Genomic DNA, 67,500 nt, shown 5'->3' with positions numbered 1-67,500 from the left:
ATATGAGGGTGAGCTACCAACTGATAAAACCATAAAATCTGAATTGATAGAGAGATATGGACATGATATTATTGTTTCTGTGAACAAAAATAGAAAACCAGTGATCTGTTTCCGTGACACAGGAAACAAAATTTTGACTGACGCTTGGTACGAAAATCATAGAAGTCATGACGAGAAGGAAGAACGGCTTCGGATTGTAAAGACTGCCGCCAGAATAATTGCTGAAGATATAAGATCGCAGATGTACGAAGCAGATCAGTATCCACCACCAGAAAATTTCCTAGAAGAATTGGATTCACTTATTCCAGAAACTCTCCGGTGCCTTGTTAAGATAATAGTCTTAAAAAACAAGAAAGGGAATCAAAGAAAATGGAATAGGAAATGTACAGCAATTTCACATGCTATCCTTACAGCAGCTAGACCAAATTCTTTCATATCTCCTCTACAAATAGGACTTGCTGTTCGCTTAAGTCAGAAGTATGGCTCTAAGCATCTACTGAACGTGCTCTCTGCGTTGGGATTATGTGCGTCCTATGCTGAGGCAGCACTCTTTCAAGTATCTGCTTTGCAACATCCAGCCAAGGAACCTCCGAATGATTCATTTGCACAGTTTGTATTCGACAATGCAGATGTGAACATCTCTACTATTGATGGATTTAACACATTCCACAGTATGGGAGGAATTCAGTGTGTTACTCCTCAGAATAATATTACTTCAGATCAGCCAATCACTAGATTAACGAAGATCCCTAGTGCATCGTTTGTTGGGCAGTTTGGTCATAATCCTATTAAAACCTTTGAAAGTAAAAGTGTAAAAGGACTCTTGAATATAAAAGTCAGGGATTTGGCAAGTATCAATCCAGTGTCCACTACTGTATCAATAACAACAACAGAGCTTTTATGGCTACTTGGAAAATGGCAAAAAAATGCAGTGGTTGGAATGGTTACATGGAGAAATGTACAGCACACTTCCCATATGATGTGTCCCAGATCTCATATCTTCCCTTTACAAATGCTCCACCTACCAATTATGACACCATATACACAGTACTTAACCAAGCTGTAGAGAAATGCAACGAACTGAAGCAACAAAGTTGCTTTGTTACCTTTGATCAACCTTTGTACATCAAGGCCCGAGACATTGTGGAAATATGTGGTCAAGACTCACACCTAAATAATGTTATTGTACGTCTTGGTGGTTTCCACTTATTGATGTCTTTTATGGGTGCAATTGGTTTCATCATGAATGGTAGTGGAATAAAAGAACTTTTTAGTACTGTTTATGCAAGTACATCTGTTGAAAAAATGTTAACTGGGCATGCTTATGCAAGAGCACTTAGGGCCCATACACTAGTACATGCTGCACTGTCTATGTTAATTTTTAATGAAATCGATCTTTCCCCTGAAGAACAGTCAACAACAGAAGCAGTTTTACGAGAGACTGATTATTCAGACATTGACAGTGAGGTTATACAAAATGTACTGATTAAGTTCAATGATACCTTGGGTACGATGAAGAGTAAAGGTGCCACTGCAAAACTCTGGGTACAGTACTTTGAAATGGTAACATCGGTGAAACAATTCATTGAAGGAGAACGCAAGTGTATCTTGCAAGTGCCACAAAGGTTGTGGGACCACCTCCTGCAGCTGTAGAAAGGCAGGCTTAAAATGTTCCATGATATGTGCTTCTTGCAAGGGCCTGTCATGTTCAAATGTTGACATCATCGTTCATGAAGATGACTGTGATGATCCTCTTGATGCCATATTAGAATACTTCCTAATGCCAGAAAGTGAAACAGCTCATTGAATCAGAAAAAATATATTGTAAGACAACAGTCAATTTCCTTGTTGTTGTAATTCTACAAAATAACAAGCAAAAAATTACTAGCAAACAAGACAATTGCTATAAAATTGATAACTGATATAGGCTAGCAATAACTATAATTGATAACTTCACATTTTGGGTGGATGGTTGGGTGTAAGGGTGGTAACTCCGCCAGTGAGCAATCACTGTCTGTCCTAAGCCAGAATCAAGGAGGAAGGACACCCTTGGGAGAAGATATTCGAGACTAAACTCGGAAATGGAAAGTATAAAATATTATATGTGAATCTTTCCACAGCTCTAGCGCAAAAACGGTGCAACCTATGGAAAACATGACAGGGACAAATATTATAGGAAATTTTATGTAGATTATTTTTTGTTTCGACTACTTTCTCTGTAAAATGCATTTCAAGCGAGATATTTGGAAAAAAACGTTTTTTCCCGCCATTTTTTCAAAATGGCGGCTAAATCCGGGAAGGTAGAGGGGTGCAAAATTAATACATTATTAAGAACCACATTAGGACGAAAATAAAGCATATTGCAGCTTTCCTTAATTTTTTTCCTTATTCAACCCCCTATTGACTGGCCTATATGTATTTTGTCTGTTAGTTCATTCCTGCATTCCCTCAAAATTCAGTTTGCCATGATGCAAATTCCTGGACAGTGGAAGAAGGTGGTAGATGAGGTGGTGTGGGTAACACGTACCTTAAGTGATTGATGAAGGGAGGGGGAAGATAGCTGCAGTTGGGGAACCGAAGTCCAGGCGATTTTTATCACATCTCGGGACCACTCGCCTTCCCTCCAAGGCAAGCGTGAGTAAATCAAAGAGGGGGGAGGGGTATGATGGGACAACTCATTAAGTGAACCGTCCTAGGCTAATGAAACCCAGAACTCCTATTGTGAGTTTTAATGAATTTAAATAATTAAACACTAGAAATATATCTTGATTAAATAAGGGTTTTAACAGTTGGATTTCATACATACATCCTATCTATTCTATCTCCCTGCGCGCCTATCTAGGGGTCCTATCTATTAAATACTCTTTGTTACTTGCTATTATCCTTAGAGGGTCTCTGCTGGGTGAGGGGATGACTTCCATGGGGTACTGTTCCTCGTTCTGGCAGGATGCTTTTGCTATTGAAGTATATCGTTGTTGTCGATCACGGCGGGAACCCAGGTCATCCTTTGTGATTAGCCTCGTGGAGGGGGAGCAGGATTGAACACGTAGGGGGCTTCTCGTGTACGCTATCCAGTTCCTTTCAGGTCAGTGTCCCGAGGAAAGGGGGTACAGATACGTACGTGACCCCTTGATACACAAATGTTTGGTTCACTGGAGGCTGGATGCCTCTAGTCACTATGATAGTCGGGATGATACACACAGCACTCCACCTGATAAGTTCGGAGGGGGATTTGACCCGCTAATACTCCTTTAAAGTCCACAGTGCGTAAGCGCTCACTTAAGGATGTAAATCCTTAATAACCACATGAGGGAGGATAGGGCGCGATTGGGCTCTCCAGGACGTGAGCGGCCCGAACCTCCCTGATTGACTTTAATGGGTAGACTGACCTCTGTCTCACGGCATGTCAGGTCGTGATGCTCGCTAGCCGGCTTCCGACGTTGCCAATAGTTCTATGTCTCCGTCCCTAGTTGTGAAGGGTACTACGAATAATGTTCATGTGGGAGGTGACACAGTTGCAATTGTTCCTTGAGGTAGACACTGTTCACGAGCGGGTTAGACACAATCCTAATTATTCTAATTGCCTAGCTTAAACAAATATGTGGCAGCACGCAGGGGGTGTGTTTGAGCGCTTTGTGTGGGCGCGAAAACCGTTGAGCATGGCTCTGAGAACACAAATAAAAAAAAAGGGGGGGGGGTGTTTCTAGATAATTAGAAGTCTCTCCCTTCGTTAAGGCACTGAAATTGATTGTCAAAAATGACATGACAGATAAAGAGGATAACGAGGAGGAGAAAGGACAGGATGTAGCTACTAGAAGTCTTAAGGACTCTGGAAATTCGCCCGAGTATAGGGAATGAAGGCTGAAACGGTGAGGGATCAGACGAGAAAATGGGAAGGAAGGACAGCGAGCCGGGTGTCACAATTTCAAAAATTGTGACATGCCATTTCATCTGGTCCATACGATTTTCTGACACCGAGATTGCTCAAGTGATTTATTATTTCTTTCCTGTTTACTTCTATCTATTTCATAGGGGCGACTTTCTCCTCCCACTCGATATCTCTAGGTTGTACGTTCTCCCTCGTAAACACAGATTTAAAATGCTTGTTCATAATTTCTGCCATTTCTATTTCCTCTGTGTATTCTATTCCTCCTTGTCGTAGTTTCACTAATTCTTGTTTGTTTTTCAGTTTGTTGTATACAAATCTGTAAAAGAGTTTTGGTTGATCTTTACATTTTTCTATGACATCGTTTTCGTATTTTCTCTTTTCTTTTCTACACACTTGTACATATTCATTTCTATAACTATATATTTTCCATTTTCAGGTCTTTTGTATTTTTTTTCATTCTATCCAAGCTTTATACCTTTTGTCTTTTAACTCCCTAAATATTTTGTTATACCAACACTTTACATATCCTTTTTCTTGTTTTTGTCTTGGAACATACTTTTCCACTCCTTTATAATTTTTTGTCAAAATATTCTATTTCTCTTCTACTGTTGTTTTCTTCTTGTGTATTCTTTCCCAGTCTGATTTTTGAAAGAATTGTCTTATGTTATGAAAATTTGTTTTTTCTTACCTCATTCTTCCCTTTCTATATTGTTCGTTTTTTTCATGTATTTTTCCTCATTTAGTTCCAGTTCAACGAATATGTGATCACTTTTACTTATTGGTGTCTTATATTCAATCTTGTCCACTATTTCGCGTTCTGATGTGATTATTAGGTCTAGTCTCGATGGTTCTTCCTCATTTCTATACCTAGTATTCTCTTGTATCCACTGCGTCATTGCATGTTCTATAATCATATCAAATAGTACATTTCCCCATAGGTCGTCTTCACCCTTCACTGTCATCTCTTCCCAGCAGATTTCTTTATAATTAAAGTCACCCATTGTAACTATTCTTCCTCCATCATCCATTATCTTACTTAGTGTTATCCTTGTGTCTTCTAACATATTTTTGTGTTCTCTCTCTTCCCATGAAGACGTTTAAGGAGGCACATAATTTACTACAAACTTCCTGCTCTTCCCATTCATGTCCTCCACTTCCATCATGATAATCTCTACTCTATTCTTCCCATATGTGACATTCCTCACATTTATATCCTTCTTAGTCAGGAACATAACCCCACCCCCTTGTTACCTCTCTGTTTCTAATCCAGTAATTATATGCACCATGTCCTTCACTGTTGGGTGGTAGTGGACCTTTCAATTTAGTCTCTACAATTCCCATTATATCCGGTTCTATTTCCTCCAGGTAATCATTCAGTTCGTTCAAGCCTGTTATTAAGCCATCTATATTAATATTTGTGTAAGACACTATTAATTTTCTGCTACTCCCATCGTGTTTTCTGTTTCCCTTCCGTTTTTCTCTGCTATGGACCATTTCCTCACTTTCATATCCACTACTCTCCAAAAGAATTTTTCTTTTTCTGACTGTTCTTTTCTCGTTTTTCCCTAGCTTCTAGTCTTTTTGTTTTCTCATCCACTCTGTCCTCTCTATTAATTTCTTTTTTTATCCACACCTGTTTATACTAATAACTTTGTGCTAGTTTCCCTGTTTTTTGCTAAGATATTCTCTGCTGTCGTTTGTGACCTGAGTTCAACCTTAATTGGTCTGGTCTTATCTGTTTTGTATTTCCCTAGTCTATATATTTCTTCAATTTCTTTCCCTGTTTCTTGTTCATCCTCTTGAACTACTTCTAATATCTCGTTTACCCTTTCCTTCTCCTTTACTCTAGTAGTCCTATTTGGATTATGCTTCTCTTCCATCCCTAGTATAATTATACATTTCTTTTTGTCCCCTAAGTCTCTTACTATATTCTTCTTCTCTCTCATCCCTTTAATAACTGTGTCCTTAGTTTCTTTCATCTGTTGTGTCACTATATCTCTAAATACAGCTTTGTTGTTCTCTTGGACTTTTTTCTAACCCTGTACTTCTTTTGCCATGGACTCTTTATTCACTCTATTATTCCTCATTCTCATCTACTTCTTTGAACTCTTTTTAATTCTTCTATTTCTTTATTTAGGTTTTGGTTCTCCTTTAGTTCTTCCAATTTATCAACTCTCTGCTTAATCCGAGTAAGTTGGCTAAACCTAATCTCCCAGTGTTCTATCATTTTCTCTATTTTTTTTCTCTAGACTTACTAATCGGAGGAGGTTGGCATTGTAGTGACGCAGCCACAGGCGGTCACACACTTCCCATAGTTGGCAAGAGGTGAATATGAGCTAGCCAATCAGGAGCCAGCAAATGGTTCTCGAGCGGCTAGCGACCTCTCTTGCCAACTACGCTGAGCCGCGAGCAACCCTTAAATAGGGCAGCGGCGGCCAGTCAGGGCAGAATAGTAGCAGCCACGGCAGCAGCAACAACATCTCGTCCAGTCTTGTAGCAGTCCCATCGAGCCTCGCCGTCATCAGCCGCCACCGCCTCTGACGTTAGGCTCACCGTCCAGCTACGACTGATCAGATCCACTAAGCAGTGGCTATTACTTGTGGTTGTTTTACCAAAGAGATTAGAATAAGAGACCAAAGTGAATTTCATTTTCCCTGGCTTGTTCGAACCAAACCACTACAGCATCCCATCCCTCATTAAATCCATGGAAATTATCATCTCTACTTTCTATTGTGTTGTTCTTATCTATATTTCTAATTTTAGTGCCTTTACTGATATTTTCGACTTTACCTGCGTCGTCTGCAGCCCTTTTGTTGACATTTCTTCTGACGTCGGGGGGGGGGGGGAAGCCCGTTCGTCTCCTTCCTAATTTCCTTTCATTTCCTTCAGTAATCCCTCCCTTTCTCCTTTTTCTTCACCTTCCCACTACACCACGAGCTTTCCCCTTCCCTACTAATACAACAAAGGTACTCCCTTTGCCAAAATTTGAAGTTTTCCTGGAGTTCCAAACTTCACTGTCACTTCGACCGGTGTGTGTGTGTATTTATCTAGTTGTATTTTATGGGAAGGGGAGCTGTACTTGTAGTGTCCCGTCTTCATATCTCATTTTATCTAGACAGTTTTTAAATTCATGTATTGTTTTTGCACACACCACTTTCTCATCTAACTTGTTCCAAACATCTATTACTCTGTGGGGAAAGCTGTTCTTTTTCAGGTCTCTTCTATAACTTTCTTGATTTTCTTTCCGTGTCCTCTTGTATCTCTACTATCCCATTTTATTAGATCCTATCAATAGTTTCTATGCCTTTTATGATTCTATAGTTATCAAGTCTCCTCTCTCTCTTCTTTGTTCTAATGTCTGTAGCTCAAGTTTTGCTAGTCTCTCTTCATATGATAGTTCTGAGTGTTGATGCCAATTTCGTAATTGCTCTTTGTATTCTTTCAAGTTTTGTTATATACATTTTTTGTACTTGGTGACCATGTCGTCGCTGCATACTCCAATCTTGGTCTTATCAAAGTGACTAGTATTTTCTCCACCTACATGTGTATCTATCTCTTCACTTACAAGTATAGCCACTCCTCTACCTCGTCCTCTCTTCACTCCCGAGAACCTCCCTACTACACTCCCAAACTCACACTCAACTCTCCCTTTCAACTTAGTTTGACTCAAAGCCAACGCATCCATCATTCTTCTCACAAACATATTGCCTATCTCCTTTTTTACTCTCATCTGTACTACATCCACACATATTAAAAGAGCCAAACCTTAGGGTACTGGTAGGAAAACTCCTAGGCCCTCTTATGCCTTTACTTTTTTTTAGGAATGTCCCCTGTGGGGCTACAGGGAGGATGCCTAGTTCTCATCCCTGTCCCGTTTTTCTCGCCTCTTACAATTCAAGTGGGAAAAAAACAAAACAAAAAAAAAAACATTCAGAGAAGTGGTACAAGGGGTTGGGGGACAGCATAACGGAGGGACAGTCGCAGTATTATATAAGTGTCATTTCTTTGTGAACAGAGTCCTCTATCACAGACAAAATGATGTGTAGGTCTGATCTGTAGGGGCACCCTATATAGACCCTAAGTATCAACTGCGTGTTACATACATATACTGTACCAAGGTATTTTCCCCATTACAAGGGAGGTAGCAAAAAAGGAAAAGGCATAAAACCATTCCTGCCCATTCAATCCCTGAATACACTCCACACCCTTCCACCCTCCCTCTCATCTTTGCACCTCCCGGATGACGGGTCATCCCTGCACCTTGTCCACACTGCCCTGGGTTAGAAGCAGTGTTGCAAGGCACAGCAAGGCCGCTTTATTAAATCGGCGACCCCCACTCTCTGTCCCCCCATGCATAAAGGAGAAGACAGGGAGAAATCACTTCATGCTGCATCAAAATTTGCTCACACATACTACCTCATCCCCCCTCATGCATCACATCATCCATATACCACCATTCTCCATTCACCCGTCTTCTGTCCTTCCTAAACAGATGTTCCCCTCTTCTCCAAAGCCCCCTTCACCCTATCCTAGGACGTCCCTTCATGTTTACTCCCTCCACACCTCTTTTACTATTCTTCACTCATTCTTTCCATGTGTCCAAACCATCCTAATACTCTTTCATCAACCATATCTCCCAACTCCCTTTCCACCCCTGTTCTCCTCCTTATTTCTCACTCTATCTAGCCTAGTAACCCCCATCATACTTCTCAGACACCTCATCTCAAACGCCTTCTCTTATGTTCTATGTTTCTGCCCCATACAGATGCTGTTGTTACAATCACTCCTTCATATAGTCTCCTCTTAGCATCCATTCCCAAATGTCTATTCCTCATTACACTTTTCAATCCACCAAGGCATTTACTCGCTTCTCTCAATCTACATTCTACCTCCACCTTTGCACCCAAGTATCTAAAACTATCCACTTCCTCCAGTTGCTCTCCCTTAACCCTTTAGCGGGCACACCTAGAAATACTTGAGGTATCAAAAATTACTCTTAGGGTCATAAACTAGATGCATTTCTAAGACACTTTTACTCATGAACATTTTTTGATTTGAGGCATTGATTGCATGCAATGTTCTGTCAATGAAGTATCCCGTGCGGGCTAACCGCCCGGCTCACGGGAAACCATGTTAGTCCCGTCCGGGATATTGTGCCCGGTCTACGGGGAACCATATATATCCCGTCCGGGCTACTTCGCCCGGTATGGGGTATAAATAATTTACCATATAATTCTGTTTAAATTTTGTTAATATATATTATTTACAATCAATAAATTTTTCTATATTTCTTAAAAAATAATGCTTGTTTGAAATAAAACACAAGGAGAAATTCAATGTTTTTTCTTATAAAAAGTGCAAAAATATATGATTTTACATTCCAACACATGGAAAATCAAACAGAGGACATCAGTGGATGGGAGACGGGCTCAGGGAGAGGCGGCAGAAGTTGAGGGCTGCTGCTCACCTCTGGCGGGAGGGTTGTGGAACAAGATGAAGCAGTTGCGGTCTTCCGAGAGGCAGAGCGCGATCTGGCAGACATTGCACATCCACCTGGAGCGGTGGATTGTGACCTTGGTGGAGCAGTGCTTGCAAGTCTGCCGGTTACTGACGAAGATGGGCATGTGTTGCTTTGTGTTGTCATAGCGCTGCTGGTCACTGGGGAGTTGGGCCCTTTGCCCCCGACGTGGAATGGACATTGGCTGGTCAGGTGATGCCCTCGTAATCCTGGACACCGTGGTCTTCTGGCAGCGGGCAATGCGGCTGATATCAAGCCTGAACTGCTTTAGGGTCATTGGATCCTCTCCGATGGCCTGACAGTCCCGCTTGTAGAAGATCCAGGCATTGCAGACACAGAGGTCTAGGGCATACCTGAAGAGCCTCATGTACCACCTCCTGGCTCGCATGGGGGTCTTGAAGAGGTGGGTGAGCATGTCGGACTTGTCAATGCTTCCCATCTTCCCGTTGTACTGCTTGATGACGTTGGGGCAGGGCACCTCCACCTTCTTCTTGGTGTTACGGTCGTACCTCCTCACTTTGCCAACGGGCTTGACACCGACGTCAGACGACAGGACCGTGACGTTCTTGTTGTCCTTCCATCGCAGGGCAAGGATCCCGTTGGTGGAGCAATAGTCATATTGGCCTCGAGGAGTCGTCTTCTTGTCCAGCTCCTTGGTAGACATCAGAGGAGCACGCCCAACACGGTTGACCCTCGCCGTCCCCACGAATTGGCAGCCCACCTTGTCCTTCAGATACTCCACGAGAACGGTCTTGGTGGAAACAAGCAGTTGTGACTCCTCCTGGGAGAGCTGAGTGTGGTGGCTGCTGAAGGTAGTCTCTCCCTGGTACATGAGGATATCATGGATGAAGCCATCATTGCTTGCCCGGCAGAACAGCTTAAATCCCCACTTGTCCGGCTTTGTCTGGATATACTGTCTCAGGGTCCCAGCTCTGGTGCCCTTGTAGGACACCATGACTTCATCGATGGACAGTGTTGGGGTTGCTTTCACCTGCAGGAACTGCCTGTTCAGGAAAGCAAAGAGGGGACGAACTTTGAAGAAGCGGTCAGTGGTGCCAGGAAGGTTCTCATTGTTGTTGAAGTGTAGAAGGGATCTGATCAGCCGGAATCGTTTAGAGGACATTCCGTCAGCCACCTGCACCACCCTTGTGTATGTTCCCCAGTAGTCCTCAATTGAAGGCAAGATGCAGACCCCCATGTACAGCAAGATGCCGATGAACACCATGAGTTCATGCATGTCTGTCTGGAAGGTGGTGTTGACGTTCTTCTGCCGGGCATAGAGGTTTGTTTGGTATACAATATCCTCCAGGAGGGCTGTGGGGAACATGTCCTGGAAATACTCAAAGGGCGACCTAAGAGCATCAGGGGCAGGGTGGGTAAAGTCAGGCAGTGGAGGGTAGCTGATGTCCTCTTTCTTCCATGTCCTTTGTGGCACATCTTTCTTGCCTCTCCTAGCCTTCTTGGGAGCCGGTCCAGTTGCTTCCTCTTCATCCTCACTGTCAGTGGTGTCCTCCTCTGGCATTGGCTGTGGCCTGACCCTGGTGACAGCGCCTGTGGACAACAAAGATGCTAAGTATCGACAATTAAGGTAGTACAAAGTTAATTAAATAGTCTGAGTGAATGCGGAGCCTTGAGGAGACAAGTATGGACAACTAAGGTAAGTACAATGGTAAGTAAATAGTCTGAGTGAATGTGCAGCCTTGAGAAGATAAATATGAACAACTAAGGTAGGTACAATGGTACGTAAATAGTCTGAGTGAATGTGCAGCCTTGAGGAGGTAAGTATAAACAAAAAAGGTAATTACAATGTGGTAAGTAAATAACCATAGATAAGTTATGTAAGCAGAATAAACATAGTAATAATGGAAAGAGAAAATACATGCCTATCACATTACAACACTTGTCCCTTTAAAAATGACGCAAAAAAAACAAAAAACAAAACAAAAACACTGGGGCCTTTTAAATCACATGGCTTGTCCCTTTAAAAATGACACCAAAATAAACACTGGGGCCCCTTAAATCACATGACTTGTCCCTTTAAAGCTTACACCAAAACAAACACTGAGGCCCTTTAAATCACATGACTTGACCCTTTAAAAATAAGACCAAAACAAACACTGAGGCCCTATAAATCAAATGACTAGACTTGTACCTTTGAAAATGGCAGCAAAACGGTCACTGCAGCCATTTAAAGGCCACCCATATAAATGACTCACAGCAAAACATGAGTCTGTTTCGTCTTTCTCTTCAAGTCTGTGGCTCACAAATTAAATGCCAATGACATCACAACACTTGGCCCTTTAAACATGGCACCAAAACAAACACTCCTGCTCTTTAAAACATTAGCTTCGTTGCTTACCTGAGGTTGAGGGAGTTAGATCATCAGGGAGGTTGAGGAGGAAGTCAGGGTCAGGGTTGCAGTCAAAGACATCATCCAGGGCATCATCCTCCACCTCCATGTCGCTGTCGGAACAGTTGGGGGGAATCAGGTATTTGGAGAGGGTCTCCTCTTCCCTCTGAGCCTGCAGCCTACAAGTAAACCTCCTAGCATCAGAGTAGAATGTCGAAGGCTGAAATGAAGAAGCATGTTAGGGCCATATTTAACTAAAAACACAAAATAATGCACCATAACCTTCACTATAAGTAAATATATTGCAGGTAATCACAGAAAACATCCGTATTTTCAGGCAATATGCCACATGGGTCTCACACACAAACCAGATAAATGTTCCACATCACCATAAGTTTGTTTCATCATGAATAAATCACCAAACATTTAGTTAAATAAGATACCTATAGTGGGCCGAAAGTCCCGCATGGGACTAATATGGTTCCCCGTAGACCGGGCACAGTATCCCATACAGGACTAACATGGTTTCCCGTGAACCGGTCATAAGTCCTGCGTGGGACACCCTCTTATTTCACCATCATTTTTCACAAATTTCTTTTCACATTTTACACTTGACACCCATATCACATTGGAACATATTTATCTGGCTATGTGCTATTAGATTTCTATACACCTACCTTCATTATTGCGGGCGTGGGAGGCGTGTGTGTCGAAGTAACTCGGAGTAGATTTGCCTGGTACAGCGTCTGGACAGAGACTGCATGCTTCTGTCCACGCAGCTCAAGCTCCCGCATGGGCTAGCGAGATCTGATTGGTGCAGAACAATAGCCAAGGAGTTCCCTCATTAGCTGAAACCAACCCAAGCCGTCTACGTTATCAACGTATTGCACTACGTTTCGTAAAAAAACGTAGTATTAAGTATCCCGGAATGGCTACTTGCCCGCTAAAGGGTTAATGCTCACTTCCAGACTACTGCCACTTTCATCCCTTGTACATCTCATCACCTTACTTTTACCCACATTTATCTTCAGCTTTCTTCTATCACACACTCTCCCAAACTCTGTCACTAACTTCCTCAGTCCCTCCTCCGATCCTGCCACAAGCGCAGTGTCGTCCGCAAACAACAACTGGCTCACCTCCCACTTTTCTTCATTTTCTTTAACCATCTCCAATCCGACCCACTACCCTTGCATTTACTGCATGCTACTTTACCAAAATAACATGCAGCCAATACCCCAGATGAAGTAAACCCTCTATGCACTCATTTAAATCTAAAAACCCTCTATGCATTCATTTAAATCCATCTAAAAAGCCTTCTTTTCCTCTATGCTTCTCACTACCAGGCCCATGTGCACTTACAAAAACCCACATCACCCCAGTTTCACCTTTATCCACAGTAGCCCTGAAGAAACCTTGCACTCCGCATGTTTACCTATCTCCTCACTTACTAGTATAGCCACCTCTTCTCTTGTCACTCCTGAGACCCTCCCAGACTCAAACTTGCCCCTCCCTTTCAACTTAGTTTCACTCAATGCCAACACATCCATCTTTCTTCTGACAAACATACCTCTATCTTCCCTTTCACTCTCATCTGTAGTACATCTACACACATTAAAAGACTCAAACCTTAGGGTTCTGGCTGGAAAACTCCTTCCAGACCCTCTTATGCCTTTTTTTTTTTTTTTAATATCACCTTTGGGGTTACAGGGAGAAGGATGACTAATCCTATCCCCATCCTGTTTTTGTCGCCTTTTATGACTCAATTGGGAACACTTGGTGGCAGTATTCTCTTCCCCTACCACAGGGTTCATTGAAATAAGAAAATTAATATTCATAGAAGTGGTACAGGACAGAGATTTCCTCTACCAGACAAAATGATGTGCGACTCTGGTCTGAAGGGGTGCCCCATATAGATCCTAAAGTATTAGCTCCATGATACTGATCAGCTTTAACTCCACAGTAACATGCAGCCAATACCCCAGACAGGGTAAGCAATATTTCTAAATTCTTTAATATGAATTCTTGTCCCTTCAACCTCACTTCACTCCTCCAATATGGTATTTTTATTATGTCTTTTCAACCAGGCTTGAAATAATTTTGGTTGCAGCTTTTTGTATCTAATTTTTCTTGTATATTTCTTTTCAAGTGGTGACCACTCCACTGTTGCACATGACTACGTCAAATCAGGCTTTTATCTTATTTTTTGGTGTGTGTGTATGTACAAATACATACACACACATGCTAGTTAGTAAAATGTATGCAACTTATGGGAACAGAAATAAAGTAATCTAATTACATCAAGATAATCATACTACCCTTTATTTGTATAATGTATTGCACTAACAGATGTCCTAAATTGCACATTATATGGGACCAATGACAGGTGCCTGCAAGTAGTGGTCATTCAAGATAGACATGGGAAAGAACAATTTCCCTGCAATCCACCTTCAAAAATTGTCAACACCTGCACTTCCTCCTCAATATGCAGCTCCAAGGGAGTGTCACTTGGTCCCCAGACCAAGATATTTTTTCAAATTCAACAGTATCTTCTCCATCTTTCATAGGAAAGATGACAACTGGTGAGTGCTCCTCTCTTCCTACTACAAACCAGCGACAGAAACTGCCACATTAATATAACACAGACTAGTTTCTTCCCAGAGATCTATGGTATGGTCCAAGAACCATTGTCAGCTACTGTGGGGCTGTGGGTTTTTTGTCAGTGAAATTCAAAGCTATCTATCTATATACCAAGGGCTTTTTCCCCCTTACAAGGAAGGTAGCCAAGTCAATAGGCAACACACTCACATTCACCACCCATTCCTCCCGCTCATTTTTAGCTCCCCATGGATGACAGGTCATCCTTGTATCCTGCCCACTGCCCTGGGTCAAAAACAATGCAAGATACAGCACATCCACAGCAAGGCCACTTCACTTATCAGTGAAAAAAAAAAAAAAAAAAAAAAAAAAAAAAAAACTCCACATTATGCAGAGGGAAAAAAAAAAAAAAAAAAAAAAAAAAAAAAAAAAAAAAAAAAAAAAAAAAAAAAAAAAAAAAAAAAATTGCAATGTTGAGTACCAATAAATGTGAATACAAAATATATGACATGACTAAATATTTTTGGTAGTGCTAGTACTACATGTCACAAAGGTAACATGGCATCATTGTTTTGAGAAATACAATTGTAGATCTATGTCACAGTCCTTCTCATAGGTTATGGTCACATCTTCAACTGTAATGTCAAATACAGTCTCTTCTTCTGAATTACTTGATAACACAGTTTTGCTTTTAAAAGCAAACTTTATGTCATATGGCATACCCCTCTTGAGTGCTACAGGCTGTCGGAAAGTGAAAACATTATTCTGAGAAGTTGCAGACCCTAGCACATCGCCGGCACAATTCACAATGTTTATAGTTCCTTCTCTATTTGCTTCCATATGATAAATGTAAATATTCTTATCACTTTCAACAGTTCCAACAAAAACAAAATTATCAGAGGCCCTATATATTTTCTTTCTAAGGTACACACTGTCAGTTTGTAAACTTGCTTTAGGAAGATCTTCCAATCTTGGTCCTCTCCTTACTTTTGACGTGTTGAAGGAATCAGGGCAGTTAGCCCCTCGAATAGCCTTCAAGATGTTAATACACTCTGTGTGGCTTAGTACTTCTGTGTCAATGACTTTATCTATGAATTCTTCACAAGATATGGTAAGAAATCGCACTTCCTTCAGCAGGTCTTCAATCTCCTCTCGTAATGCACTTCCAGAGTACTCTTCCCCTCGTCGTTGCAGTTGAGCTTTTCCCCTAAAATTTGTAGAAACAATTATAAAGGTACAAGAATGAAAACATGAGTATTTGTATGAAGTATACATCCTTTAAAACAATCTCACCATAACACTACTTAATACACTTGTTTACAACCCACCAGTCAATAACTGCATTCAACAAAACCACTTCAGAGGTTACAGTCAGATTCTGCTCCTGCAACAGATTCTTCAATGTTTCCTTCTTCAGAAAATTTACACATTTAGCAGACATAACATCATCAGGACTGTCATGTAGCATCTGAGTAAAGGGGTTGGCTATTAGAATCAAAATCCTCATGAGATGCATATAAATGCTGGGATATCTATCCATGATGTAATTTATTTTGAATCATCCAAATGTAAACTGTCACATGTATACATGTTATATACATACATACATATACCAAGGCTTTTTCCCCCTTACAAGGGAGGTAGCCAAAAAGGGAAAGGCATAAAAACACTCCCACCCATTTCATCCCCACATACACTCCACACCCCTCCCACCCTCCCTCTCATCTGAGCACCTCCTGGATGACGGGTCATCCCTGCACCCTGCCCACCGCCCTGGGTCAGAAGCAGTGTCGCAAGACACAGCACATCCTAAGCAAGGCCGCTTCATTTAATCGGTGACCCCCCCTCTCCGTCCCCCCTTGCATATAAGGAGAGGACGGGGAGAAATCCCTTCGGGCTGCGTCAAAATTTACTCACACATACTACCCCACCCCCCTGCCCATTCCTCCTCCTGCACTCACAACATCATCCATATACAACCATTCTCCACTCACCTCTGTCTTCCGTCCTCTCCCTTCCTTCCTCAACAGACATTCCCCTCTTCCCCAAAGCCCCCCTTCACCCCATCCATCCACCTCATCCTAGGACGTCCCCTCATGTTCACTCCCTCCACATCTGCCTTCCATATCTCTTTTACTAGTCTTTCTTCACTCATTCTTTCCATGTGTCCAAACCATCCTAATATTCTTTCATCAACCCTATCTCCCAAATCCTTTTTCACCCCTGTTCTCCTCATCACCTCCTCATTTCTCACTCTATCCAGCCTAGTAACCCCCACCATACTTCTCAGACACCTCATCTCAAACACATTCAAACTCCTTCTCTCTTCTTCTCTTATGTTCCACGTTTCTGCCCCATACAGTGCTGTTGGCACAATCACTCCTTCATACAGTCTCCTCTTCGCATCCATTCCCAAATGTCTATTCCTCATTACACTCTTTAATCCACCAAGGCATTTACTCGCTTCTCTCAATCTACATTCTACCTCCACCTTCACTCCACCTTTTCCTGCTACACTTGCACCCAAGTATCTAAAACTATCCACTTCCTCCAGTCGCTCTCCCTTAATGTTCACTTCCAGTCTACTGCCACTTTCACCCCTTGTACATCTCATCCCCTTACTTTTACCTACATTTATCTTTAGCTTTCTTCTATCACATACTCTCCCAAACTCTGCCACCAACTTCCTCAATCCCTCCTCTGACCCTGCCACAAGCGCAGTGTCGTCCGCAAACAACAGCTGGCTCACCTCCCACTTTTCTCCATTTTCTTTAACCATCTCCAATCCCTGACCCACTACCCTAGCATCACCTTTCGCACCACCCCATCCATGTATAAGTTGAATAGCCAGGGCGACATAACGCATCCTTGACGAAGTCCCACCTTTACTTCAAACCACTCACTCTCTCCATTTCTAATCCTGACACAAGCTCTACTACTCTCATAAAAACTCTTGACAGCTCCCAGAAGCTTTCCTCCTATCCCATAAATCTGCATAACCTCCCACAGTGCCTTTCTGTCTACCCTATCATAAGCCTTTTCCAGATCCATAAAAGCCCAAAAAACATAATTCCCCTTTCCTATAGCTTTCTCACATATCTGTCTTACCACAAAGATCTGATCTACACAACCTCTACCTGTCATAAATCCACACTGTTCCTCACCAATTACTCCTTCTGTTCCTCTCCTAATCCTCTCAATTAAGATCCTCCCATAAGCCTTCCCTACTACACTTAACAGGCTAATCCCTCTGAAACTACTACATTCACACTTGTCCCCTTTTCCCTTGTAAAGAGGAACTATACAGGCACTTCTCCAGTCCTCCGGTACTCTACCCTCTCTCCAGCAAACATTAAATAACCTCACCAACCAGTCCACCATCACTGAACCTCCCTTTTTCAGACATTCTGCATGGCATCCATCCAGACCAGGTGCCTTACCTGCTTTCATCATCTTTACAACTGCCTTCACCTCATCCTTCCTTATTTCTCCTCCATTCTCCTCACTCACTCTCATTTTCTTCGCATTTCCCACTGCAGCTATCTTTCCTTCCCTATCCTCCTTCACATTTAGCAACTCCCTAAAATATTCTACCCATCTTCCCCTTACTGCCATCTCTTCCATTATCATCTCTCCATCTGTACCTTTTACCTTTTCTTCTCTACTTGATTCGCCTCCTCTTCCTCTCTTAATTTCTTTCCAAAATATCTTTTTATTACTTTCAAAATTTTCTGTCATACTCCTACCCCATTTCACATCTGCTCTCCTCTTTGCCTCCTTTACCTTTTGCTTTACTTCTCTTTTCTTTTCTTTGTACGTCTCATATGACTCCCCCGTCCTCTTTTGTAACCAATCTGTGAATGCTCGCTTCTTCTCTTCTACAACCTTCTTTGTTTCCTCATCCCACCATTCACTACCCTTTCTTCTATTTCCCCCTGTCCTTCTTGTTCCACACACCATCCTTGCACACTTTAAGACTCCCTCCTTGAACCATCCCCATTCCTCCTCCACACCCATCTCTGCTCCATCCTTTACTCCCTCCCACTCCTCCTTCAGCTTCTTTTCGTACTCCTTCTCCTTTTCCTTTTCATTCAAGGAGTTCACTCTAACAACCTCCCTACCTTTTGTCCCTTTCCTCTTTCTCCATCTATCCTCCACTCTCAGCTTACCTTCCACCAAAAAATGATCTGATATTCCCCCACCCTCTCCCCTTAGCACATGTACATCCTTAACTCTTCCTATCATAATCCTATTTACCACTACATAATCCATTAGCGCTCTATCTACCACCCTTCCCTCCACCACCCTCTCCCATGTGTACTTATGCTTGACTTTCTTCCGAAACACTGTATTTGCTATCATCAACTCTCTTTCTAGACACATTTCCACCATCAACTCTCCACTACGATTCTTTCCTGGAACTCCACACTTCCCAACCACTCCATCGATTGGACCATTTCCTACCCTAGCATTAAGGTCTCCCAGTACTATTACATTGACATTTCTTCCTAAACCCTCTATGCACTCATTTAAATCTATCCAAAAGGCCTCCCTTTCTTCCACGCTCTTCTCACTGCCAGGCCCATATGCACTTACACCCACATCTCCTTTCCCAGTGTCACCTTCATCCACATTATCCTTGAGGAAACCTCCTTCCACTCCACTACCTGTTTACCTATCTCCTCACTTACTAGAATAGCCACCCCTTCCCTCACTCGCCCTCTCTTCACTCCTGATAACCTCCCACTTACACTCCCAAACTTACACTCACCCTTCCCTTTCAACTTAGTTTCACTCAAAGCCAACACATCCATCTTTCTTCTCACAAACATACTACCTATCTCTTCCCTTTTACTCTCATCTGTACCACATCCACGCACATTAAAAGACCCAAACCTTAGGATGCTGGCCCGAGGCCCTCCAGCACCCCTTATGCCTTCACTTTTCTTTTTAGGTTATAAGAGGTACAAAGAAAAGAGAAGTAAAGGAGGCAAAGTGGAGAGCAGATGTGTAATGGGGTAAGAGTATGACAGAAAATTTTGAAAGTAATAAAAATATGTTTTTGAAGGAAATTAAGAGGAAGGGGAGGTGAATCAAGTGGAGAAGAAAAAGTAAGGTGTAGATGGAGAGATGATAATGGAAGAGATGGCAGTATGAGGAAGATGTGCAGAGTACTTTTAGGGAGTTGCTAAATATGAGGGAAGATGGGGAGGGAAAGGTAGTTGCAGTGGGAAGTGCTATGAAAATAACGGTGATGAACGAGGAAAATGGAGGAGAAATAAGGAAAGACGAGGTGAAAGTAGTTATTAAAATGAGAGCAGGTAAAGCACCTGGGTTAGATAGGTGTCATGAGGAGTGTATAAAAAAGTGATGGTGGACTGGCTGGTGAGGTTGTTTAAGGTTTATCTAAAAGAGGGTAGAATGCCAGAGGACTGGGAAAGGGGGACAAGTGTGAGTGTAGTAGTTTCAGAGGGATCAGTTTGTTGAGTGTAGGCTTATGGGAGGTCTTTGCAAGCATGTTGCAAGGGCAGCAGTGAAACAGGTTGTGTAGTTCGTGGGTTTATTAATTGGTAGGTTATGCATACAGAGGGGGCACGTCAAGTACCCACGGAATCTAAAGAGCAACTGCCCGTGGGCGAAGGTGTTAGATGCTGTAGGCACACATACATACAGGGGGCTTTGTTAAAAGTATGAAAGGGGTCCTTGTGGTGGGAGGCGTCTGTGAGTCGGGCACGCAGTACACCACCCTTGCACTAGTTCACATTAGTCCTATGCCCAGTACACTATACCACACCTCCCGGTCCTACTTGGCATCCGAGACGGTCCCCTTCAATGCCTCCGGTGGGCGGCAGTGGTGTCGACTCCTCCTGCGGTGACGTAATTGCCACGGGTGTGCAGAGACAGTGTGGCAGTTCCTAAGCTGGGTGAGTGTGGCCTGTGTGAGTCAGCTAGGCCCCACGCGGGTGGCACTCGCGGTGAGCAAGGCGAAGCAGGACAAAGGCCTCCTTGTTCGTGCGGCCTGCTTTGGCCTGGGCCCCGTGCAGGGTGGCGTCTGCAGCTAGCAGGGCGGAGCAGTGGGACAAAGGCCTCTTTGTTCGCCCCACTACGTGCACAAACGCACGCCATTATCACTATCACACGATTTTGCACGGTCCTGTGCATGCTCACTGTATTGGCACTGCACTCACGGTCCAGCGTGTTCACTGTCGCCTATCGGTTTAGTTCCGTCAGTATGTGCCACTGATTCACGTATCATCCCATGTTTCATTGTTGCACACTGCAAGCAATTGCAAGAATCCTACTCACTGCGCCATGTGTGCAACAGAAACGCGGGGGGACGTTTGGAGTCTTTATTAATAAGTGGGTTATGCGTACAGAGGTGAGTCACAATAGGAGAGCTACATGCTCACAGTAAGACGGACAGTTCTAGACTGACTTGGGGGTAACGTCGTATTCCCTGCGCAGAGGGAAAACTATGCCACGTCCTACATATTTATCAATGAGGGCCTTGTGCCCAAAGAGTCCTTGTAAACCTATGGTGCCCTGCTCGTGTCGAACGCCAGGGCCCATGATAACGCTATACCACAGGAGGGTTTTGATTAAGAGGATGAGGAGAGGAACAGAGGGAGTAATTGGTTAAGAACAGCATGGGTTTAAGATAGGCAGGGGTTGTGTGGATCAGATTTTTGTGGTAAGACAGATATGTGAGAAAGCTTTAGGAAAAGGTAAGGATGTTTTTTGGGCATTTAAGGACTTGGAAAAGTTTATAACAGGGTAGACAGGAGGGCACTGTGGGAGGTATTGCAGATATATGGGATAGAAGGTAAGTTGTTAAGAGCAGTCAAGAGTTTATATGAGAGTAGTAGAGGCTGTGTTAGAATGAGAAATGGAGAGAGTGGTTTGAGGTAAAGGTGGGACTTTGCCAGGGATCTATTATGTCATCTTGGCTGTTCAATTTATACATGGATGGGGTGGTGCAAGAGGTAAGTGCAAGGGTAATGGGCAAGGGACTGGACACAGTTAAATAAAATGGAGAAAAGTGGGAGATAAGTAAGTTGTTGTTTGCTGATAACACTGCGATTGTGGCAGTATCAGAGGAGGGTTGAGGAAGTTGGTGACAGAGTTTGGGAAGGTGTGCGAAAGAAGGAAGTTGAAGATAAATGTGGGTAAAAGTAAGGTGATGCGATATACAACAGGAGAGGATGACAGCGAGTATTAAGAGAGAAACTGGAGGAAGTGGACAGCTTTAGATACTTAAGTGTGAATGTGGCGGGAAAGGGAGAGGTGGAGATGGAGGTAGAATGTAGATTGAGAGAATCAAGTAAATGCATTGGGTGATTAAAAAATGTAATAAGACATTTGGGAATGGATGTTAAGAGGAGTTTGTATGAAGGGGTGATTATGCAATGAGCACTATATAGGGCAGAAACAAAGTATGTAAGAGAGGAAGAGTTTAAATGTATTTGAGATGAAATGCCTGAGAAGTTTGGTAGGGGTTACTAGGCTGGATAGTGTGAGAGATGAGGTGATAAAGAGGAGAGCAGGGGTAGAAGAGCTGGGAGAGAGGGTTAATGAAAGGGTATTGTGATGGTTTGGACACATGGAAAAGAATGTGTGAAGAAAGATTAGTAAAAGAGGTGTGTAAGGTAAAGGTGTGGGGAGTGAACATAAGGGGGTGACCATGGATGAGGTAGATGGATGGGGTAAAAGGGGCATTGGGAATGAGGGGAATGTCTGTTGAAGAAGGAAAGGAGAAGACAGAAGATAGGGGAGTATGGATGATGTGATGCATGGAAGGTAGTGGGTCAGGGATGGGGGAGTGAAGGACTATGTGTGAATGATAATTTTGATGTAGCCCAAAGAGATTTCTTCCCATCTTCTCTTTTTCTGCATGAGGGGATGGAGAGAAGGAGTCATCGATTAAATGAATTGGCTTTGCTGTGGATGTGCTGTGTCTTGCTGCATTGCTTCTGACCCAGGGCAGTGGGTGAGATGCAGGGATGACCTATCACCCAGGAGGAGCTAAGATAAGAGGGAGGGAGGAGTGGAGTATGTGAGGATTAAATAGGTAGGAGTGGATTTATGCCTTTGACTTTGACTAACTCCCTTCTGAGGGGGAAAAAGCCATTGGTATATGTATGTATAATATATGAAACAAGACAAAATTCCTTTCACTCCTTCTGGGTTTATATGTGCAAACATAACCCTGAATTATTTTGTGCATATTTTTCTATTTAAGGCAATTATGTAAACAAACTATATGCTCTGCCACAAAGTGATATTCACATACAGGATTTGATCCTTTATTGCAGTGCACATCCACTCATAAATAAGGAGAAATAAGAGTAAATACTCACCTCATTACACTTGCTTTTAATATCTTCATCTTCAAACAATACTGAAGCTTCTAGTGCTGCTAAAGTTATATCTGGTGTCATGTTGGAAACAATGTACTGAAAAAGTAATTTTTATCAATCATCTATGAATGGGATATGGGAAAAATTGTTAATTGCAGTCAGAGGATTTTATGAAAATAGTAGAGCTTGTGCTGGGGTGGAAATGATGAGAGCAAGTGGAATGAAAAGAAAAGATCATACGGAATGATACATACATACATATACCAAGGCTTTTTCCCCCTTACAAGGGAGGTAGCCAAAAAGGGAAAGGCATAAATTCATTTCCACCTGTTCCATCCCTGAATACACTCCACACCCCTCCACCCTCCCTCTTATCTCAGCACCTCCTGGATGACGGGTCATCCCTGCATCTTGTCCACTGCCCTGGGTCAGAAGCAGTGTCGCAAGACACAGCACATCCACAGCAAGGCCGCTTCATTAAATCGGAGACCCCCCCTCTCCATCCCCCCATTGCATAAAAGGAGAGGACAGGGAGAAATCCCTTCGGGCTGCGTCAAATTTTGTTCACACATACCTCACCCCCCATCCCCCTGCCCATTCCACCTCATGCAATCACAACATCACCCATATACAACCATTCTCCATTCACCACTATCTTCTGTCCTCTCCCATCCTTCCTCAACAGACATTCCCCTCTTCCCCAAAGCCCCCTTCACCCCATCCATCCACCTCATTCTAGGACGTCTCCTCATGTTCACTCCCTCCACATCTGCCTTCCATATCTCTTTTACTAGTCTTTCTTCACTCATTCTTTCCATGTGTTCAAACCATCCTAATATTCTTTCATCAACCCTATCTCCCAGCTCCTTTTCCATCTCTGTTCTCCTCCTCACCTCCTCATTTCTCACTCTATCTAGCCTAGTAACCCCCATCATACTTCTCAGACACCTCATCTCAAACACATTCAAACTCCTTTTCTTATGTTCCATGTTTCTACCCCATACAGTGCTGTTGGCACAATCACTCCTTCATACAGTCTCCTCTTAGCATCCATTCCTCATTACACTCTTTAATCCACCAAGGCATTTACTCGCTTCTCTCAATCTACATTCTACCTCCACCTTCACTCCACCTTTTCCTGCCACATTTGCACCCAAGTATCTAAACCTATCCACTACCTCCAGTCGCTCTCCCTTAATGCTCACTTCCAGTCTACTGCCACTTTCACCCCTTGTACATCTCATCACCTTACTTTTACCCACATTTATCTTTAGCTTTCTTCTATCACATACTCTCCCAAACTCTGCCACCAACTTCCTCAATCCCTCCTCCGATCCTGCCACAAGCGCAGTGTCGTCCGCAAACAACAGCTGGCTCACCTCCCACTTTTCTCCATTTTCTTTAACCATCTCCAATCCCTTGCCCACTACCCTTACATTTACCTCTCGCACCACCCCATCCATGTATAAGTTGAACAGCCAGGGTGACATAACGCATCCTTGACGAAGTCCCACCTTTACCTCGAACCACTCACTCTCTCCATTTCTAATCCTGACACAAGCTCTACTACTCTCATAAAAACTTTTGACAGCTCCCAGAAGCTTTCCTCCTATCCCGTATATCTGCATAACCTCCCACAGTGCCTTTCTGTCTACCCTATCATAAGCCTTTTCCAGATCCATAAAAGCCCAAAAAACATAATTCCCCTTTCCTATAGCTTTCTCACATATCTGTCTTACCACAAAGATCTGATCTACACAACCTCTACCTGTCCTAAATCCACACTGTTCCTCACCAATTACTCCTTCTGTTCCTCTTCTAATCCTCTCAATCAAGATCCTCCCATAAGCCTTCCCAACTACACTCAACAAGCTAATCCCTCTGAAACTACTACATTCACACTTGTCCCCTTTTCCCTTGTAAAGAGGAACTATACAGGCACTCCTCCAGTCCTCCGGCACTCTACCCTCTCTCCAGCAAACATTAAATAACCTCACCAACCAGTCCACCATCACTGTACCTCCCTTTTTCAGACATTCTGCATGGCATCCATCCAGACCAGGTGCCTTACCTGCTTTCATCATCTTAACAACTGCCTTCACCGCATCCTTCCTTATTTCTCCTCCATTCTCCTCACTCATCACTCTCATTTTCCTATAATAATGTATGGAACAGGTGCTTGGAATACATAGTCTATCTATATACCAACACATGGAAGAGGGTGGTAAATAGGGAGTTATTGTACTACAAATTGGTGACCAGGAGAATAGTAGGAAGAGTTTTGGTTGTACATATTCTAAGGGGAGGGAGTGGAGGAATATCAGATAATTTTTTGGTGGAAGGTAAGTTGAGAGTGGAGGATAGATGGAGGAAAAGGTAAAGGACAAAAGGTAGGGAGGTGCTTAGAATAAACTGCTTAAATGAGAGATAATGAGGAGTACAAGAAGAAGTTAAGAGACGAGTGGGAGTGAAGGACTGAGTAGAACTAGGAGTGAAAGAGGAATGGGAATGGGTTAAGGAGCACAAGGTGTGTAAAGTTGGTGAGTGGAACAAGGAGGATGGGAGGAAATAGAAGGAAGGGTTGTGAGTGGTGGGCTGATGAAGCAAAGAAGTTTGTAGAAGAGAAAAAGCAAGCATTCATAGAGAGGTTACAAAATAGGATGAGAGAATCATATGAGAGGTACAAAGAAGACAGAAGAGAAGTAAAGCATAATATAAAGGAGGCAAAGTGGAGAGCAGATCTGAAATGGGTTAAGAGAGGAAGGGGAGGTGAATCAAGTAGAGAAGAAAAGGTAAAAGATGCTGATGGAGAGATGATAATGGAAAAGACAGCAGTAAGAGGAAGATGGGCAGAGTATTTTAGGGAATTGCTAAATGTGAAGGGGGATAGGGAGGGAAGGGAAAAGTAGTTGCAGTGGGAAGTGCTAAGAAAATGAATGATGAGTGAGGAAAATGGAGGAGAAATAAGGAAAGATGAGGTGAAAGCAGTTATTAAAATGATGAGAGGAGGTAAGGCACCTAGGTTAGATGGGTGTCATTTGGAGTGTATAAAAAAGGGAGGTACAGTGATGGTGGACTGGCTAGTAAGGTTGTTTAATATTTGTCTAAAACAGGGTATAGTGCTGGAGGACTGCCTGTATAGTTCCACTTTACAAGGGAAAAGGGGACAAATGTGAATGTAGTAGTTTCAGAGGGATCAGTTTGTTGAGTGTAGTTGGGAAGGCTTATGAGAGGGTTTTGATTGAGATAATTAAGAGAGGAACAGAGGGAGAGGCAGAAATATTTGCAATGGGATAAGGAAAAGTGGCAACAAGTGATGAGGATGTATTCAGTGTTACTGGGAACTGAGGTGGGAAAGTGTATCGGCAGCCAGAAAGTGATCCATTAGGCACAAAATTTATCCAAGTGTGGGGAAATTGGTGATCCTACTGAGGAATGTTTTGATAAATGCAGACCAATACTACTGAGTGATCATTTGGTAGATGGTTTTGAGATGTACCAAACCTGTTCATGAAAAACGATGTGCCTTGTCACATTGCTGAGCTTATTAAAAACTGGTTTGATTTTGTGCAAATGGATCATATTAAAGACTGGCCTGGAAATTCACCTGATTTAAATCCCATTGAGAACTTGTGGGTGCTAATGAAAAACAAGTTACGTGAATGTGACATATCATTAATCCCTAAGCTCAAGGTGGTCATCCTAGATATCTGAAACAATATTGACCCTAAGTGGCTCCAACACCATGCAGTCTGTCCCAAGGCACCTTGACAAGTGTGTTAAGCGAGAAGGAAGCCCAACAAAGTACTAGAGAAGGGGTAAGTAGTATTTGGTATATTATGGATTTTTTATTCCTGCAACCCTCTTGTGCCAAACATTTTGACTTTGAATGTAGTATAGCCACCACTTCCCTCCCTTGTCCTCTCCTCACTCCTGACACCCTCCCCACTACACTCCCAAACTCAAACTCATCCCTACCTTTCAACTCAGTTTCACTCAATGCCACTACATCCATCTTCTTTATCACAAACATACAGCCTATCACTTCCCTTTTACTTTTATCTGTACCACACCTATGCACATTAAAAGACCCAAAACATAAGAATAAAGGAGACTGCAAGAGACCATAAGGCCTACACTAGGCAGCTCCGTATCCATCACCACCTGTCATCCCCATCCATAAAGTTGTCTAATCGTTTTTTAAAACAACTGATAGTTTCAGTGCTTACTACATGGTTACATGGTTAGAAAACTTCCCCCAGACCTTCTTCTGTTTTGACTTCTTGTAGAAATTTACCCTTGAGGACTACAGAAACCAGGATGCCTAGTCCCATCCTCTGTCCTATTTTTGTCACCTTTTACAACCCAAGTGGGAAAACTTGGCAGTATTCTTTCCTCTCCTACCACAGGGGTAGGAAAAAATGGAAATACATATTCAAACAAGTGGTACATGACAGTATTAAGAGTGTGGGGACATCATAGTCAATAAATTAACATAATTTCTCTATGAGTGGATATTTCCTCTAACAGGCAATATTATGTGTGACTCTGGTCCAAAGGGGTGCCCCATATAGATCCTAAAGTATCAGCTGCACACTGCTGAGCAGATTTTTACTGTACAATAACATGCAGCCAATATCCCAGATGATCTGAAAGTTTTTGAAATGAAGTGTTTGAGAAATATGACAGGTGACTAGAATAGACAGTGTGAGAAATGTAGCAATCAAACAAAGAACAGAGGGGGGGTGTTGTCAGACAAGAAAACAGTAAATATTGGGGTGTCTTGAGATTCTAGAAAAAATTAACACAGAAAGCCTAGCTAAACAAGTGTAGAAAGTTGACATGGATAGAGTGAGCTTGATAGGAAAACTGAGAATGAGATGGATGGATGAAGTGGGCTTTGAGTGCACAAACAATTTCTGTTGAGTTGGGAAAAGATCAGGAAAAAGGAAAAAATGGAGGAAGAATGTTAATTAAAGGATGATGCAATCCAAAGGAAGGTTCCCATCTGATCTATAAAGTTCTGAGTAGATGAGGATGGGATTACAAATGATCAAGCAGTGAGGTAAACCAACTCTGGCTGTTGGGGCCTGCTGTGGAAGAGTTGTACCTCACAGCAGTGCCTTTGAGCCAAGCAGTGTGATGGGGGACAGGGTGACCCTCTCCCCTCTGTGGTGAGATGAGAGATTTGGTTGAATGGGTTATGTCAACAGATGATATAGATGCGTGCTAAATTCTATAATTCCTCTTGTAAAGGAACAGGGGCTTTGTTGTGTATGTGTTTACCTAATTGTAGTATATAGCAAAGGAGTAATGCTTCTGGGTTCCCATCTCCTACTCTTATTTACCATACTTGGCTTCAAGTGTACGAGTGATCCACCACTATCACCTTGGATCATGTATTGTACTCATGATCAATAGTTATTACCCTTCTGGATGAAAGCTCACAGCTCAATTACAGTGTGATCTATGGGTAATGCTGTGAACTTGTTGCAAGGTCATGCCTTGAAGCTTCGTTCTCTCTAGCATTCGCATACCATAGTCGTTTTCTTGATTAATATTGTCAACTTGCTAGAAGTTAGGTTATAGAAATACAGCATTACTGATACTGTTGTCCTGCATATATATATATATATATATATATATAAAAATTAGTACTATTATTTTATAGTTTAAATTGTATTATGTAAGCTAATTAATTCATGGTGCTATCAAATGTCGTATTTGTCCTACTTATTGTTTCACCACCAAGACGGTGGGCTGATTTGACTCGCATTATATTTTTAATAAACAGTTCTGAGAGGGTAGGATTTTAAATAATTCCATTCTCTCACTGAAGTGTGCCTTCACCACCATGTAGTAACCAAACACTACAAACTTACACGCACACACCCCTAATTCCACAAGAGTTGGAGTGCTGGCTTGCAGTGCAGCTAAGCTGAATTTTTTTCAACCTTGGGTGGTACTCAAAGTTGGACTGCTGAGTTTGTAGTCAAGAATGTTACCATTGTACAATCAACCAATATGTATGTGTGTGTGTATTTACTTAATTCTTGGTATTCTCAAATTTACTCCATCCATAAAAAAAAAAAAAAAAAAAAAAAAAGCAACCATCAAAGGATTCTTTGATCAACCCTATCTGCCAGCTCTCTTTCCATCCCAGTTCTGCAGCTCACCTCATTTCTCATTCTATCCATCCTCATCACCTTGACCATATTTCTTAAACACTTTATCTCACTCATACACATGAATCACAGGCTGGAACGGGCGACTAGAAACGAGCTCTGATGTGCAGCGCTTTTTGATAAGTTCAAAGGAAAACCTAGCTTTGTATTTATATTCAGGATAGGGAACTATGTTTATAGAATGACCGAAATGATAGAGTAATTTCACATTAGTGATAAATACACAAAATGGAGAATGATGGAGAAAGACAAAAATATAGTGAACCTCTTAGCATCTCTGTATTCACTGAATGCAACACTTCAATGACTAGCGTGCTACAAGATGGTAGTGTCAATCAAGACTACCGTCTCCCAAGGGAATCCCATTGTTCTTGACAATGCCCTTTTGATGAACAATAGATTCTTGGTGCTCAGGTTGAAAGCCTCTACCTTGAACAATAGCCCTAACTGCATCTCAGGTCAACACCTGCACATTATCGGCTGATGCCTCAACCGAGGCAATTCAAATTCCAAATATTCCTCATATGACAACCCTCCGAGCCTTCCTGAGGGCTTGCCATGTATGTAGTGGTTAGATCCATACCAGGAGAATTAAAGCCAAGAACTCTGCCTGAGTTTCTTTGACCACCAATTCCAAATGTCGAGTACCAAAGCCTACTTTCTGGTGGCAGTAGTGGGAAGATGACACTACACCTACATTCTGATGGGCAGCTGAAGGACTACGATTATGAAGACAACACTACTACAGTCTGGTAGACAGCACTATGACTATGAAGACTATGACACACCTACATTCTGAAGGGATTCAAAGCTACACTACATTCTATAGCCATGGACATTGAAGCATCAGTGCAACACTAATTCCTTCAAAGCACCTTCCAGCTTCCCACTTATGAGTCAAAAGCACCAATACTCTTAGAGGTTTCACCCCCCTCAAAGCAACTATTGAAGCACCTTCCAGCATTCCACTTGCGAGCCAGAAGCACCAACGCTCTTCACTGCTTCTGACCCAGGGCAGTGGACAGGATGCAGGGATGACCCATCATCCAGGAGGTGCCAAGATGAGAGGGAGGGAGGAGGGTGGAGGGGAGTGGAATATGCAGAAGATGGAATGGGAGTGGTTTCTATGCCTTTATCTGTTTTGCTACCCCTGTGTAAGGGGAAAAAAGCCTTTGGTATATGTATGTATATATTCTAAGCACATCCCTACCTTCTGTCTTTTTCTTTTCTCCATCTATCTTTCAACTTACCTTCCACCAAAAAATGATCTGATATCGCCCAACTATCCCCATAAGAATATGTACATCCAAAATTATTCCTACTCTTGGTTACCACTATGTAGTCCATTAACCACTTCCATACGGTGACGCCTACGTAGGCGGCATGAGGAGCAAGTGGGTACTCGATGATGCCGACGTCGGCGTCTTGATTATATTTATTGTAGTCATACCTACGTAATCTCCATTCTCTCTAAACTGGCTTCATCAATTTTCTATGGTTATCAAAATACACGGGTGAAAGTGAACGAACAATTGAGCACTGACTTTATTTTTTATAATGCGATTATTATGACGTAACATCGCACGTCGGGCAGCTAATGCTACCAGAAGTGCGATGTGCCCCGGAGTGAAGAGGTTAAAGCCTCTATGCAGTCATTTAAATCTATCCAAAAAGCCTCCCTTTCTTCTCCACTCTTCTCACTACCAGGCCCATATGCACTTACAAAGACCCACATCTTCCTTCAGCTTCACCTTCATCCACAACCTTGAAGAAACCTCCTTCCACTCACCACATGCTTAACTATCTCTTCATTTACTAGTATTAACCACCCCTTCTCTCCCTCATCCTCTCTTCACTCGAGTCCTGACACCCTCCCTAACTAACTCACCCCTACCTTTCTACTTAGTTTCACTCAGTGGCAACACATCCATCTTTCTTCTCACATACTGCCTATCTCTTCTCTTTTACTTTCATGTGTACCACCTCCAAGCACATTAAAAGACCCAAACCTTAGGGTTATGGCAGGAAAACTCTTCAGGAATGTCTCCTTTGGGACTACAAAGAGTAGGATGCATAGAGTTATCCCCCATCCCATTTTGGTTGCCTTTTATGACAAGTGGGAACACTCGGTGATTGTATTCTTTCTTCTCTACCACAGGTTTCAGCAAAAAAGGAAATGTATATTTAGAGAAGTCGTACAGGACAGTATCACAAGTGGGAGGACAGTTGCAGTATACTAAAGTAGCATAATTTCTCTATGAATAGAGATTTCCTCTATCACAGACAAAATGACGTGTGGCACTGGTTCATAGGGGCACCCCATATAGACCCTAAAGTATCAGCTGCATGCTATTGAGCAGATTTTAACCTCAAAATAACATGCAAACAATACCCTAGACAGGGACATAAAAATGAACAAAAAATAAATACAAAAACAAATAATAATAATTAAATACTCAACTCATGCCAATATGAGAAACTTGCCTTTTACAGCAAATAAACAAAAATACTAGATCCTTAATCTACACCTTGTGAGCAAAAAAATTAGGAATTTAGATATGATATGGTTTAACGTCACATATTCCTCCCATTGGAAGGCTAGGATGGTGCCCCTTACTAACGATCTTGTAGCATGGAATTTAATGAACCATGTCCTTAGTTTAACTTCACCAGTGGCAGGATTCGAACTGCCATCCCCTCAACCTTCACCACAAGTAACAACGCCCTAACCCTCTGAGCCAGCGAGCTTCCACATTTAGATAAGGTTTTCTGGATACCTAAAGGCCTGGATTGGGATTTCTGATGAAGTTACCAAATATGAAGAAACCTAACTAGTGGAAACCACAATATCAAGTATAATTGAAGGAAAACCTACCTGTGAGCAACAGTTCATGGCAGCTTCTAATTGATATTTATGAGCTGCTGCGTACACTTCCAGGGCTAATTCTACGGATTCTAAATCCATATCATCCATGTACATGTGGTCTAAAAGTTTGTGGATGGCTTGGGAAGAATCTCCGTAGAGCTTAAGTTCGTTTCTCACTGCCAGAGGACCCATCAGCATGGACTCGAATACAGGGGAGCTCATGGCCAGCACTATTCTATGAACCTGAACAAAACATTGATCATTAACATTATACACAAAATCTACAAAATTAATATTTCAATATTTGTGGAAATTCATTATGCCACATACCTTCAATGATTCATTGTACTCTGGTAAGATGATGTCAAGGTCTGTATGTAGAATTGATGTGTAGAGATGCTGTAGCCGTTCCTTGGTGTTTTTCAGTGCTAATTGCCATGGTTGGGAAGGATCCCCTGATTTGGCACCAGTACACATTTCCCCCATACCTGATGATACTGAGAAAAATTAATTTATTAGTATTGAAACTTATCTATCATTTCTGGCTCCAGTCATATACTTTATTTAAGTCCTGCAAGGTTATATATATATATATATATATATATATATATATATATATATATATATATATATACTAATTTTGTTTATAGCTTATTATTTTTACTTTTTTTTTTTTTTTTTTTTTTTTTGCCATCTCAAAAACTTTATGTCTCTTCCTCTATATTCCTAGCCTGCTCCAAATCAAGGGTACATTTACTCCTTCACACAAACCACTATTTACATTCATCCCCAAATACTTATTTCTCATAACAATTTTTGTTCTATCTAGATATCCACTTGTTTGGGATAGATGACAAGCACCTGCAAGAAGGACATCAGTAAATTCCATGCCATCACTCTTCAAACCCAATTTCCAGTTTGAGGTGCAGCACCAAGGGGTTGATATTTGGTCTTTGGATTGAGCCAAAGATTTTTCCTTGGCAAATTTGTATTTCATCCATCTTGAAACACAAGGAGGACTGGCAAATGGTGACTGATTCCCTCCTCCAGCTTTCGACCAGTGACACAGAAAGACCCGCACTTATACAACACATAGATCAGTCCAAGGTTTCTTCTGAGAGATATGTACAAGACTTGCTTGAGAACCACTGCCAACTGCTGTAGAACTTTGGGTTTCTAGTCAGCAAAATTCAAGGCAATAATTCAATTATCTACTTGCTTCCTTTACTCTAACATTCACTTTTGCATCCAGTGCTTCAACTGTATATGGAAAAAAAAAAAAAAAAAAAAAGTGTAGCCTCACTGCTGCCAGTAATTTCAGTACGAAGCAAAACAAGTGGACAGACTGAAAGAAATTAGTACTGCTGGAAGACACCACTGCCATTCTAGCACCTCTTGTGTGTTGCTCAAATGAAATATAGCATTTGTCATCACTTCCTTAATATGTCATTTACATTATTCTGATAGATATGATGATGAATCTGTCCTAAGTGCAATCACTTCAAAGAGGACACAGAACACCTTATACTACAATGCCCATATTAACAATACCTAGACAGTAGCACAACATATCTTCCCCAAGTGCCAGTTCCCTGATGGCTACAGGTCTTCTGCAAGAATGATCAGAGGCAATAGATTGACTGATATGAGTGATTTAATGGCACTTGTTCCTCAGTTTCCCCATAAATGACTTTGTGGAATCAATTCCCTTACCTAACCTAATCATTTGGAACTGACTCAGGTGAGGAACAGTAAAATTTCTCTAACTTCTAATACATGTAAAACTTGATTAATTTCAATTTCCAATATATTGAAGACTCTTGGCACTTGAAAAAACACTGCAATGCTGAAGGGGGTCTCACTAAACGCCGACCAAAGTCGACCAAAGCCGACCAAAACCACACAATGATGGTTTTTGCTCAAATGCATAGTTTATATATAAAAAATAGTATATGGTTGCATTATTTGACCTATTTTCTTTAAAATGTGTGATTTCCATGTAAAATCATCAAAGAGAAGTTACGTTTTTATCCTCTGCAAAATTACCAACCGGCAACCAACGCCGACCAAACCCAAACAAAGACAGCTTTTGCTCAAATGACAAAAACGTAACTTCTCTTTGATGATTTTACATGGAATTCACACATTTTAAAGAAAATAGGTCAAATAATGCAACCATATGCTATTTCTTACATATAAATTGTGCATTTGGGCATAAACCGTCATTATGTGGTTTTGGTCGACGTTGGTAATTTTGCAGAGGATAAAAACGTAACTTCTCTTTGATGATTTTACATGGAAATCACACATTTTAAAGAAAATAGGTCAAATAATGCAACCATATGCTAATTTTTATTTAAAATTATAAATTTGAGCAAAAGCCGTCATTGTTTGGGTTTGGTCGGCGTTGGTTGCCAGTTGGTAATTTTGCAGAGGATAAAAACGTAACTTCTCTTCGATGATTTTACATGGAAATCACACATTTTAAAGAAAATAGGTCAAATAATGCAACCATATGCTATTTTTTATATATAAATTATGCATTTGAGCAAAAACCGTCATTGTGTGGTTTTGGTCGGCTTTGGTCGGCGTTTAGTGAGACCGTGCTGAAGGCAGTACATTACAAGGCTAAATTGTAGTGTTGTGTGATGTTGCAAATCTCTGACCAACGAAATACTTGAAAGAACAATAATTTGTCATGGGATAGACGAAAAATACCCAATGCATGGTCCTTGGACAGATATTAATAAACTAGCCTAGTGACTACAGTCCACTGTGACTATTCTATTTCCTTTATTTAGTTTATAGATAGTGATTATAATTTACTAAGCAATCTAAAGTAGTGTTGTTTCCTTGTTGTGATTTGATCAAATTTTCTTCCTTTTGCTATCTGGGTGAATCAAAAGCTAGAATTTAAAAGAAAAAGTCCCCATTATTTTCCATATTTCCAATCACCTAACTAAAGAAAAATATGCTTTGCCTAACCTCCAATCACTCCTAAATCCCCTGGTGAGCGTTGATGCTAGAACCTTCTTCCACCTAGAATTTAGCAATATTATCCACATTAAGATGGTAATGACATAAAACTATCTACGTTTAATGTTGGGATAACTGCACTATCAGACACTTTGGTATAGGGTTCATTAAGCGAGTATCTGCCATGATTATAATTATTTCAGTTTGGAAAAATTATTTTTGTATTTAAAATTGCTTGATATGTAAACACATTCAAACACACAACTTATATATACAACAAGCATTACATAAGAATTGGAGATTACCGAAATCCACTTGGAATATCAGGTGAATCATAACTTTTTTATAATAGACTTTGACTAAGACTAAGTAAATATTTACCCTTGGTCCGTAACTATACTTTTTCAGTTAAAGTAAAATTGTTTGGATGAAGTCTTTTCTATAAAGTTTTCCTCACAAGTTAATAATTTCAGAGTAAATCGCGAGACTTCCTCCCGAACTTTTAAATTTTAAGTCCAGTGCTGTCCTCTAACTTCAAGATAAGGGGTTAAGTGTGTTCGTACGTATGTTTGTTTTGAACGAGGCGCGAGCAGCAGAATCCTGTTGCGATCCAATATTGGGTGGGTTTTTCGTTTATGTCTCTATTTTCCATATAATTCTTATCGTTTTACTGTTTTTTAATTATTATAGTTTCTTATAATTTGATAAAACTTTATTTTCAAGAGAATATTGCGGTTCAAATATTTTTTCAAAATGTTACGTTTTTTTCTTTTCTTTTCGAAAAGAAAAAAACGTAACATTTTGAAAAAATGTTACGGGGGTGTATGGCGGGGGTGTATGGCGGGGGTTACTAGGCTAGATAGAGTGAGAAATGAGGAGGTGAGGAGGAGAACAGGGGTGAAAAAGGATTTGGGAGAGAGGGTTGATGAAAGAATATTAGGATGGTTTGGACACATGGAAAGAATGAGTGAAGAAAGACTAGTAAAAGAGGTGTGGAAGGCAGATGTGGAGGGAGTGAACATGAGGGGACGTCCTAGGATGAGGTGGATGGATGGGGTGAAGGGGGCTTTGGGGAAGAGGGGAATGTCTGTTGAGGAAGGAAGGGAGAGGACGGAAGACAGAGGTGAGTGGAGAATGGTTGTATATGGATGATGTTGTGACTGCATGAGGAGGAATGGGCGGGGGGGTGGGGGGTGGGGTAGTATGTGTGAGTAAATTTTGACGCAGCCCGAAGGGATTTCTCCCCGTCCTCTCCTTATATGCAAAGGGGGACGGAGAGGGGGGGTCGCCGATTAAATGAAGCGGCCTTGCTGTGGATGTACTGTGTCTTGCGACACTGCTTCTGACCCAGGGCGGTGGGCGGGGTGCAGGGATGACCCGTCATCCAGGAGGTGCTCAGATGAGAGGAAGGGGGGGAGGGGTGTGGAGTGTATTTGGGGATGAAATGGGTGGGAGTGTTTTTATGCCTTTCCCTTTTTGGCTACCTCCCTTGTAAGGGGGAAAAAGCCTTGGTATATGTATGTATGTATGTACGTTTTTTTCGGTAAAATTCTAGACTTACTTTGGCTAGGTTACTGATCTCAAAGAAACAGATCAGTGGACTGGATTTGTGATACATAAATATATATATATATATATATATATATATATATATATATATATACATATATATATATATATACATATATATATATATATATATATATATATATATATTTAATCTGACATTCATTCTATAGACGAAATGGCAGTTGACAAATGATAACTATACTTTTTAAATTTCAAAGCATTGAAAAAGTCTTGAAAAAATCTTGCAAAGGCGTATAACATATGACGTACATATGACGTAGTTAAAAATATCAATATCGTCTAACACTTAAATTTTGATTTCTCGCAGGACTAACATTTTGAGATGTCAGGATAGGGAGTGGCTTGCTTTGGTTATTGATAACAACGAGAAAACTTTGTATGTATATATGACATAGGGTAAGAAAAATGGCAGTCTAACATTTAACCAACTTTATTTATGGATTTCTGAAGATCTAGTATCTTAAGTACAAATTTACAGTGGAGGAAATAGATTACAAAGGTTAATTATGTAGATAAACTTATAAATGTGCAAATATGTCTTACAGGCAGAAGACGGTGAGGTGACGCGCTGCTGGTTAAAACCAGACTGGCCGTCACACAATTCTATTCTATTCAAATAAATTCGGGAAAAATATTTCCACGGGCTTTTAAGGTGAGCCCTTTTGTAGGGTGACTCTGTGTATGAATGTGTGTGGTTTGCCACACACACTCATACAACCACGAGATGTGCATACATATGTGATATATGTATGCACATCCCGATGAATGCACTTTCCTAACAATAATAGTGCATGTAATAAGAATAATTTGAACATGATAGATAATTAATTAAAGGGGGGCAGACACTTCACCAATCGACGCAATTCAAATTCGCTAAAGTGGCTGCATAGGCGGCGGACAAGACCCTCAGATGTTGTCGGAGGTCCTCTCCTCAGAAAAGCAGTTGCGGGGCAATGCTTGAGGTAGTGTTCTAGGGTGGCTTCTGGGTGATTGAAATGATGACATCTTCTTTCTTCTGCTGTAGGGTTATTCTTGATTTGCCAGAAACAACGGTCCTCCAGGCGCAGACGGAAGAGCAGAGGTTCCACTTTTCTAGGTGTGGAGCGAGGAAGTACAAGGGCTCGTAGTCTGTGACGGCCCTGTACCACCTCGCCCTTTCTAATACCTCTGCCTCCAGTCTGTGCTGAAGGAACCGTTGCACCTGGTTAAGAGCCCTGGTGCGTATGCGTAACTGATTTCTGCTGAGAGGGACGACAACATCGACTTCAGGTCTTTGGCGCGCCGCTTCTGCCGCCGCATCGGTTAGCTCGTTTCCTGGGACGCCCACATGTCTCGGCACCCAGTTGAGCGTAACACCCCTGCCTTGCTGGTGTAGCTTCAGAAGGAGTGCTAGGATGGAGATCAGTAAGCGTACATTGTCGCTGGGCTGTGTTGTATCCAAGCTGCCTAGCAGAGATTGTGAGTCCGTGTGGATCACCACAGGACCAGTTCTAGATATTAGAGCATGCTCTAACGCTCCTTGGACCGCTATGGCCTCAGCTTGGAGAGTGGACGCATGATCAGATACTCTCCTGCCAAAGGTCAAACCATCAGTCACAAAAGCAGCCCCTGCACTACAAGGCCTGTTGGGGTCCCGTTATACAACTCGAGCTAGGCCTTTATACTCGCTGTAGTTGGCAATCATAGTTCGCAAAGACGTCTCGGCCAGCTACCCGGCAGTCAATCAGAAACTCGGGAAAGAACCCCGGGTTCCCACCAGTCTCCTATAAAAGGACGGCGCCTAGCCGAGACGATCAGTTCACACGTAATTCTCTGCTTTCAGAGCTGTACTTGGAAGGTGTAAGATAAAACAACACTCGCCCGCCTGCCCCCCTCGGATTGCCATCGGATCCACTCTCTTGACTACGCTTCGGATATCGCCCATTCAACGCTCAAGCCTCACCTGGGACCAATCAGGACCGCTCAAGCCTAACCTGGGGTCAACCAGGAACGCTCAAACCTCACCTGGGGTCAATCAGGACCGCGCTACCTAGTTGGGGTTAACCAGTACCGCGCTATCTAGCTGGGGCTAATCAGCAACGCCACACGCGGGAAATGAATTCTACTCACTTCCCGTAAGATACATACACACACCTCTCACGAACATAACCCTGCCCCACGCACAGACATCTACACGTACTTTTTCTTCGACTAAAATTCACTTCCTTTCTAACTTTCTCTTACAATACATCTCATTTCAGTTTACCTCCCATTAAAGATTTTTCCGTTTTTCAACCTTTCTCTACTACTACGCCTCCTACAATTTTCTCAACTTCTGGTGATTTTAATTCCAGGCGTCGGCGTCGTCGTCCAAGTTCCCTGCCCATTTTCCCCGAGCCACCACCATAAACCGGCCCTAATCGCCCACGAAAAAGCGCTTTTTGGCAATAGCCCTCTTTTATACACTACTATCTTTTCATTTTTTTTTTACAGACATTCTTCCCCTCCCACAAAACCGATCCCGCGCGAGCGGGTGGTCTTTCCTAGCAAGACGACAAGTCGACAAGTTCACTCCCGGGCACGACATCTCCAAGCAGCACTCCTCTCCAAGCAGCAGTTCTCTCCAGCAGGACGCCTCGGGACCAGTTCTCTCCAGCAAGCCGCCTGGTTCCCTCCTGTGGCCCTTCGCTCCCAGCCACCTCGCTTGATGAGGCCCTCATTCCGGCCACGACGCTTGATGAGGCCTCACTCCGGACCTTCCCTCTAAGAGTCCGTGACCTCCGAGCCTATTAACCATTAAATCTTAGTTTTAGTGTTATTGTGAATCTCATTTTCCTGGCTTGTCCGAACCAAACAACAACAATAGTTACATTTTCTTAATAAGCATTTTTTTTTCACAAATTAATCCTGTATGGGTGAATTTTTGTCTGGGATTTACATTTTTTATATTTCTACTACCGAAGATTTACATATATTTTCATTTTGCCAATATATAATCCCAGCTTGTAAGAAAGAGTTTAGTGACCGCTTTTGTTTCTTTTGTTGTTTTATATTTTCTATTTGAGTTTGGATTGCCGAGGGAGGAGCAAAATGGCTTGTGAAGGTTGTGTGAACCTGGAGGTCCGTCTCAGGATGTGTGAGGAGGAGCTTCGTCTTCTCAGGAGTGCGCTCTTTTGAGAAGAGTGAATCCTCCACACAACCCAAAGATCGTACCACCTCTTCAACTACTGCCACTGCCGTGAGCGAGTGGCGCTCCGTGGGGTCCCGTTTGTCGAGCCCGTGTTTGGTAAGCGGGTCCCCTGCAGAGCAACCGCTGGCTCTAGCCAATCGTTTTGCTCTGCTGGAAGATGAAGTGGCTGAAAATCAGGAATTCTTGGTGGTAGGGGACTCCATGGTGCGAGGCTATGACGACATCCTGCAGCGAAAGAGTGAACGACGTTGAAAGCTTGTATGTCAACCGGGCTGTGGGATCGCTGATTGTACCCAGACCATCAAGGAGCAAAGGCAGACGAACAGGGTTACGATTGTTCATACAGGAAGTAACAATGTGGGTAGGATGAGATCAGAGGAACTTGTTCGGAATTACAAGGTCCTTCTTCAGGAGATGAAGGAGCGTGGGAGCCGTCACGTAGCCTGTGGGATCCTTCCGAGGATCGATGGTGGCTCGTGTTGGAACAGATTGTGCACGCAACTGGGATGCCACTTTCTTGATCCTTGGTATCTCTTTTCCAGGCGTCATGACCTTTATGCTTCTGATGGGATCCACCTTACTCGCAGAGGCAAAGATGTTCTTACAAACCTCATTGTGGGAGTTTGTAATGAACTAGTTAATTTTTTTGGGGTAGAAACTAAAAGAGAAGGGGAAATAAAGTGTATTGGAGTAAATAGAGTAGGATATAGCAATAACGTAGAGTTATATGTCAGTGTAGGACAAAATATAATTTTAGTATATAATGTCAATAGAGGACGAAATATTACATTACGATGTAATGTCAAATGACAAAATATCACGATGGGATGTAATAATAATGGGGGCCAAAATATTACGATGGGATATAATGATAGTGAAGAACAAAATATCACGATGGTATGTAATGTTAGTGGAGGACAAAATATTGCAGTAGGATAAAAATGTTAGTGGAGGACAAAATATCGCGGTAGAATATAATATCAGCGGAGGACAGACTATCATTTTAGGAAGGGATGCCGGACAGAGTAGAGTCTCCAACTGTCACTACGGCGGTCCAGGTTCGAATCCTGCCCAGGGCTACGCTTCCAGTCGTTACTCCAACTCTCTTGGGCGGGGAGTTGGGTGTGTGTGTGCGTGTAAGGTCACAGCATTACCCATAGATCGGTCATACGAGCTCTGAGATCTCTTCCAGGAGGGAAATAGCTGTCGATCACGAGTCCAAAGACCCTGGTGAATACACACACACACACACACACACACACACACACACACACACACACACACACACACACACACACACACACACACACACACACACACACACACATACACATACACACACACACACACACACACACACACACACACACACACACACACGCACACACACACACACACACACACACACACACACACACACACACACACACACACACACACACACCCATAGATCGGACCTACGAGCTCTGAGCTCTCTTCCAGGAGGGAAATAGCTGTCGATCACGAGTCCAACACGTGATCCAAAGACCAAAGACCAAGTGAACACACACACACACACACACACACACACACACACACACACACACACACACACACACACACACACACACACACACACACACACACACACACACGCACACACACACACACACGCACACACACACACACACACACACACACACACACGCGCGCGCGCGCATTATATATATATATATATATATATATATGTATATATGAGAGAGAATGTGGGTCTGAAATAATCTTAAATATATATATATATATATATATATATATATATATATATATATATATATATATACAAGGTATGTTCAATAAGTAATGAGAAAATGTCAAAGAAGACATTAAATATGATTTGATCAAAATACTACTTCATGGTGAAGTACACATACATATATTCTATAGAATTATTAACTGGCAACTTTCTATATTTGTAGGTCTGAGTTCAGCGGTGAAAGTGGTGGAACCAGTCTGATTCGGTTTGCCGATCTGTGAACACTTGTCAAGATGCAGGGAAACATGGAGCAACGTTACGCCGTCAAATTGTGTGTTAGACTTAAGAAAACTAAACAAGAAGCTTATGGAATGTTAAAGGAAGCCTATGGGGATGAACAGATGAGCCAGGCTAGTTTCTATCGGTGGTTTAACAGATTTTCTGAAGGAAATGAAAAGGTTGAAGATGAACCCAGATCTAGAGCACCGAAAAGTGCACGCAAGGAGGAAAACATTGAGGAAGTGCAAAGGTTAGTGATGCAAGACCGTCGAATATCTGTGAAGATGATATCTGAAGCTGTTGGTATTAGTATTGGCACAGTAGAGACAGTTCTGACCGAAGATCTGAAGCTCCACAAAGTCTGTGCCAAGTTCGTGCCACTCCGACGACCAGAGGCAGCAGTTTCGTGTGGAATGTTGCGCAAGTCAACGCTGGTGACCACCTGGATGGCCGACAGGGTAATGAAAGTGGTATAACACCCACCCTACAGCCCTGACCTAGCCCCTTGTGACTTCTCCCTCTTCCCACGCATGAAAGACAGCCTCAGGATAACTAGATTCCAGTCAACAGAGGAGCTGAAAGAGGCATCGTAAAGTTACCTGAAGGAACTACTGAAAAAGGACTTTGAGGAGGTCTTCTAGGATTGAGATAGACGCATGCAGAAGTGTGTAGATGCGAGAGGCAATTATTTTGAAGGAGACAAAGTTTTGTCAGCTTATGAAAATAGTGTCTCTCTTAACATTTTCTCATTACTTATTTAACATACATTGTATATATATATATATCTATATATATATATATATATATATATATATATATATATATATACATATATGTATACATATATGTATATATATATATATATGTATATATATATATATATATATATATATATATATATAAACTTGTAGACAGTAAGTACTTTCGTATATTACATTTTCAGACTAAATGAAAGAGATACAGAGTTGTGTTTAAATGTAAGTATCAGGTAGCAACCGTAGGTGGGGAGACAATACAATGTGGGTGGGAGGGGGGTGGCTTTACCTCCATCGACCTGACCAACACATATGGTTCAATCTGGCGGAAATATCTTGGTCACCATTTGGGTTACCAATTTATCACATTTAAAATATCCATAGCTTAGATTTATATTTCATTCAAAAGTGCCCGATATCAAGCAAGATTCTATAACATTCCTTTCATGCAAGTTTTTCCTTTCGCCAAAATTGTTGCCTTAAACCAATTAATATGATGGTTGTATGATGCTTTGTGTTGAAGTAACGTATTATTTTCCTGGGCAGATCTCACACTATACTTATGTTGGGAAATCCATGTTTCCAAGTTTTCATATATGAGAGAGTGATAGGTGGGGAAAGGTAAACGAAAATGGGCTAAGAATACATTTATTGTCCTAACGTTTCGGTCTCTATGACCTTCTTCGGAGGACTCGCAGATGTCTTCTGCGGTATTCACTCCAGATCTCCCCTCTTCCACCGGTCATAGAGATAGACACGTTAGGAGAATAAATGTATTCTTAGCCCATCTTCGTTACCCTTCCACACCTATCACTCTCTCATTTGTTTAAAAAAATTTATATATATATATATATATATATATATATATATATATATATATATATTATATATATATATTATATATATATATATGTATATTATACATATGTATATATAATATATATATATATATATATATATATACATATATATATACATATATATATGCATGTAGAATTAAATACGACAGCATTCTGACAATTGTTAAACTTTTTTTTAATGTTTTCTATTTGTCTTATCAACTTTTTTCCAGTTGTAGGGTGAGCTGATACAAGTTCTCCAAAGTTTTCCATTTAATATTCTCGAGCTTTCGTCTTCAAAGAGACATCATCAGGATTGACAAAATTTCTGCAATTCATTATTGCAGAAATATTGTCAATCCTGATGATGTCTCTTTGAAGACGAAAGCTCGAGAATATTAAATGGAAAACTATGGAGAACTTGTATCAGCTCACCCTACAACTGGAAAAAAGTTTATAAGACAAATAGAAAACATTAAGAAAAAGTTGAACAATTGTCAGAATGCTGTCGTATTTAATTCTACATGCATCAAAGAAAACCTGCTTCCTTATTTCACGAATATATATATATATATATATATATATATATATATATATATATATATATATATATATGTGTGTAATTTATTCTCTACCACCTATTGCTTATTCTACTTCTACAATGTACAATACATGAACTGAGTATGGACACGCCGTATTCATGTATAGTTTACATATTATATACAAGCACAGAACATATATTAAAAATCATATCGGTCGTATGACGACTTGCAGTTGGCAATGGCGTACGCAGGTGTCCTTCCGCGCTCGCCCGAATGACCACGCTGAGGTCTGACGCAATGGGAAGTCCCGTGGGAGTTCTCTGGAGAGGTCGTGACATCTTCTGTCTAATATGCTGCGTGAGTGCTTGTGCACGCTGGACATCTAAGGGATTGAACATTTCCTTCAAGGAAACTTCCGTGAAGCAGCTTTAAATTCTTATGGGCACTTACTTTGGGCCACAATGATGCTAAAACGTCAGTGTTCCTACATTTTCACTCGCACGTTAATTAGCTAAAGCAATTAAATTTACGAGTGGAGATGTTAGTTCTTACAGTAACCACTAGGTGGTTACTGCTCGCGTATCTTCAGCTTTTCTTCAATAATAAAAACAAATCTGGCCACTCCGAGTGTTTCACGCCTACAAGAGGAGACAATGTATCAATATCCTGGTTAAACTTGATAGTCTATCTTCATCTATTACCAAAAGTGACAAGTCCCCCCCCCCCCAACTGAAATACACTCGTTAGTTTTAATCCCTGCCACCAGGGGCTCAAATTTCCTAGCTAGCCCAGTCACAGAAATCAATAAAATAAGTAAATCTGATTTAAAGAACTAATTCAGTTGTATAATTCCACTCGAATTTTTCTATCTCGTGCATAGGACTTCTCCATACAAATCTTATATGACGTTTTCTAGTCTTCACTAGGTCAATTAAGAATGAAATAAGTCAAAATTAGAAACTGAAACTAAAGCTTTTATTTAGATTATACTGTGTTACCTGTGCCAATTGTGTCTACAATGATTTACACGAATTTAATAATCCCTCACAAAATATACTGAAAAGATGATTTCTGAATGGAGGGTACGGGGATTTGTTTAACTGATCTCTCAGATAATTATACACATTAACCTAGCAAATACATAACTATTTTTGTAGGGCACAAGCAAATACAATGTATATACGTGAATTAAAAACAGTAGATTTTCAGGCTAATTCAGAGTTCATCATCATAATTTGCAATATCGTCAGACTCGTTTCTGTATATATCGATCATTCATTTCAACACTGACAACTCAAAAAATGCTACTTTTCAGAAGCAAAATAAACTTTTAATTATGTAATACAGTCTCCCATGGAACTTTTAAACGAGGTATTTAGCAATGAATTTTTATTTCATGATTAAATGTAGTACATGACATCTCATATTAAAAATACATTTATTATAAACATGCTTTGTGCCTATTTGAAAAATAAATTTGGAATTATGACGTTATTGCCTTGAGCGACATCTAGCGGCCAGTTTTGCTACTAGAGTTATGGCGTTCTTACCACAAATAAATATAGAAAATGGCAAATTCAGTGGTATAAATAACTCAAAATCTTCAATTTTTGAGTTATGTCATTGTTGAAATGAATGAGCGGGATATGTTGAGCGGGATAGAAGAGCCTCAAAAGGAATTCAGATATATCAAGTCAGCAGACCTGATCAAAAGGTGCCCCCAAATATTATATATATATATATATATATATATATATATATATATATATATATATATATATATATGTATATATATAATATATATATATATATATATATAATGTGTGTGTGTATTCACTTTGGTCTTTGAATCACGTGCTGGACACGTGATCAATAGTTATTACCCTCCCGGACGAGAGCTCAGAGCTCGTATGACCGATCTATGGGTAATGCTGTGACCTTACACGCACACACACACCCAACTCCCCGCCCACGAGAGTTGGAGTAACGACTCGAAGCACAGCAATACTGATATTACTTCAGCCCTGGGCAGGATTCGAACCCGGACCGCCGTAGTGACAGTTGGGGATTCTACCAACCGCGCTACCGAGTCGTGTGTGTGTGTGTGTGTGTGTGTGTGTGTGTGTGTGTGTGTGTGTGTGTGTGTGTGTGTGTGTGTGTTGAATGGACAGCTGTATGTGAACCGATTTAAAATAATTATCGCCACCATTGCTGTTCACAGCTCGATGCAAAGGCTGTCTTCATGGTAGCAACAGAACCGTGAACGCTAACAACTTTTTCCCAACAACATTTGCTACTTTTATGTATTTGTCAGAAGTAATAAGCAATGTTGCAAATATTCACGTGCATAGTCTTAGTGCATGCGTTGTAATATTCAGGTATACAGGTGTAGTATTGCTTATTATGTTCTTTTTAATAAATTTGTAAAAGGGGGTGAATGTTTATAGCGGAAACGTTTTTAAGGTTAATTATTTTGTGAAAAAAAAAACGACCATGTTGCTCGACGGTCACGTAACAGTTGATGACGACGGTCCAAAGTCACTGTAATGTCCTACAACTGACGCAGGTATTTTTGAATTTGTGTCTCACTAGTCGCGAGATAGTCGAGGGACTGTCTAGACTAGGGGTTCCCAAAATGTAGGTCATGACCCCCAAAATGGTCATAAGCTTATCTGGAGAGTCATGGAGGGTTTAACTGTATGTACATTCAGCCACACAGACCCGCATATTGATTTGCTTGTATAAAAAAAACCTCATTCTCATTAAAATATATTATCAGATCAATCCTTGTTAATAAACATTGATAAACAATGATATACATTTTTTTTTGTTATTTCTCTCTCTGCTGTGATTGATAAAGTTTAAAGTAATGTATCTGCGATATTGAAAATTAGTACGTTTTCAGAAGACTTGTAACGGTGGGGTTCATGGTAGGCTTGGTTATACTGAAAGGGGTCACGTATTGGAAAAGTTTGGGAAACACTGGTCTAGTCAAAATCTGGATTGGTTCTTGTGTCCAACTTCAAATGAGAGATAACCGTCGCTTTACGATACTGGGTTTGGCAGGGATATATTTTGTAGACACACGTGGATATACACATACGTACATACATACACACATATCAAAAGGCTTTTCCCCCTTAAGCTACGCTTTGATCGATGCGATTATCGCTCAACGATGATCGTTCATGGTTCAATGGTGATCGTCATGCGATTGTCTGGAGCACTAAATCTTTGTTTTTGAGTGGTGTGTCTATTTTGATTCGAGCTGCAAAGTACGAGGCTGATAATTTTAACTGAACCTACCAATCAATGCCCCCTCTAATTCTTTGCTTGTGTGCAAACTTTGCCTCCTCTGAAAAGTATGTGCGCACCCATGGAGGCAAAGTCATTTCGTTTGCAATGGAAACGCTACATTTAGAAGAGAGAGAAAAAATATTGGCTTGACAGTTGGCAAGTTATCATATTCTTAGAGAATTTATAAGTTGATGTTTAGGTGGAACTTCTTTACTGAATGGATTTTGATATAATTTGAAAACCTTGTGTGTCCACATTTTTTCTTTATGTGCGTTAGTTGTAAAACATATGTGCTCGTGCACATGCGCACAGATTAGAGGGCACGTTGATACCAATACGTTTAGCCAAATACGTATGATGCCAGGAGGTATGATCCGCGTCACCCGCCATTGGCTGTGGTAGGCCAAGGTCCATATACTATATGGACCTTGTGGTAGGCTACTAATCGCACAAAATTAAACTTACTTTTACAAGGAAGGTAGCCAGTCAAGGAATACGCCAAACCCATGACCCATCCCACACCCATTTGTTTTCCCTTTCATTTTAGCCCATTGTGTAAGTTCATCCCTGTGTTCCAACCACTACCCGGGTCAGAAGCAATGCGGCAAGACAAAGAACATCCAAAGCAAGGCCTGCAGCCTAAGTTAGTTTACCCCCACCCCCACCACCACCACCACCACCACCACCATCACCACTTCATTTACATGGCGACCCTCACTCCTCGTCTGTAAGAGGCTCGTAGACAAGTGGGTAGAAAGAGAGGTAGATAACGAGTGTTATGTTTTTATAGTTTATGTATTTACATAATACCAGAAGGCGAGAAGGCGAAAGGACTTGTACATGCTCGCTCCCCGCTTTAATGTTTACAAACAACCGCCAGGTACCCGATTTCATTACTGTATAATGTTAATTTTTATGCTGATGTAACAATATGTAAACTATGTCAGTGTGTGTATTGATTTCAAAATCGCTTGTGTAAGCAGTTTTGCATGCAGAGTTTGTAACAGCCTTTCTGATTGGATAAAGAGTGAAGTAGGAGAAAATTTAATTGGTTCACGAGTGTGAGATCACGCCCTTAGGGGAAGTGCTTAAATATAAAAGTAAATATCATTGGACTAAAGAAATCATGACGTCATTGCAGAACTGATCTAGTAACCAAATTGAGGCTTCTTGACGTGAGCCTCTTGGTGTAGCTTATAGAACCAAGTGTAATATTATTCGGGAAGAAAAGAAAGAAAAATGAAACTCCATTTACTATTTGGAAATTGATTAAGTCGGATAATCTGAAGCATGGAGTCTAAAAAGAAAATAGTGAGTGACTAATTATACGTAACAAAGACAGTGATGAAAGGAAAGTGTAAAGTAAAAGCACAAAAGAAAGTCGGCCCATAGAGTCGACAGCAGAGTAGTGAAAGGGACCATTGGGGGTCACATCGTCCCTTTTCAAGTAATTAGAGAAAAAGAGGAGAAATCCCTCTGGACCGTGTCAGTCTATTATCAATTCACGACCTCTGTCAACTCAAACCTATATCTTAACCTTTCCTCTATTCAATAGTTATTCCGCTTGTACCCAAGGCTTCCTTCACCTTATCCACCCATCCCATTTTTGGTTTTCCACTCAAGTTCACTTAGTCCACCTCTACCTTACACATTATTTGCCAGTCTTTCTTCACTCATTCTATCCCTGTGCCCAAACCATCCCTTTATTCTATGTTTAATCCTATCTGACAGCTCCCTTTCCATCCTCGCTCTCCGCATCACCTACTTATTTCTCATTTTATCCATTCTTGTAATCCCTTTCATACTTCTTCTGCACTTCATCTCGAATAAATTTGAATTCCTACTTACAGTTTCTCTTCAAATCCAAATCTGCTTCATAAAGTGTCGTAGGCATAATCACTCCTTCACAGTCTTTCCTTCTCGTTAATCCCCACATGCCTAATTCTCAGGACAATTTTCATTCTCTCAAGACATTTACTTGCTTCCTTCACTCTACAGCGTACCTCCACTCCCATTTCTCCATTCCCTGCTACATGTGCCCCCTAAATACTTAAAATTATCCAGCTTCTCTTGGCCCATTTCTTTAAAACTTACCACCAACACACTGCCACCCTTTTCCTTTGTACATCTCATCATCTTACTTTTACCCACATTTACTACCAACTTTCTGTCGCATACCTTCTCCAGCTCTATCACCAACTGCCTCAGACCCTCTCACCCAGCCGAAAGCGCAGTGTCATCAACGAACAACAACTGGCTTACTTCCCATTTCCCTCCACTCTTACTAACCCCCTCCAAGCCCATGCCCACCACGCTCGCATTTACCTTTTGTAACATTCTATCCATGTACACGATGAACAACCATAGTGACATCACACAACCTTGGCGTAACTCCACCTTCACCTCAAATCAGTCATTCACCTCAACCCAAAAGCAAATTCTACTACTCACGTAAAAACTTGCCTGCTCTTAATAACATTCCCCTCATGCCATACATCTACAACACCTACTATTTCTTCTTGTCGACACTGTCATAAACCTACTCCAAATTCATAAAAGTCTTAGAGACACGCTTACTTTTCGTCAAAAATTATTTATATTTGCTTTGCTACAAAAAATTGATCCACTCACTCTCTACCTTTCCTAAACCCACACTGTGCTTCCTCAGTTACGCTAACACGCACGCACACACACACACACACACACACACACACACACACACACACACACACACACACACACACACACACACACACACACACACACACACACACACACACACACACACACACACACACACACACACACACACACACACACACACACACACACACACACACACACACACACTTTCAACGAACGGACGGCTTGAAGAATGTTCTGAAGAAAAGTGCCGATTGTGGATCCCAACGCAAAGAGAAGTACCTTTTTGTATTTACAGGGTGGGGGGAAATTGCTCGTGGGGCAGTAGGTAAGTAGGAAAAGAGGAGAAGGGGAGGGATTGCTGGGGAAATGGAAGGAAATGAGGATGTGGAGGACTTGGCCCAAGCAGACAAGCGTAAGGTCAACATGAAACGACCACCGGACCAGCTCAGTGATGACGAAATGGCAAATAAAAATGTAAAGATTAGAAGTATAGAGAGGAGCAATACAGTAGAAAGTGACGAGAATATGTTCCAGGGATTTAAAGAGGGTGGGGGGGACACAACACCCCCCCACTCGGAAAGTATAGCACAGACAAGACCAGACCAATTAAGATTAAATTCAAGTCACAAACAACGGCAGAGAATATCTTATCCAAAACAGGGAAACTAGCAACAAGTGAACAATACAAAAAGATATGGATAAAAAGAGAAATGAATAAAGAGGAAAGAGAGGAAGAAAAGCAGAAAAGACTGGAAGCTAAGGCAAAAAACGAGAACAGAACGGAGTCAGAGAAAGAGAGATTCTATTGGAGAGTAGTGAACATGAAACTAAGGAAGTTCGACATACAAAAGAAAAACATAAGGGAAACAGAGAACACAATGGAAGTGGCAGAAAACTAAGAGTGTCTTACACAAATATAGATGGATTAATAACAGGATTGAATGAGCTGAATGATTATTTGAAGGAAAAAGAACCAGACATAATGGGAATTGTAGAAACAAAATTAAAAGGCCCACTACCACCCAACAGTGTAGGACATGATGCATACAATTATTGGATTAGAAACAGAGAGAAAAAGCAAGGGGGTGGAGTTATGTTCCTGACTAAGAAGGATATAAACGTGAAAGGTGTCTGTGAGGGCGAACGAGGAACTATGTTCTCTCGGCCCTGAAAAGTAATACCAGTTCGGGTGCTACTGGATCTGCTGGGGCTTTAATCAAACATCAAAAGGAATCAGTGGATTTAAAAGAGTTAACGAATACAATAAACCATCAAACTGTACAATACAAGGTTGTAGAATGGGAACATCTAATACGAGGTGCTCAACACCTCCGTATCGTAACAACAGTAGCGATGTCCGGGTGCGTATGGACGAACCGTTCCGGCCCAATCGGATGCGGCGATGTCTTGAGAACAGCAAAGGTGAGGAGACCCGACGTCGAGTAGCCTGCGACTGGAGTAATGAAGACTTGGGATTGGCGTGGCAGTGGGTAGTCTTCGCAGGACGTCTTCTGACCAAGTTCTGCGCGACGTTGGGGAGGAGGGGTATATATACCCCTGAAACTGCCGACGTGGCCGCTCCGCGCAGGCGCAGTCTTCTCGGGCTTCAAAAGTTCGAAGCCGACTCGCTCGTTGTACTGGCGCGCAAACAAGCCGATTCGCCGAGGTGGGGAGCCAAACGACTATCAGTGCAGCCGCGATGAATTGACTTGTGGCCGGGGGAAGGGGGATGGGCCCTTACACCACCCCCGGGACAAGAATCTACTAGGAGTAGATTAAAACAAAATTAATGGTAACTCAAGAGGATGAAAGGAAAAATAAAACCTAGCCAGGATTTAAGATCTACTTAGGAGGTCAGCACCTAGATTGTCTTTTCCAGCAATGTGGACAACTCTAAATTTATAGGCCTGAAGGGCCAAAGCCCAACGAAGGAGACGGTCATTCTTTCCTTTGAAAGTAGCTAAATACAAGAGAGGTTTGTGATCAACTTCTAACACAAACTCTTTGCCACGGAGATAATAATCAAACCTGGAGATGGAGAAAACGACCGCAAGACATTCACGCTCGATGGTGGAGTATCTCTTCTCACGATCCAAAAGTTTCCTACTGGCATATGCGACGGGATGTGGGCATTCATCGTGATACTGGAGTAAAACAGCCCCCAGACCATAAAGAGAGGCATCGGTCCTAAGGACGAAAGTCAGCTTAGGATCGGGCAACCGCAAGATGGGTTGAGAAGATATGGCAGCTTTCAAATGGCAGAAACGGTCCAAGAGGTCTTCGGTCCAGGGGAGAGGTTCAGGGCTAGTCTTCCGTAGTAGATCAGATAAGGGGCCGGTGTAGTCGGAGGCCTGAGGAATAAACAACTTATAAAAGGAGATCAGACCAAGGAAGGTCCTAAGTAACTTCTTACTGGTTGGTGGAGGAATGCGGGTTATGGCCTCAATCTTGGTATGTTGAGGTTTTAAAGAGGTTCCATCTAAAATAAAGCCAAGGTATTTGATGGAAGAAACTCCAAATCTACACTTCGAAGGCTTGACAGTCAGATGGTGGTCCCGTAGCCGTTCGAAGACGCGATTTAGAGCTTCGAGATGTCGATCCCAGCTTTTGGAAAAAACAAAGACGTTGTCAAAATAAAAGCACACATTTGATAAATTATCTAATACTAGTCTCATCAGGCGGATGTATGTAGCACTTGCCGTTACCAGACCAAAGGGCATTCGGCAGAATTCCATCAAACCTAGATGAGTGGGAAAGGACGTTAGGGCTTGGGCTTTGTCTGAAAGAGGTACTTGGTAATATGCCTTGCAGAGGTCCAGTTCACTAAAGTACCTAGCCCCAGAGAATTTGTACAAATCTTCTTCCATGCTGCAGGTTGGTTCAGCATGGAATACTGTGACAGAGTTTAGTTGGCGATAATCTATGGCCATCCTATAGGATCCATCAGTTTTTCTTACCATGACGACAGGCGAAGAATGAGGAGAGGAGGATCGTTGGATAATCCCTTGACGGAAGAGGGTTTCAACTTCTTTCTCGAAGACAGGTCTAAGGTGGATTGGCACTGGGTACACTTTGGCTTGTACTCTGTCAGTAGTGGTAAGTTGTATATCATGAGTTATAGTGGATGTACATCCGGGCTCGTCTGAGAAAACATCTTTATACTCACCCATTAGAATCTGAAGTTGGACTAGCTGATCCGGGGCGAGTTGTCCCACTTCAGGTTTATCAGTTGAAGGGGAGAGGATCATGCCGTCAGGTGTCAAAGGCAACTGTGAAAGAAGATCACACGGATCCCCTTCATCAACGATGGATACCTTCTCTTTCCCTGGGGCGGAAAGCTCTTCTATGGCGGAAATCTCATCCATCAGTTCCAATTGCTGCACCTGGGCCCTGCGGTGATATCTTTTTAAAATGTTAGCATGGTAAAGTCTATGTCCTCGAGGGGTCTCTATTACGTAATTCGCTTCACCACGTCTCTCCAATACGTTGTAGGGTCCATTCCAAGTGACGAGGAGTTTACTTGTATCACTAGGCAGGAGTACTAGAACTTCATCACCTGGTTTAAATTGACGGTTTTGAGACTTCAGATCGAAGTACGCCTTGTACCGGGAACTGCTGATGTCGGCTTGTTGCGCAGCCATTTGAGAACATTCTGCCAGCTTGTCCTGTAGTTCTATTACATATTGGAAACTGGACCTCTCTTCCTCGTGGAGGGTACGGTTTTCCCACAGATCTCTTAAAACTGTGAGTGGGCCTCTAACAGACCGACCGTACAATAACTCGAAGGCTGAAAACCCTGTCCTGTCGCTCGGGAGTTCTCTGAGGGCAAACAAAGTTGGTATTAGATACCTGTGCCATTCACGGGGCTTCTCAGCACACAATTTACGAAGAATAGCCTTCAAGGGGCCATGTAGTCTCTCAATCCTTCCATTTCCACTAGGATGGAAGGGAGTGGTGAAGATAGGTTTCACGCCCAACATTCGGTGGAGTTCCTTCATTAGATTAGACGTGAATTGGGTACCTCTGTCTGAAAGTATTTCCCGGGGAATACCAACTCTCGAGAAAATAGTTAACAAGGCCTCAGCGACCGAAATAGAGTCTATATCTTTTAAGGGAACTGCTTCAGGAAATCCAGTGGCAAAATCTATCAAGGTAAGAATGTACCTGTGCCCATCGGAAGATGCTGGAGAAAGAGGTCCAACCAAGTCTATGGCAACACGGGCGAAAGGTTCAGTGACGATGGGCATGGGTTGTAATGGGACTGGTGGTACTCGTCCCTTCGCTGAGAAGCGTTGACATTTGTCACAAGACCGACAGAAGGTTCTGATGTCGGTTCCCATACCAGGCCAGTAAAATTGTTCTGCTACCTTTAATTCCGTCTTCCGGTGAGAGAAGTGTCCAGCTAAAGGGCTCTCATGAGCAATGGAGAGGATAACAGGGCGACAATCACGGGGAACAACCAATGTAGACTTTCCTACCTTATCAGGGCGATTAGAAGTTAAACATTTCCGATAGAGGAGACCGTCCGTCTTGACAAACTGGTAAGTAGACCCGTTCCTCGTTCGGTCTATTTCTCCCGAGGCTGCTTTTGCTCTAGCGGCAGAGAGTGTCTCACACGAGGACTGGAGTAGACTGAAGTTGTCGGGCGTCACCGAGAGAGGTTGTAGGGCAGGCAGAGCTAAGGGGTGAATCCGTTTCATTTTGCCGGCTCTGGTCTGGACTGCACATACCAGGTGCTTGGGAGAGGGTGTAGCAGTTTGTGTCGGGCGTGGAATTGCGGAGTCATCAGCTGGAGAGGAACATTCAGATATATTAGGATCTTTAACGCCTGGAACGTTACCAATTAAGACACTAGCAAATTTGATGGGTGCTCTGACGACGTCGGTCCATCCCTCGTAATAAGGACATCGAAGGTAACAAGAAACCAGAGGAAAGGCATCTACTCGGCCCAAGTAGTCGGCAACATAGACTTTCTTGCAACTCGGGACATCTATATCTGGTAGCATCTCATCTGATACGACTACGCAGGAACAGCCGGTGTCCCGGATTATAGTAGACACCCAGGCCCCATTGATGGTACCAGAGGCCTGGAAGTGAGGGACTGTTCTATCAGACAGGCAAAACCCTACCTTATATGGCTGCGTAGTTGACGTGCCTTCTTTGAAAGTGCGGGGATTCCTAGGGCAACGAGGCCGAATGTGTCCAATTTCTCCACAACCGTGACATGTCAAAGGTGGAGAGTCCTTTCGGCCGCTAGACGGATTCGGGGTCGCCGTGGTTACCTTAGGCGGCTTAGGTGGTCGAGAGAACTTCTTTGCATTTGGAATCGAGGTTCGAGGAAGATTAGGGTGGGCTGACGTCCAATCGTCAGCCAAACGAATGGCCTCAGTTAACGTAGAGGGTCGTCGTTCCTTGATGAAAGCACGCAAGTCTGGATGGAGGGAAGACAAAAACTGGTCAAGTATCATAAAGTCTTTCAAATCATTGAAAGTATTCCCTACCTCTGAGGAATCTAACCACGCCTGGAATAGTCTGGTTAGTTGAAATGAGAACTGAAGAAAAGTTTCTCCTGGAGAAATCTTGGCATTCCGAAAGTCTACGCGGTAACCATCAGGAGTCTTGTTAAAACCTGACAATAAAGCTTTCTTCAGTAGCTCATAGTTCTTAGTTATCTCTGGGGAGAGAGATATGTACATATCAGCTGCCTTTCCCGTAAGTAAGGTACCCAGTCTCACGGCATAGCTGTCTGAACTCAGCTTAAGTAGTTCTGCAATTCTCTCAAAACGGTTAAGGTAAGAGGCAATATCTTCCCCCTCTTGTAATAGAGGGAGCTGGGGACGACTTACCGAATCATGTGGAGTCGCGGTAGGTTGCTTTGTCGCCGTGATACGAGCTAGCTCTAGCTCCTTTTCCGCTTCAATCTTGGCCTTCTCCTTTTCCGCTTCAATCTTGGCCTTCTCCCTCTCTGCTTCAATCTTGGCCTTCTCCGCTTCAATTTCAGCTAAGCGGGTCTTGTGCTCAATTTCCTCCTTCTTGGCTCGTCGCTCTTTTTCACGTTCTTCTCGTTCAATAGCTTGCTGTTCTATGACGTATTTGCCGATATCTCCTCCTGCGAGGCCTAAAGCTATAGCCTGTTCCTTAAGCTCCTGAACAGATATCATATTGACGAGAATAAGTAACGAATAAGGCACAAGTCAATGATTATGATACAAGACAAACAAGATACGTGTTAACGAACAAGAGAAAAAGATACGTGTCAATGAATAAAACAAATAAGATACGTGTCAACGACTAAAGACAAACTGCACAACCAAGGGACATCAAATAACACCGAAAGTAAATGAAATAAGTAAAATTAAGCAGAAGCAAAAATACAAGGGACGTAAATGCATCAAACAAATACAAGCTGTAAGACAAGAAACATTACTCGCTTAAAGCAAATGGAACAATTTTACCCACTTCAAAACGCCACAACGTAATGTACGTATTAATACACACGTAAACAGCTATGAAACAATCAAAACCTCAAAGCACAAGAGGACTCACTTCCGGGCCACAGACAGTGAGTGCGCGTTCAAAGCGACTTAGAGCCCAGCAAACACTTGTAGCACCAGTCGTGGCAAGGTCGCCAGAAATGTGAGGGCGAACGAGGAACTATGTTCTCTCGGCCCTGAAAAGTAATACCAGTTCGGGTGCTACTGGATCTGCTGGGGCTTTAATCAAACATCAAAAGGAATCAATGGATTTAAAAGAGTTAACGAATACAATAAACCATCAAACTGTACAATACAAGGTTGTAGAATGGGAACATCTAATACGAGGTGCTCAACACCTCCGTATCGTAACAACAGTAGCGATGTCCGGGTGCGTATGGACGAACCGTTCCGGCCCAATCGGATGCGGCGTGTCTTGAGAACAGCAAAGGTGAGGAGACCCGACGTCGAGTAGCCTGCGACTGGAGTAATGAAGACTTGGGATTGGCGTGGCAGTGGGTAGTCTTCGCAGGACGTCTTCTGACCAAGTTCTACTCGACGTTGTTTTTTTTTTTTTTTTGGATCTTTAAGGCTATCGACCTATAATGAGGTCATTAAGCCTGGTGTGAACCTGCGATCCTTTTTAATCTACCATTATAATTTCCACAATAGTCCTGTAGTGCGCAAATAAAATACTACTTTGTCAATAAGTAAACGGTCGTCGGTCAGAAGATTTGTGGTGCTTAGTTGAATTTTCTTAAGTTTGCAGTGTTGTATAAGCGCTTTGCGCTGTGTGTTGTATCTTGAGCAGTGTATGAGTATGTGTCTTATGGATAGTATAGTGTTGCAGGTGTTGCATTGTGGAGGAAATACGCCATTAATGTATGGGTTTAGGTGGGTGAGGCGGGTCGAATTCATCCTCAGTCTTGCTATGGCGATTTCCTCCTGTCTGTTATTTCTGTATGATGTCGACCAATCTGTTATGTGTTCCTTTTGTTTGTGCGAGATGTCGAGATTGTTCCACTGGAGTTGCCAGTGGGTGTGTAATTGTTTTCTTAAAACAGAATTGAAGGTTCCTATGTCCAGGGGTATGTCGGTAATAGAGTCTATTTCTAAGGCAGTTTTGGCTAAGGTGTCCGCTTTCTCATTCCCGAAGATCCCAATGTGACTGGGAACCCAAGAGAGAGTAATGGACTTGTTAGTTATCGACAATGTGCTAATGATTTTGCCCAAGAGGAAGTTCTCCATATGGTTACCTGACTTAATTGACTGAAGTGCACTTAGTGAATCTGTGAATATGACGAAATTACTATGTGTGTCAGATTGAGCATATTCTAAGGCTTGATATATACCGTAGAGTTCGGCGATATATATGCTCGTATGGTCCGGCAATCTGAACATCATCCGGGTTTGGTTGCAGTATAACCCTGTCCCAGTTTTGGGGCCGCACTTGGAGCCATCAGTGTACAGTGCCCTGTGGTCATTGTACTTTTGGATGGTCTCCAGGGTCTTCTGTCTCAGTTCTTCTGTGGAAGACGTATTCTTCTTGAGGTCTTGATTGATGTTGACCTTCGGGGCGATGTTTTTCCACGGTGGTAGATGGGTGGCTTCCAGCTGTTCTATTGACCACAGTGGCACTGAGTACTGCTCACACAAGGATCGGATCCTGATGGAAAGGGGATTTAGGCTGGAGTTGGTGAAGTGCTCGTGTTGTTTGATGGTCTCCTTGCAGGGATGTTGAGGGATGCGAAGCGCTTTGGCGACGTATCTTAGGGCAAGGAGCTCGCGCCTGTAGTGGAGGGGGGGTACGTTTGCTTCGACCTCCAGCCTCTCGATCCTTGTGCAGCGTAGTGCTCCAAGTGCTATTCTTAGGCCTTTGTTTTGGATGATGTTCAGGGGTTGTAACGTGGCTAGTGTTGCCGAACCATAAATCTGACACCCATAGTCTAGTTTTGATCTAATTAGGGACTTATAAATCATTAGCAGGGATTTCCTATCTGCTCCCCAATTTGTGCCCGTTAGTTTACGTAGCAAATTAATTCTCTTGTTGCACGCATCAACTAGGTATTTTACATGGGCCTTCCAGTTTAGCCTGGAGTCCAGTCTCAGGCCAAGAAAAAAGGTTGAATTTTGTACTGGAATGGGAGTACCATGTAATTGCAGATTTATTTCTGCCTGGGCTCTGCGTGAAAATACAATTACTGTTGACTTTAATTCCGAAAACTTAAATCCCCATTTGTCAGACCAGTCCTGGAGCGAGTCCAGGGCCAGTTGTACGCGAGAGCCGGAAAACTTGGCATTCGGAGAGGAATGCCAGATTCCGACATCGTCAGCGTATAATGAGTATTTAAGGTTCCGAGGTGGAGCGGGTAGAATATCGTTTATCAGCAACATAAAAAGTGTGGGACTTAACACACTTCCCTGTGGTACGCCATTTTCTTGGGTGCGTACTGTTGAATAGTAATTTTGAATTTTGACCGAAAATGTGCGGTCTTTTAAAAAATTTTGAATGAAAATAGGGAGATTCCCTCTAAGGCCAAGTGCATAGAGTTTTTCGAGGATACCACGTCGCCATGCCATGTCGTAGGCTCTTTCTAAATCCAAAAAGCAAGCAACAAGATATTCTTTCCTCTCGAAGGAGGAGAGGATATCTTGTTCTAATTTGACTAAATGGTCAAGACTACTTCTATTTTTCCTGAAACCACATTGGGCAGGAACTATTAAATTTTGAGATTCTAGTATGTATTTCAATCTGTTATTGGCCATACGTTCTAATACTTTGCATAAGCAGTTGGTAAGCGCTATAGGGCGATAAGAGGAAGGACTCTTTGGGTCCTTCCCCTTTTTGAGAATAGGTATGACGTGGGCATGTCTCCATGTTTCTGGGAATTCTTGACTAATCCAAATTGTGTTGTATATTTCTAATAATTTTTCCAGTGAAATTGAATTCAAGTGTTGCAGCATCTCATACCTAATCTCATCTGGGCCAGCAGAGGTTCCTCTACACGAGCTTAAGGCTTGTTTAAGCTCGTGTAGTTGGAAGGGGGTGTTATATTCGTAGTGTGTCTGTGTATGGAAGATCAGAGGTTCTGCTTCCCGTGTTTGTTTGTGTTGTAAAAAGGTTGGTGAATAGTTATTCGTGTTGCTTGTTTGCGTAAATGTGTCTGCGATTGTGTTTGCGATGTCCAGGGGAGCATCTACAAACTTGTTTCCAATTGTTAGGGTCTTAATGTTGGGCGTGTATTTGCCGTCTATTTTACGGACGGCTGACCAGATTTGTGATAGAGAAGTGTTTGCGTTTATAGTTGAGATGTAGTCATGCCAAGACTTACGTTTGGCATGTTTTATTGTTCTACGGGCCTCTGCTTGCGTCTTTTTAAAAGTAATGAAATGGGGTGCAATAGGGTTATTTTTAAAAGTTCGATATGCCCTATTCCGCTTGCAAAGTGCTTTTCTGCAGTCTGATGTCCACCAAGGAACTCTATGCTTGTGAAATACCGAGGTTTTTGGTATATGCTCATGCGCTGAATTCAAAATAGAGTTTGATAAATTGAAAATTTTGTCATCCATATTATCCCCTGTGATGTTGACGTTGGTGGTTGTGCGATACATTTTCCAGTTGGCCTTTTTGATGTTAAATTTGGGACAGGGAGGGGGTGAGTTGTCTCCGTAGGCTGGAGGAGCCGTAGTGTTGTTACCCCCTATTTTTATTATTACTGGGAAATGATCGCTTAGCATGGTGTCGTCATGCGTATCCCATTGGGTGTTGTCAGACAACGCAGGAGATGATATGGATAAATCTATACATGAAAATGAACCCCTAGTATTGTCTACTCGAGTGGGACTGCCAGTGTTTAGGAGGACCAGGTTGTTTGATTCGAGCACTTCTTCCATCTGCTCCCCTCGACGAGAGGTTATTTTGCTACCCCACATGCGATGGTGGGAGTTGAAATCTCCCACTATCAGTTTGTGGTGGGGTAGTTGTTCTATCAACCCGTTTAGTTCCTCTAGTGGAAAACGAGGGTCGGGAGGTAGGTACAGGGAGCAGATGGTTACGAGTTTGTTGTGCAGTTTCGTTTTTATAGCGACTGCTTCCAAGGTGGTGGCCAGTGGTAGTTCCACTTGGGGAAGGCAGTCGCTGACTGCAACTGCGACCCCCCCTCCAGGCGCCAACCTGTCCTTCCTATAGGTGGTGTAGTTCTTCAGTTTGAACTCAACACTGGGGTCAAGGTGAGTCTCTTGTAGACAAATAACTGAGGGGTTGTTGAGCGAGTTAAAAATTATTAAGTCATTTAATTTACTTCTAATACCTCGGCAATTCCACTGGATTATTTTCATTTTTTTTTTTTTTTTTTAGTTTTTTTTTTATTTATGTTTTTTTTTTTTATTTATTTATTTATTTTTTTATTTTTATTTTTATCTGCTTCGGTTTCTTCCTTTCTTGGCCTTAGTGGGAGAGGTGTGTTTAGCCCCGGATGAACGGTCTGGCTGGTAATAGGACTTAAAAGTCGTTTTTTGGGAAACGGAGATCTCCATATTGACATCCTCTTCAGTACGTGTGGGCACACGTTTGGAAGGCTCTGGATGGCCGGGGAAGGAAGGTGCGAGTGAGTTTTGCCTGTTACTTTGGCGTGTGTTCTTTGTCCTTGGAGTGCTTGCTCTCAGTTTGCGTTTCAATGGTTCTGTACGTTTTTTTAACTGCCGAAGCATAGGAAGTTGCTCCGGAAGTACTAGTTGGGGTAACTAGTCTTTCCATCACACGCTTCCTTGCTTCGTAAAAGGATATGCCACAAGTTGCTTTCTCTGTACAGATTTCTTTTTCTAATTTGAAAGTGGGACAGTCTCGGGAGGTTGATGCATGGTTGTTATTGGAGGGACAGTTGACACATTGAAGCACCTTTGCAGAGCAAGCATCCATAGGATGTTCGCCTGCACATTTACCGCATACGACTGTTTGTTTGCTGCAGAATTTGGCTAGGTGACCATATTTAAAGCATTTGTTGCAGCGCAAAGGGTTGGGGACATATGGTCGTGTTGGGACATGTATATATCCAATTTTGACATGATCAGGGAGGGTTGTGGAATTGAACGTGAGGATTATCAGGGGCGTGTTCACTCGCATGTTTCTTTCCCGGTCCAGTCGCGTGATAAATTTAACATCCAAAATGCCTTCAGATTTCATCTCTTCGAGGATGTCACACTCTTCCATGGTTATCAAATCTCTGCAGTGGATTACTCCTCTGCAGGAGTTGAGTGACCTAGGGAGGGATGCAACAACATCGAAGGAATGAAACTTCCTGGCCTTGAGCAAATCGCGAGTCGCTTTCCCAGAGTTGGTGGTGATTTGGAGATCTCCGCTTCTAAGTTTCTTCACTTGGTTGATATCATCGGTAAATTGAGACAGACATTTCTTTAGCATGAATGGGTTAAGGTCAGCTAATCGGGTTTGGTCGGAATGTAAGAAAACATGTCTAGCCTTGTCCGGGTCGATATTAGGGTCGTCAGGGGAAGTCTTCCTAGTTTGCAGGGATGGAGTTGAGGACTCCATCCTGCGCGTCGGGTGGGGGGACGAGCCCCCTGTTACACAAAAATAAATATGCTCAGCAGAGCCAAAGAAAAATAATATAGAGGGGTCACACAGCTTCCTTTGGCGACTGGTGACAGCCGCGTAATAGGACCACTGTGTGCCCAGTGGTACGGGGTCTACACTACTTCTAAACTACGATAGATGTTGCTAGATTTCGCCGGGCCGGACGACAAAGAAGTCTCACGAGCCAACAAGGGCTCGTGCGGATCCCGGAGAGCTACGAAATGACGAGAAAATGGTACGAGGTGAAAGTGCTGGGAAACGCCCAGAAGTGGGTGACAGTGTAACTGCCAGAAAAAGCTTTCCAACGTAAAGCTGGACCACGATTACAGTTAACTCTAGGGAGTAGCCCTAGCAAGCTTAACTATGCTCGTGTGAGTTCGTGTGTGTGCGTCTGTCTGCTGCCAAGGGCTGCCGACGACTGATGTGACTTGCAATTTTTTTTATTTTTTTTTGTTGGATCTTTAAGGCTATCGACCTATAATGAGGTCATTAAGCCTGGTGTGAACCTGCGATCCTTTGTAATCTACCATTATAATTTCCACAATAGTCCTGTAGTGCGCAAATAAAATACTACTTTGTCAATAAGTAAACGGTCGTCGTCGGTCAGAAGATTTGTGGTGCTTAGTTGAATTTTCTTAAGTTTGCAGTGTTGTATAAGCGCTTTGCGCTGTGTGTTGTATCTTGAGCAGTGTATGAGTATGTGTCTTATGGATAGTATAGTGTTGCAGGTGTTGCATTGTGGAGGAAATACGCCATTAATGTATGGGTTTAGGTGGGTGAGGCGGGTCGAATTCATCCTCAGTCTTGCTATGGCGATTTCCTCCTGTCTGTTATTTCTGTATGATGTCGACCAATCTGTTATGTGTTCCTTTTGTTTGTGCGAGATGTCGAGATTGTTCCACTGGAGTTGCCAGTGGGTGTGTAATTGTTTTCTTAAAACAGAATTGAAGGTTCCTATGTCCAGGGGTATGTCGGTAATAGAGTCTATTTCTAAGGCAGTTTTGGCTAAGGTGTCCGCTTTTCTCATTCCCGAAGATCCCAATGTGACTGGGAACCCAAGAGAGAGTAATGGACTTGTTAGTTATCGACAATGTGCTAATGATTTTGCCCAAGAGGAAGTTCTCCATATGGTTACCTGACTTAATTGACTGAAGTGCACTTAGTGAATCTGTGAATATGACGAAATTACTATGTGTGTCAGATTGAGCATATTCTAAGGCTTGATATATACCGTAGAGTTCGGCGATATATATGCTCGTATGGTCCGGCAATCTGAACATCATCCGGGTTTGGTTGCAGTATAACCCTGTCCCAGTTTTGGGGCCGCACTTGGAGCCATCAGTGTACAGTGCCCTGTGGTCATTGTAACTTTTGGATGGTCTCCAGGGTCTTCTGTCTCAGTTCTTCTGTGGAAGACGTATTCTTCTTGAGGTCTTGATTGATGTTGACCTTCGGGGCGATGTTTTTCCACGGTGGTAGATGGGTGGCTTCCAGCTGTTTCTATTGACCACAGTGGCACTGAGTACTGCTCACACAAGGATCGGATCCTGATGGAAAGGGGATTTAGGCTGGAGTTGGTTAAGTGCTCTATTTGTTTGATGGTCTCCTTGCAGGGATGTTGAGGGATGCGAAGCGCTTTGGCGACGTATCTTAGGGCAAGGAGCTCGCGCCTGTAGTGGAGGGGGGGTACGTTTGCTTCGACCTCCAGCCTCTCGATCCTTGTGCAGCGTAGTGCTCCAAGTGCTATTCTTAGGCCTTTGTTTTGGATGATGTTCAGGGGTTGTAACGTGGCTAGTGTTGCCGAACCATAAATCTGACACCCATAGTCTAGTTTTGATCTAATTAGGGACTTATAAATCATTAGCAGGGATTTCCTATCTGCTCCCCAATTTGTGCCCGTTAGTTTACGTAGCAAATTAATTCTCTTGTTGCACGCATCAACTAGGTATTTTACATGGGCCTTCCAGTTTAGCCTGGAGTCCAGTCTCAGGCCAAGAAAAAAAGGTTGAATTTTGTACTGGAATGGGAGTACCATGTAATTGCAGATTTATTTCTGCCTGGGCTCTGCGTGAAAATACAATTACTGTTGACTTTAATTCCGAAAACTTAAATCCCCATTTGTCAGACCAGTCCTGGAGCGAGTCCAGGGCCAGTTGTACGCGAGAGCCGGAAAACTTGGCATTCGGAGAGGAATGCCAGATTCCGACATCGTCAGCGTATAATGAGTATTTAAGGTTCCGAGGTGGAGCGGGTAGAATATCGTTTATCAGCAATATAAAAAGTGTGGGACTTAACACACTTCCCTGTGGTACGCCATTTTCTTGGGTGCGTACTGTTGAATAGTAATTTTGAATTTTGACCGAAAATGTGCGGTCTTTTAAAAATTTTTGAATGAAAATAGGGAGATTCCCTCTAAGGCCAAGTGCATAGAGTTTTTCGAGGATACCACGTCGCCATGCCATGTCGTAGGCTCTTTCTAAATCCAAAAAGCAAGCAACAAGATATTCTTTCCTCTCGAAGGAGGAGAGGATATCTTGTTCTAATTTGACTAAATGGTCAAGACTACTTCTATTTTTCCTGAAAACACATTGGGCAGGAACTATTAAATTTTGAGATTCTAGTATGTATTTCAATCTGTTATTGGCCATACGTTCTAATACTTTGCATAAGCAGTTGGTAAGCGCTATAGGGCGATAAGAGGAAGGACTCTTTGGGTCCTTCCCCTTTTTGAGAATAGGTATGACGTGGGCATGTCTCCATGTTTCTGGGAATTCTTGACTAATCCAAATTGTGTTGTATATTTCTAATAATTTTTCCAGTGAAATTGAATTCAAGTGTTGCAGCATCTCATACCTAATCTCATCTGGGCCAGCAGAGGTTCCTCTACACGAGCTTAAGGCTTGTTTAAGCTCGTGTAGTTGGAAGGGGGTGTTATATTCGTAGTGTGTCTGTGTATGGAAGATCAGAGGTTCTGCTTCCCGTGTTTGTTTGTGTTGTAAAAAGGTTGGTGAATAGTTATTCGTGTTGCTTGTTTGCGTAAATGTGTCTGCGATTGTGTTTGCGATGTCCAGGGGAGCATCTACAAACTTGTTTCCAATTGTTAGGGTCTTAATGTTGGGCGTGTATTTGCCGTCTATTTTTACGGACGGCTGACCAGATTTGTGATAGAGAAGTGTTTGCGTTTATAGTTGAGATGTAGTCATGCCAAGACTTACGTTTGGCATGTTTTATTGTTCTACGGGCCTCTGCTTGCGTCTTTTTAAAAGTAATGAAATGGGGTGCAATAGGGTTATTTTTAAAAGTTCGATATGCCCTATTCCGCTTGCAAAGTGCTTTTCTGCAGTCTGATGTCCACCAAGGAACTCTATGCTTGTGAAATACCGAGGTTTTTGGTATATGCTCATGCGCTGAATTCAAAATAGAGTTTGATAAATTGAAAATTTTGTCATCCATATTATCCCCTGTGATGTTGACGTTGGTGGTTGTGCGATACATTTTCCAGTTGGCCTTTTTGATGTTAAATTTGGGACAGGGAGGGGGTGAGTTGTCTCCGTAGGCTGGAGGAGCCGTAGTGTTGTTACCCCCTATTTTTATTATTACTGGGAAATGATCGCTTAGCATGGTGTCGTCATGCGTATCCCATTGGGTGTTGTCAGACAACGCAGGAGATGATATGGATAAATCTATACATGAAAATGAACCCCTAGTATTGTCTACTCGAGTGGGACTGCCAGTGTTTAGGAGGACCAGGTTGTTTGATTCGAGCACTTCTTCCATCTGCTCCCCTCGACGAGAGGTTATTTTGCTACCCCACATGCGATGGTGGGAGTTGAAATCTCCCACTATCAGTTTGTGGTGGGGTAGTTGTTCTATCAACCCGTTTAGTTCCTCTAGTGGAAAACGAGGGTCGGGAGGTAGGTACAGGGAGCAGATGGTTACGAGTTTGTTGTGCAGTTTCGTTTTTATAGCGACTGCTTCCAAGGTGGTGGCCAGTGGTAGTTCCACTTGGGGAAGGCAGTCGCTGACTGCAACTGCGACCCCCCCTCCAGGCGCCAACCTGTCCTTCCTATAGGTGGTGTAGTTCTTCAGTTTGAACTCAACACTGGGGTCAAGGTGAGTCTCTTGTAGACAAATAACTGAGGGGTTGTTGAGCGAGTTAAAAAATTATTAAGTCATTTAATTTACTTCTAATACCTCGGCAATTCCACTGGATTATTTTCATTTTTTTTTTTTAGTTTATTTTTTTTTATTTATTTATGTTTTTTTTTTTTTTTATTTATTTATTTATTTTTTTATTTTTATTTTATCTGCTTCGGTTTCTTCCTTTCTTGGCCTTAGTGGGAGGAGGTGTGTTTAGCCCCGGATGAACGGTCTGGGCTGGTAATAGGACTTAAAAGTCGTTTTTGGGAAACGGAGATCTCCATATTGACATCCTCTTCAGTACGTGTGGGCACACGTTTGGAAGGCTCTGGGATGGCCGGGGAAGGAAGGTGCGAGTGAGTTTGCCTGTTACTTTGGCGGTGTTCTTTGTCCTTGGAGAGCTTGCTCTCAGTTTGCGTTTCAATGGTTCTGTACGTTTTTTTAACTGCCGAAGCATAGGAAGTTGCTCCGGAAGTACTAGTTGGGGTAACTAGTCTTTCCATCACACGCTTCCTTGCTTCGTAAAAGGATATGGCACAAGTTGCTTTCTCTGTACAGATTTCTTTTTCTAATTTGAAAGTGGGACAGTCTCGGGAGGTTGATGCACTGGTTGTTATTGGAGGGACAGTTGACACATTGAAGCACCTTTGCAGAGCAAGCATCCCATAGGATGTTCGCCTGCACATTTACCGCAATACGACTGTTTGTTTGCTGCAGAATTTGGCTAGGTGACCATATTTAAAGCATTTGTTGCAGCGCAAAGGGTTGGGGACATATGGTCGTGTTGGGACATGTATATATCCAATTTTGACATGATCAGGGAGGGTTGTGGCATTGAACGTGAGGATTATCAGGGGCGTGTTCACTCGCATGTTTCTTTCCCGGTCCAGTCGCGTGATAAATTTAACATCCAAAATGCCTTCAGATTTCATCTCTTCGAGGATGTCACACTCTTCCATGGTTATCAAATCTCTGCAGTGGATTACTCCTCTGCAGGAGTTGAGTGACCTAGGGAGGGATGCAACAACATCGAAGGAATGAAACTTCCTGGCCTTGAGCAAATCGCGAGTCGCTTTCCCAGAGTTGGTGGTGATTTGGAGATCTCCGCTTCTAAGTTTCTTCACTTGGTTGATATCATCGGTAAATTGAGACAGACATTTCTTTAGCATTAATGGGTTAAGGTCAGCTAATCGGGGTTGGTCGGAATGTAAGAAAAACATGTCTAGCCTTGTCCGGGTCGATATTAGGGTCGTCAGGGGAAGTCTTCCTAGTTTGCAGGGATGGAGTTGAGGACTCCATCCTGCGCGTCGGGGTGGGGGGACGAGCCCCCTGTTACACAAAAATAAATATGCTCAGCAGAGCCAAAGAAAAATAATATAGAGGGGTCACACAGCTTCCTTTGGCGACTGGTGACAGCCGCGTAATAGGACCACTGTGTGCCCAGTGGTACGGGGTCTACACTACTTCTAAACTACGATAGATGTTGCTAGATTTCGCCGGGCCGGACGACAAAGAAGTCTCACGAGCCAACAAGGGCTCGTGCGGATCCCGGAGAGCTACGAAATGACGAGAAAATGGTACGAGGTGAAAGTGCTGGGAAACGCCCAGAAGTGGGTGGCAGTGTAACTGCCAGAAAAAGCTTTCCAACGTAAAGCTGGACCACGATTACAGTTAACTCTAGGGAGTAGCCCTAGCAAGCTTAACTATGCTCG

At 42.4% G+C, this 67,500-nt stretch overlaps 2 protein-coding genes across 6 annotated transcripts; both read right to left on the bottom strand.

Annotated features, from left to right (window-relative positions):
• Positions 1-14,785: 14,785 nt before the first annotated feature.
• Positions 14,786-35,310, bottom strand: LOC143036686 (BTB/POZ domain-containing protein 6-like). Of its 3 annotated transcripts, XM_076204273.1 has the most exons (7): positions 35,118-35,310; positions 34,746-34,799; positions 32,091-32,257; positions 31,770-32,003; positions 22,710-22,805; positions 15,681-15,820; positions 14,788-15,559 (listed from the first exon to the last, which is right to left on the bottom strand). In XM_076204273.1, exons 3-7 carry the CDS (start codon positions 32,244-32,246, stop codon positions 14,917-14,919), a joined length of 1,269 nt encoding a protein of 422 aa, XP_076060388.1. In that variant the 5' UTR covers positions 32,247-32,257; positions 34,746-34,799; positions 35,118-35,310; the 3' UTR covers positions 14,788-14,916. The 3 variants fall into 3 exon arrangements, with proteins under 3 accessions (XP_076060389.1, XP_076060388.1, XP_076060387.1); XM_076204272.1 differs by lacking the exon at positions 34,746-34,799; XM_076204274.1 differs by lacking the exons at positions 22,710-22,805; positions 34,746-34,799 and having other exon boundaries at positions 14,786-15,559.
• Positions 35,311-50,829: 15,519 nt separating this feature from the next.
• On the bottom strand, positions 50,830-56,610 carry LOC143036685 (uncharacterized). 3 transcript variants are annotated; one of them, XM_076204270.1, is made up of 3 exons: positions 54,064-56,610; positions 51,614-51,936; positions 50,830-51,349 (listed from the first exon to the last, which is right to left on the bottom strand). In XM_076204270.1, exons 1-3 carry the CDS (start codon positions 55,744-55,746, stop codon positions 51,271-51,273), a joined length of 2,085 nt encoding a protein of 694 aa, XP_076060385.1. In that variant the 5' UTR covers positions 55,747-56,610; the 3' UTR covers positions 50,830-51,270. The 3 variants fall into 3 exon arrangements, with proteins under 3 accessions (XP_076060385.1, XP_076060386.1, XP_076060383.1); XM_076204271.1 differs by having other exon boundaries at positions 50,830-51,346; XM_076204268.1 differs by having other exon boundaries at positions 50,830-51,936.
• Between the last annotated feature and the right edge of the window lie 10,890 nt (positions 56,611-67,500).

The sequence above is a fragment of the Oratosquilla oratoria genome, chromosome 21 (assembly GCF_046742065.1).
Source record: "Oratosquilla oratoria isolate Oo_2021 chromosome 21, ASM4674206v1, whole genome shotgun sequence".
In the NCBI taxonomy this organism is placed as follows: domain Eukaryota; kingdom Metazoa; phylum Arthropoda; class Malacostraca; order Stomatopoda; family Squillidae; genus Oratosquilla; species Oratosquilla oratoria.
The sequence above is the reverse complement of the archived record's forward strand: the minus strand, read 5'-3'. Positions and strand labels throughout refer to the sequence as shown.

Coding starts and splice junctions, on each gene's coding strand:
- LOC143036686 (XM_076204273.1), bottom strand. CDS start 32,246: ATGGGGGAAATGTGTACTGGTGCCAAATCAGGGGATCCTTCCCAACCA. Junction 32,004..32,090: donor AGTACAATGAATCATTGAAG/GTATGTGGCATA, acceptor TGTTTTGTTCAG/GTTCATAGAATAGTGCTGGC. Junction 15,560..15,680: donor TTGAATGCAGTTATTGACTG/GTGGGTTGTAAA, acceptor TACAAATTTTAG/GGGAAAAGCTCAACTGCAAC.
- LOC143036685 (XM_076204268.1), bottom strand. CDS start 55,746: ATGATATCTGTTCAGGAGCTTAAGGAACAGGCTATAGCTTTAGGCCTC. Junction 51,937..54,063: donor CTTCTAATCGCCCTGATAAG/GTAGGAAAGTCT, acceptor TTTATTCCTCAG/GCCTCCGACTACACCGGCCC.